The sequence below is a fragment of the Vigna unguiculata genome, chromosome 1 (genome assembly GCF_004118075.2).
Source record: "Vigna unguiculata cultivar IT97K-499-35 chromosome 1, ASM411807v1, whole genome shotgun sequence".
Taxonomy (NCBI): domain Eukaryota; kingdom Viridiplantae; phylum Streptophyta; class Magnoliopsida; order Fabales; family Fabaceae; genus Vigna; species Vigna unguiculata.
Window position 1 is genome coordinate 38,614,071 of NC_040279.1, and position 72,089 is coordinate 38,686,159.

At 30.1% G+C, this 72,089-nt stretch overlaps 6 protein-coding genes and 2 pseudogenes across 11 annotated transcripts; 2 read left to right on the forward strand and 6 right to left on the reverse strand.

The window, feature by feature from the left end:
- Positions 1-1,041: 1,041 nt before the first annotated feature.
- Positions 1,042-4,276, reverse strand: LOC114196216 (probable protein phosphatase 2C 73). 2 transcript variants are annotated; one of them, XM_028086791.1, is made up of 6 exons: positions 4,256-4,276; positions 2,456-2,761; positions 1,982-2,293; positions 1,763-1,880; positions 1,450-1,673; positions 1,042-1,352 (listed from the first exon to the last, which is right to left on the reverse strand). In XM_028086791.1, exons 2-6 carry the CDS (start codon positions 2,696-2,698, stop codon positions 1,176-1,178), a joined length of 1,074 nt encoding a protein of 357 aa, XP_027942592.1. In that variant the 5' UTR covers positions 2,699-2,761; positions 4,256-4,276; the 3' UTR covers positions 1,042-1,175. The 2 variants fall into 2 exon arrangements, with proteins under 2 accessions (XP_027942592.1, XP_027942583.1); XM_028086782.1 differs by lacking the exon at positions 4,256-4,276 and adding an exon at positions 3,783-4,046.
- A 9,625-nt stretch (positions 4,277-13,901) lies between these two features.
- Positions 13,902-17,892, reverse strand: LOC114178128 (CST complex subunit TEN1). Of its 2 annotated transcripts, none has more exons than XM_028063858.1 (4): positions 17,796-17,892; positions 16,265-16,405; positions 14,623-14,776; positions 13,902-14,466 (listed from the first exon to the last, which is right to left on the reverse strand). In XM_028063858.1, exons 2-4 carry the CDS (start codon positions 16,366-16,368, stop codon positions 14,344-14,346), a joined length of 381 nt encoding a protein of 126 aa, XP_027919659.1. In that variant the 5' UTR covers positions 16,369-16,405; positions 17,796-17,892; the 3' UTR covers positions 13,902-14,343. The 2 variants fall into 2 exon arrangements, with proteins under 2 accessions (XP_027919659.1, XP_027919667.1); XM_028063866.1 differs by having other exon boundaries at positions 14,331-14,462.
- A 1,619-nt stretch (positions 17,893-19,511) lies between these two features.
- LOC114173423 (serine/threonine-protein kinase rio2-like) lies at positions 19,512-24,501 on the reverse strand. Its single transcript, XM_028057812.1, has 13 exons — positions 24,216-24,501; positions 24,057-24,103; positions 23,881-23,951; positions 23,659-23,772; positions 23,381-23,556; positions 23,197-23,285; positions 22,915-23,032; positions 22,726-22,799; positions 22,051-22,098; positions 21,018-21,186; positions 20,663-20,782; positions 20,162-20,248; positions 19,512-19,966 (listed from the first exon to the last, which is right to left on the reverse strand). The coding sequence occupies exons 1-13, from the start codon at positions 24,297-24,299 to the stop codon at positions 19,778-19,780; spliced, it is 1,386 nt and encodes a 461-aa protein (XP_027913613.1). The 5' UTR covers positions 24,300-24,501; the 3' UTR covers positions 19,512-19,777.
- A 1,586-nt stretch (positions 24,502-26,087) lies between these two features.
- On the forward strand, positions 26,088-28,259 carry LOC114176150 (pentatricopeptide repeat-containing protein At5g48910). The gene has a single exon (XM_028061093.1). It carries the CDS (start codon positions 26,274-26,276, stop codon positions 28,188-28,190), a length of 1,917 nt encoding a protein of 638 aa, XP_027916894.1. The 5' UTR covers positions 26,088-26,273; the 3' UTR covers positions 28,191-28,259.
- A 1,807-nt stretch (positions 28,260-30,066) lies between these two features.
- On the reverse strand, positions 30,067-31,846 carry LOC114178418 (annotated as a pseudogene).
- Positions 31,847-37,298: 5,452 nt separating this feature from the next.
- LOC114191131 lies at positions 37,299-39,937 on the forward strand (annotated as a pseudogene).
- Positions 39,938-43,471: 3,534 nt separating this feature from the next.
- Positions 43,472-46,482, reverse strand: LOC114180948. Its single transcript, XM_028067243.1, has 8 exons — positions 46,425-46,482; positions 46,277-46,336; positions 44,798-44,836; positions 44,668-44,703; positions 44,482-44,592; positions 44,333-44,392; positions 44,139-44,233; positions 43,472-43,914 (listed from the first exon to the last, which is right to left on the reverse strand). Exons 1-8 carry the CDS (start codon positions 46,455-46,457, stop codon positions 43,785-43,787), a joined length of 564 nt encoding a protein of 187 aa, XP_027923044.1. The 5' UTR covers positions 46,458-46,482; the 3' UTR covers positions 43,472-43,784.
- A 7,849-nt stretch (positions 46,483-54,331) lies between these two features.
- Positions 54,332-58,825, reverse strand: LOC114190834 (cytochrome c oxidase assembly protein COX11, mitochondrial). Of its 4 annotated transcripts, none has more exons than XM_028080069.1 (8): positions 58,560-58,825; positions 57,313-57,439; positions 56,665-56,977; positions 56,511-56,563; positions 55,882-55,954; positions 55,327-55,431; positions 54,944-55,024; positions 54,332-54,866 (listed from the first exon to the last, which is right to left on the reverse strand). In XM_028080069.1, the coding sequence occupies exons 2-8, from the start codon at positions 57,390-57,392 to the stop codon at positions 54,765-54,767; spliced, it is 807 nt and encodes a 268-aa protein (XP_027935870.1). In that variant the 5' UTR covers positions 57,393-57,439; positions 58,560-58,825; the 3' UTR covers positions 54,332-54,764. The 4 variants fall into 4 exon arrangements, with proteins under 4 accessions (XP_027935870.1, XP_027935724.1, XP_027935794.1 ...); XM_028079923.1 differs by having other exon boundaries at positions 56,665-57,013; XM_028079993.1 differs by having other exon boundaries at positions 56,665-57,013; positions 58,637-58,738.
- Between the last annotated feature and the right edge of the window lie 13,264 nt (positions 58,826-72,089).

Sequence of the window (72,089 nt, forward strand, 5' to 3'; positions counted from 1 at the left end):
TGATAGAATATTTGGATAAGTATTTTCAAAGAAAAAAAAAAGAATAATTTTGAAATAAAGAAATTGATTAATTGGAATAAAATAATTTGACATCGTAGTTTTTGAATTGATGGGAGGTGTTTGTGGTCCATTCAAAGCTGGGTTAATTCCAACACGCACCAACATCAACATCAAAAAATCAACATCTAACCAAACTCACCCTTTAATCTCTTTATACATTCATTATTGCGTTGTGTCTAGAACAAATACTAACAACTACCAAAACAACAACATAATTTGTACTCTTCATACCCCTACAATCTACTAACAACACATTTTCATGTCTTTTTCCCATTCCCATTCCACCAATCATGCCAAATATTCATATATATTTTTTCAAATATCCACACAACGTGCCTATCAACTCGCCACGTGTCAATTTTTTCCAATACGCATTTAGATTAATTATTCAACCAGACAAAATTTTAGATGTGATTGTTCAAGAATTTATATCTAGTAACCATAAGAAAACGAATACAATTTGGAAAATTATTCCCCATACTGTCCTCAAGAGCCAAGAAGTAAGTTGTGGATCCCATTTACTTACCCATCTGAAAAAATTTCACCGTTTGATTTGAGGTGATTGAACTCAGTAAAAAATCTAACTTTTCAAAAATCAGAAGCGCACTTCATGCATTACGTTCTGCCGACAAAAGTCTGCAAGAGTTTGAATTTTGAAATCTCAGAAGTTTGGGTCTCTGTTAATTCCATAATAAGGGAGAGAGACCCTTTATTTCTATTTTCTCAACCGTTGTGTTCTCTAAATATCTAATTTTTATTGTTAATGACCATTTGTCAATTTAAACTTGGAAGACGCCAAAGTTGCTAGATTTGGATGCATCCCTCTCGACACACAACAAGTAGAAACTAGCTCGTGGCGTGGTTAAATTAATTTAAACACATTTTTAACTAGTTTTAACAGTTTAAATTAATCTAATTTCAAAATAAAGAGACAGTAATGGATTCAGTTCGCGCCAGTATTTAGCATCTCAAGGATTCATCTCGAACAAAATCAGCATGAACTTTTAATCAATTTATGTTAATTAAAGCAATGGTGCATCAACTGAACATCCTTCAACTATGAAATTTTACAGCATAATCTATTTCAAAGTGGCAACCTGCGTAACTTGCTTTGATCAAAGGGAAGAGTGAAAGAAAAGACAAATGGCTGAAATATCATCCACGGCAATGCCCCGTCTCTTGCGTTTCCATGCATGTTCCGCACACTCTACCAACCTTTTAGCAGCCTTAGCTTTATCTGCTGTTGAAGATACAATTTCCACTGCTTCTTTGTTAGATATTACATCCCAAACCTGCATCACGAAACCAACACAACGTGTTAACATTGCTAACTATTAACTCCAATCATGCATGTAACACAAAACCAGTTTCAAGGACAACATTTCCTACCCCATCAGTGGCTAGCACAACAAACTGGTCTCTGCTACTTATGCTTCTGTGTGTTACCTCAGGCACAGAAATTAGGCCATGCCCTTTAATGCAGTAGTCACCAAAGGCCCTAGACATGGCTAGCCCTGGAGACTCTGCATCCGGCAACCACACCCTATGCACCCCTGGCTCGTCCTCTAGGCAGAACACACGCCCCTGGCACTGAGTTATTCTCTCTTCTTCTTCTGCAGTTAAAGTTTATGCATCACCACAATAATCAGAAGCCAAAATAATGAAGACACAATTACAAAAACACACCGAACAATATACTAACGGGGTAAATTGGGCTTGAAATCAACTGTTAGTTGAACCGCCACCAAACTTCCTTCATCTGATTTTGTAGCCAACACAGCACGAGAATCTCCAACATTTGCTATCACAATGAGTTCACCCTGCCCATCGTGGAACAGTTAAGGAAACTCTTTCATTTTGTAGAAGAAAAACAACATAGAGAACATTTAAGGAACCACTATGTTCTGTCCTTGTTTTTTACCTGTCTAACAATTGATAGGGCAGTTGTTCCGCTGTAAAACGAGTCTATCTTGCGGTGCTGCTTCAGTTCTTGATCAATGGCCGCACATGTCTTCAAGTAAGAGTGCTTCCATACGTTGAATCGGTAAAGTTGTCTTTTTCCTTCGTCTACATCAACACCAGGATCAACTGAAGTTTGGGCTAGCGTCTCCTGCCAGTTGCATAGCAAAGACGATGGCATTGACTCTCTTACTCTTTTGGCCACAAAGTGACCCCATGGTCCATGCCCATCAAAAATCCCACAGAAGATCATGTCCTCTTGGCACCCAAATTCCTATAAACAACACCAGATTCATAAAAAACAAAGGGACCACAATGACGTGAACAAATTAACCACTCACTGAAACTGAGTAAGCATGAGTTGAATTCCGTTGAAGTCCTCCCACAACTATATGACAAAAAAGATGAAGATATTTCAGTAGTAATATCTGTATACCTCCCACACTATGCAGCAATCTTGGTTCACTCCTTTCTGACCTCTTCTGGAGAATACGGAGGCAAAGTTGTTTGAACCATCGACATGAACTATGCCAGAGCTACACAGCATCATCTCATTCTTCTTAGCCTCCTTCGCCATTGCTTCGGCAGCTTCCCTCCCTCCGCATTTCTCATTCTTTCTTCCTTTCTTCATTGAAAACGACCGCGCCAACCCATTGAACATCGAGGAAAAATGCCCCATCAACTCTGCAACGTGATTCCCCACACGACACCTTTTGTGATTTTCCTGTGTATGGCGTCGAATCTGCATTGAAACCAGATAGTGCTAACTAAACGTATATATACAAATACACGTATGTATAGGGAACAAAGAAAATGAGGAGCAGGTGAGAAATTCTACAACAGCCCATTGGAAGGAACCGTTTTAAATTTTTTATTGATATCTTTGCCTTTTCCTACATACTTCGTTCTCAAATAAAAATGAAACGTGCAACAAGTTGGGGGATGCCGTGACTGAACATAAGGACAATTTCTGACTCAGAAAGCTTAGAATCTAAGAATTTAATATTTATCACAGATTTAAAACCTTAAACTACGGATTATGCAGAAGTAAAAAATATTCATTCTCACGTTGAATTCCAGGGCTGAATCTGGAATTATTTCACCGCCTTGCAGAGGCATGAAAATTAAGATCCACTCACACATCAAAGTAAATATTAACAGAGATAAAAATCATAGATACAGCTCCCATTATATTCCCACACATTGGTTTATTAATGATGTAGAAAAGCATAGATCAAAATCGAATTGTGTATTGGTAAGCGAACTGGGACATAAAGTAAAAGTAAAAATTGGTTTCTTTCTGGCTTGCTTTCTCGTTGGATTCAGCGTCATGTAAAAAAGCATACTGCTCTGTTGACATCAGAAGCATATTTAAAAAGAGATTCCGAAGATTAATCAAAGTTAGAGCAATAAAATTCTAACACCTGACAAAAACAAATTTCCAAAGACGCATGATAAGTCACAGGTCAGAACCCGTATATACCGGAACATGTTCAAACACCATTTAAGAGAGGCCCAGAATCGACTTTAATTCAGCAAAACAAAAATGAAAGAAGCAAAAACACGTTGAGGACTGACTGACTCTGTCCCCACCTCCACTGAAATTCATCAAAGTAAGGACAGAGACAAAAACATGTTAAAGAAACAGAGAGTAGTTTGTTAAGGTTGTGTTGTGGCTGAACTTAAAAACTCCCATTTGGTTGTTTTTAGTTTTGAAAGAAGAAAGTGGGAAAGAAAGAAGAAAATGAGAAGATGAGGAGGACCTTGGAGTTTGTTGTTGAGGGAACTAGAGAGGGTGAATCTGAGGGAGTAACCGGAGAAGGAGATGTTGTGGCCGGAACAGGAAGGAATTCCGACGGGGCAAGGTGGGTGTTGAAGAAAGCAAAGGTGAAGAGAGATCAGAATCCATAATGGACCTTTGTTTTGTTTGGTTCTAGTTCCTTCTTCTCTTCCTTTTTTATCTACGCCACAATCACACACCAAAACAAACACATTTTTACAAACAAACCATACAATCCAACTGCACATAAATTTGTATTTATGGCTATTATTCTCTTTCTACATTATAATATATATATATATATATATATATATTATATATACATTAAAACTAACAACCCGGAAGATCATTCCACATATAGTGTATAAGTTAAATGTTCGGAAGAAAGAAAATATTAAAAGTGGGTGATGAGAAAATTATTAGCGACATAAGGAAAAAATAAAAAAAAAATTGTACCTTTGATGTAGCTCTTGTTAATTAACGTGTTTAATTCAGAGAAGAAATCTTGCACAGTAATCCGTCACTTCTGGCAGCCGCAGCTAGTCATTGTCAAGTTTCTTGGCTCCAAAGTGTTATGAAGCCTCTTCTCTATTTTTTTTACCATAAGTGGTATGTTCTACACTTCTACTCTTCCTCATAGTTATTATATACAGGGTTAGGGTAGAAGTTATCAATTTATATTATTTACCCTAAATATACATTATAGGACTATTTCAATAGATATTTTCTTTATATATTATAAAACTGATTTTTTTATCCCCCAACAAATACTTGATTTTATTATATATAAATATATGTATAACATAAATAAAGTCCCATGTATGACACATGTGATGTTTTTTCTGTACAAGGTACATGTATGTAAGAGATTATTGAGTTGTCATTTGTTTTTCCCCACATGTAGGAAGATAAGCATTATGCAATGTTTGAAAGAATATGATTTGGACACCCAAACAGTGGGAATCTTTTTTATTATTTAGAAGAGACTGGACCATTTTCTAACGTTCATATTATCGAAATATTCTTATACTGTTCTGCAGATTCGGGAATTATTGTGTCTAATGCTTAAAAGTCTTAAAAAAAATAAGATCATCATGTAAATGAATATAAATGAAGGGTCGTTTCCTCGCAATTCTGGACAAAATTGCTGCTAACTTTAAAAAAAGAAGAAAAAAAAAACAGTAGTTTGCGACCGTGATTAAATATATATTCAATCATATTGGATAGTTCTTATATTTTATTCTAATTAAAGAAAGGTTGTTTTGAAGATAATACAAAAGAAGTTGGACTAAGAATAAAACCTTTTATATTTCATTGCAAGATGGCAAATGATTTTTTAGGTATTATTTCAACTCAGTCATAACGTTTACAAAAAAATCTGAGTATCGGTATTTAAATTAATAAAGAAAATTAATTTATTAGGTATTATAAAATTTATAATAAATTTTTTATTCTTTTTTTTAATTTACTTTTAAGATACATATTTAATATTTTTATTTTCTTTATAATAATTACACATTTATTCAATTGATCTTTTAATATTGATACAGTTATAATTTATTTTTCTATATTTGATATTTCGGGAAAAAAAGTACATCCTTAATACTTCTCTTTGTTTTGATTTTTAGTTTTTTAAATAAAATATTAAATACATTGATGAATACATAGATACTCATTTTCGATAAGATTGAGTGTGACAAAATTTTATATCCATCGAAAGTAAGATAAGAACGTAACAAAAAACTTAAGGATATAGATAAATTTTTACTTGGAGAATAAGATAATCATAGTCACACTTGTCACAGCCGTTATCATCTTCAATAATAATTGAAATCAACTTTTCTTCCTCCTTTACATGAAAACTTGAACATTACAGAGTTTTTAGATTGACTCAGCATTCACGATTTGCAGTGATATTAAAAAGAAATATAAGTTTTTAGGTAAAGCATTGAAGGTGTATTATAAAGAAAAAAGAGTATGTCAGCGATGGATTAGTGTTAGTTAAATTTTGTCCCTAAGCACACGTCTTGTTAGGGTTGAATGACTCCTTAGATGGACCAACAAGACCGCCCAAAATCTTAATTTACCATTATCATCTTATTATTTTAATTAATCTGCACATAAAATCTATAAAATATATAAAAAGTGGTTCTTATTCCCACTGGAAAAAAAAATTAAATGGGTCATGGAGATGACTATGGGAACGCCAATCACAGGATAGCATGTCATTAGTAGAAAATGAAATAAATTATTTTAAATCACTGATAAAATGATTATTTTATTGAGTTTGAGTCATGTTGATGATTGCAAAGACAACAGAAAAATGTTGTGCAATTGGTTTAGGAGGCTATCTAAACAGGGAGGGATATTCGTTGAATGAACAAGGAAACATGTTTCTAGGTTTTCCTCTACCCATAAATTTCTTTATATGTACCCACTATTGCATATAGAGAAAGAATATAACTATTTTCTTAATATCATAAGCAATTTATTTCGCACAACAATACTATTTTTTTTTTAAATCTTAATTCCAATTCTTCCATATAAGATGCTTTTATTTTTTATTAATTTACGTACTATTTTTAATTGTTAAATTCGTCTCTCTAAAATGTTTTTTTATTTTTATTTTTTTACTTTTTTCATGTTTTAAGCTAAAAAGTTATATTATCTTTATAAAAGAATGTATTTTTGAGGAGGTAGTTGTGTTAGATGAAGATAGTCTTGACAAATTCTTGATTATAGTAACTGACGAATTTGTTATTGTTAATTTAATCTCTCTTTCTCTTTTTTCCTTTGAGATTTTGATTAGAAAGAATTACTAATGATGTATATATTTAAATAAAGGAGATATATTAGTTTAGTTGAGATCTGGTAATGTTTTTGGTTTATTGGTTAACAGGTTGAGATCTAGTAATTAACCTTTATGTAAAGAGTTAATTAAGTTTTATTTATTCAATTTTGTATTATTAGATGAGCGATGATATTGTTGGTTAAATTAAAGTGAAGCTAATTGACGTTAGGATATAATTTAAACAGTTATAATTAGAGGTAATTTATAGCATTTGTGGACATGTATATTGTGGTTTTTATTGGATGATTAAAACAATGATAAATTGATTGGAGTGATATGTTGACTTCACATGGTTCATCCCTTTAATAATTTGCATTTGTAGGTTTGGAAAGGATAGCGGAGGAGAGATAGTTGGTTCAACTCTCATAATAATAAAAATTAACAATTAATATTTGTTGATAAAAAAAAAAAATTTGTTTAATGATGAATAAATGCACTCTAACTAGTTCTCTCTTTTTTAAAACAAGTCTTACTTGAGCAATCAGGGACTAAAGATTACTTAAGTGAAAAGGTTTGTTTAAAGATTACTTAAGTGAAAAGGTTTGTTTATGTGTGTAGGAACAAAATCACTTAAGTGATATATAGACAAAAGTATTACATTAATTAAATGGTGATAGATACATACATACACACACACAAACATATGTGTTATATGTATGTGTAATGATATGCATTCATATGACTAGCGAACACATAGGCACTGTCGTGCATGTGTATTCGCATTTTTTAATTTTCAAGAAATTAAAAATCAATAACAAATAACAAATATATAATTTTTAAAATAGTTGTTAAATATAAAATTTAAAAAAATAAGATATGTAAAAAGAAAATTTAAATAATGATTTAAGACAAAAGATATTTGTACAAAAATGATTAAAAAGTTAATTATTTATAAAATAATTAATTTTTAAAATAACTAAAGGTAAAACCGATATTATGAAATGTGGATACAAAAAGAGGAATCCCCTTTATTGTTATATATATATATATATATATATATATATATATATATATATATATATAGATATATATAGATAGATATAGATATACATTATGTAGTATATGACTAATTATGATTTTATATATTAATACCTAAAGTGGTATTGTGACCCTTAATTAGTGAGTGGTGAAAGATTATAAAATAATATTATAATCCAAAATGTGCTAATATTATGTATAAAACTCTTTATAGAAATTAGATATTATGATATGTTGTATAAATTTGTATGATGGTTAAAATAATCAACTAACACTTTGTAAATAAAATTGTTATGATTATTATCGTTAAGGAAGCCAATAATATCGTAAATAGTAATGGTAATGTCAAACTGAATTAAAATTTCTTTTTATTTAATTTTAGTTAATAGAATATAATTGCATGCATATTTTTTTAACCAATAGTTTAACAAAAATACTAGTTATATATATATATATATATATATATAACAACTCTAAATTTTGGATCAATACTAGATTTGACAGCAAAAAGCACAATTTTATTGCCTCCAGCCTAGTTGTAAGTGATAAAACTAAACACGAAAGAGTTTATAAACACTTTATTAAAGAAGAAATAGAAAGATGATTGAATTTTGCATCCCTTATGTTCCAAGTTGCTAGTTAGGGATGAAATTGATATTCTTATACTTTGTGATATGTATAATTCACAACTTGTTAAAGGAAAGACATCTTTATTTATGTTGGCGTCAAAAGAGTCTTAGAATTAATAATGTTTATTATGATAAAATATTTTCATTTAACTTCAATACCTGTCGGAAGTCTCACATCCAAGATAAGACTATTTCATAATATATAAGTGAAATGCAAACCTTACCTTATAAATTGATTTTGTGGGGTTGAGTTAGGCTTAAAGCCCACTTCTAATGTGGTATCATAGCCAAGTTAGAGCCTATTCTAACGAGCTTTATTGGACATTCTGTGTCACCCAATATCGGGCCGCTAACGGACCACAAGAAATATAATATTAATATATAAAAGTTAACAAATTCTTATTTCATAAATTACTTTTCAAAGATAAGTTATTAAAAAAAAGTTTAAATGATAAAAAGTATATATTTTGGTAGACCCAAATTAAAATTTTAATAAAATAAAAAATTCACACTAATAATAAATATAATGATTAAATATATTTGTTATCTTTTATTTATTAGAAATCAATGTAAGATTGAGTTCCACATTGAACTTTGGGTAAAAACGAGAAATTTGAGAACTACATAAAGAGAGACTCATAAACTCATGAATAAATTAGTAAATTGATTGCAATTTTCTTCTTCTTTATTTCTCTGTTATGAATTCCTCTACTATCTTCCTTGATCATAACAAATCTGATACAATATCTTATCTAATAACAATTGTGATGAAAGAATTGTAAATTTTAAATTACATAATAATAAGCTAAAAGTTTATAAAGAAAAATATATATTTTATTTTTTTTAATTAAATCAATGTGGGTCAAATAAATTGTTGATTCATCTAACATCTTCAAATTATTATAAAAAGTTATATTTTATTTGAAGTATTTAATTTTTGAAATTCATTTTAAACATCTTCCATTATAAAAAAAAAAAACACATGGCATACTTTTACGTAACAAATAGAGTTCTACAATCGATCACAAGATAACTTTTATATACTTTTAGAGAAAAATATGTTTTATATAACTTCCATATAATAAAATGAAACACAATTTATTTATAATTGTTAGATAATAAAAATATATTTAGTCCTAAATATTAAAGTAAAAACTTATTCATCTTCGTTAACTACTTGTATTTGGATGAATAATAAGAGTACGAGACTGTATTATTTTTTGGTGTTGGCGTGAAACAATGAATATGCGCCCACGGATTAGATTGTGAAGTAAAAGAAGGAAGTTGTGGGAATGTGAGAGGTTTTGAAAAGGCAGAGTAAGACAGCAAAAGCGACTAATCTTTCCTTAAATATAGTAAAAGCTACCCTTTGCTTCACTTGGAAATCCAATTCCATTTTACAAAAAAACTGAGACCTTATTCTGTATCTCTGGTTTCACACTCAAAAATGGTTTTCATTGTTTGATTCCCTACCCTGGATAACCACTTTAACTTTAATGCTGGACAGCACATAACAGTAGAAGCTTTTTATTTTTCCTAACCTAGTTACTGCTTACTACACATGGCTACTGTGATTCCTTCCTGCTGCAGTACAAATCAATGGATGCTTCACCTTCATTCAATTAGGTCACAAAAAGACAAACCAAAACTTCCAAACACTATCAGATTAAACCAAAACAAAATAGGGCAGGTTTGAGTTTGTGAAGCACACGACAAGTTATCTCAGGATTTCGCATGTCAGAAAATTTTGCAGTAGTGTTCTGCAATTTGCAGTTAAAAATATAAACGACCCCACTCAACTATGTATAAAAATTCCACCCAATGCTTATGCTACTTTCTTAACATTGTCCCTCCAAAACCTTGGTGGGGAAGGAAATTTGTGATCTTTTAAGTCTAAGATTCATTTTTACAATTCAGATTGTATCCTATTGCCAGATTTAATCCTCTCATGTAGAAAAACCAGATTTTGATGGGTCTTTGTCAGGTTGATATTTTATATGGTTTGTTTATAGTTATCGAGAGATTGTAGTTTTATATGGATATTATTGTTGGGTTATATATTCTTTTATATATAATTTATAGTTATTTGAGAGATTGTGGTTTCATATAATTATATAATATTAATTTTACACATATAAAATATTTGATACCACTTTTACACCAAAATTTTAAGGCAGTGTTGTTATGAGTTTTTATTCTTTTATAGTATTTAAATTTATCTTTTCCATCCAATATAAAAATTTGATTCACACTTATTCTCGACCATCTTTTGAATTTTTTTAGTTGCAATACTTATTTAGAATTTAATTTATCCATTCATATATATATATATATATATATATATATATATATATATATATAAATACAGAATCTCGTATATTAATTTTATAAAATTAAATCAGATGAAAAAGTCATTTAAAAAATAATCACCTATGACTTAAAATATTATAACAATAATTATTTTTTTACTTTATATAATTCAACTTCTTGTTTTTTTTTATATGTGTACTCCATATTTAAAAGCATATCTAGATTCTTAACTTATTATGATTTTGCTTTGCTTAATAGGTAAATTACTTAACCAAAGTTTAATTTAATCCTGTGGGTCAGCGTAATAATTGCTTTATTACACTGTTAGGATATAATAAAGTGTTTATGATCTTCTCACGATCTCCTACACTAATTAATTTTTAAGAACTTTATGTGACTTCCTTTATGATAAAAACAATAACTAATTTTTTTACAAAGTAACTTTTTTATTGAGCATCATTTTAATTTGGTGAATTTTATCCATGATACCTCTTTAGTTTTCTTCATAATTTATTACTTTGAAAAATGGATCATATTAATATATTAAGTTTCTTCATCTTTCATCGCAGTCTATTTTGTATTTCGTTGTGTAAGAAAATCTGAATATAAAAATAAATCAGAGAAATTTGTCTGCAGGTAGTAAGTTCGACGAAGCATAGTTATGGCCACAAATTTTTAAGTCATAAATGTTGCTCGGGCTTTGAGAGCAAATAAAATCAATCACACAAAAGATAGAGAAAATAAATACTGCATTGTGAAAACACCTGAGACCCTCTAACTATAATATGTATAAAAACGTAAATTATAGCTTTAAATTTAAAGATAGTATAAAAAAAGAATAACACTAACAATAAATAGAAATTAAGTTTGGATTAAACTTCTACTTTTTTTCTTTTTTTTAGCATAAAACGTTAAATTTCTTAATTAAAATTAGAAGGGAAGAAAAAAGGATTTAAATTTCAAAAATGTTTTTAACACAAGATGGACAACTTAACAACACTTTTAGAAGTATTTAAGTAATTAAAGAATAATAGTTTTTATATTTATAAACAGAGGAAAAAAATAAAGAATAAAATTGTAAACGTAAAGTGCATAAAAAATTATTAGATGTAAAAACCATAGTACCTCCAAACTTTAACACCCAAGTTTGGCAAGGCACGTGAATTTGTGAGGCCAGGAATCACGTGAGTAATCACTCCGCCGATTTACTTAATGGGTAGTAGGTGTGTGCTTCAAAGATTAAGGTTGTAATAAAATATAGTTTTAATAAATGTCAATAAAAAGGTTACAATGAATCAACAGAGTTTTGATGTCATTACTTAAATTATAAATGCTTAGTTATAATATTAAAAATATTATAAATGTATATTTGATATTTCATTATATTTACTTTTAAGTTCACTTCTATTAGTTACGTACTGACTTAAAAAATGTGTCATATATATATATATATATATATATAATACAAATAAATTTTAAAAGTAACTTTTTTTTAATATATAGACATATAGTTCAATATTAATAAAAAAATTGTAAAATATGAATTGTTATTCCATTAGTGCCTTAAAATTTTAAAGTATGGACACAAATCCTCTTTTGAACACATTAAATGACATAGATGATCCAAAATCATATCCTGATTTCTATCGTTCTCCATATGTAAAAACAGATACTCTTTATTAGAACATTTATGGTTTGGTGTAAATTTATCACCATATATGAAACATGCTTCTTTTTCATAGGTGACATTTGTCTAACATTAGAATTTCATACTCTGATTTAGTATTGGTTGATCTAAACAAAGGTAGAAAAGATAATTAATTTTGTAAGTTTGGAAATGTAATAAAATTGTAAAAAAAAAAATACTCTTCAAAATTTATATTTTAATATTGTTCCCAACTGTCTCTAATTAACCAATAATAATAATAATAATAATAATAATAATAATAATAATAAATGTGTGAAAATTGAATTTATATTTTTTTTCTTTTTTTTCTCTAACCTCAAAATTTCAATAGAGAGGTTGGTTGAGGATGAAAAAAAGTGTGAGAAAAAAAAATATAGTATTTGATGACTATGATGTTTCAAGATAAAAAAGAGTACAAGAGTAAAAACGAAATAATTATATTTTCGTTAAAGAAAAAAGTGTTTTTTAATTTTTATATATATATATATATATATATATATATATATATATATATAACGTAGTGTTCACACTGATATGAAACTTAAAAAAACAAGATGAGGAGGAAATTGTCAAAAAGAAAAGTTAAACCAAAACTTTAAATATGAGATATGATTACGATTTTAACATAAAGTTAATAAGAGAAAATTCACTCGCGTGCGCCATGAACTTTTACCTTACGGTGGCTACACGTTTATTCACCATCATATGCCAATTATGTAACATTACTGTGTAAAAGATGAAAGCAAAGTTACTGTTTTAATTTACTTTGTGGCTGCTTTTCCGTCACAAATAATATCCAATTTGTCATAATTTTTTTCGGTTCAGTGGATGTGGATGCACAGACCCCACTTTTGCCTAATGCAAAAGCCATAATAATCCTCCTTCTACATACAATAATTCTCCCCTGTGTTAAAAATCATAAGCTTCTCTATAACATTTTTTATAAAATAAGAAAAAAAGAAACTTTTCTACAAACAAAAAAATTAATTTATACATAAAATGACTAATAAAAAAACTTACCGTAGATTTTTAATTTGTGCGTAAATTAATTTTTACTTGAAAATGATAATTTACTTTCTATATTTCTTAAAAGTATTTATAAAATATCATCAAAAGATAACATAAATCAAACAAATTAACGCCAAATAATTGATAGAGAGGCTCCACATTGTTTGACTAGACATTAACGTTAGTGTTACGCTTAAAACACAAGTGGAGTATCTATATACACAAGATCGATCTGCTTTTAAGGACGTACAATTTATTCAAGCGCGTGCTCAACAAAGTTCAAAATCAAATGAACATGGAGTGATATGTGGGCCTTAAAAACTATATTCCATCATTACATGGTAGATATGCATCTTCATCTTCAAATCATTGCATAATTTGCAAATTCAACACCCACACTTCAGATGAGTGGTGGATATTAATACGTAAAAACTAAATATGATAAGTTGTGCCTTTTCATCACATTGTGTAGCACATGGAACATAACCTTCCAACGTCAAACGCTACCACTAAATTTATACCAACTAGATAATTGGCACTGCTATTTTTCCTACACAAATGGAAAATGTACGACCATGTAACATTCAAATTCCAGTGAAGTTGCAATAGTGATGCAGCATAAAAAAGAGACAGATGAAATGCACTAAATATCTCATGTTTCCTTGAATATACCACCTCCCTTGCCTTAATTTCCGATGGCAAAATCAGGGGTGGCCAAAAGTTTGTTGCATAGCGTCACAGGAAAAACTAAATGTCCCCGTGAAGAATGCACAGCTAAGCCCAATTAATACTCAACAACTCTCTGATGTCATGCCCCATTTGCAGCCAAAAGAAAGAGAATAAAAATAAAACAAAATGTCATCGTGAACTTGCTAAGGTTCTGTTTACATGAAGAACATTGTAGAGTGCAGACACTGCGTCTTTATCTGAAAACACATAGAAAAGCATATGCATTCAGTGTCCCTAAGTGAGAACAAACATTGCTATACAATAGTTTACGGAGCAAATTTCCATCTATCTTTTCAATTATGAGAGGAGTGCGTTTTCATATTAGCATGGCATCTTCTGCGCGCAAATAATCCTACATAGTTTCTGGATTGTTTAAATGATTGGCTTGGAACTGTCTTAAGAGCAGCAAGGACTGATGGTAAAGATTGAGATCGATCCCATCAACGTTTCTACCAACACGAGCTTGCAAAACTACCTAACAAAGAAAAAAGTAGCATGCTCAAATCGTCTTATAAAGACCATTGTTCATGTGAGTGAATGTGTATTACAAAGCACATTATGGATTAAAGTGTGTTTGCAAAGAAACGGAGAGGTGAGCCTTTTTTTTACCAAATCTTGACTAAGAGCATACCTCATTATCAGGTTGGATAAGGAGTTCACCAATGAATTGGTAGACAGAGCCAACTTGAAAGCTAAGGTCCCTCAGATGTTCGGTACTAACTTGTAGAATGTCATCGCCATCAACAATCGTTGCTAGGCACGCCTCTATAGAATATTCACGTAACCTATGGAAGGCAACACAAAAGTTATTGACTGACACTCCACTGTCATCACTCATCACAGTCAAGTGGCAACAACAACCCCCAAAAGATATATAATGGAGCAATTTATTCTGTCAGAATGAAATCATACACCATGTTGTACCAGTAGTGCAGTTATAGTTATAGATAATTAGATAAGGAATTTAAAAATCACTACATGTATTAGGAAGTATATTACATGGTTTAGTATTCTGTTACCTAATTCAGTTTTGAACCCCATTGTTTCAGTTGAAATAAGCTCTCAAAGTGATGAAATTCAAGTCAGTCTTATGCTGATTGTCACGTCAGCAAAAAATCATATCATGCGACGCTTATTACGAAGCCAACAGCTATCTAAGAAGTGAACATAATTGCATCAATTTAAAATCTACAGGTGTTTTTATTGCAATAGGAACTAGCAGGACCAAAACTGAACTTTGGTGAAACTAGAAAAGCCAGAAATGCAATTAAACCTATTCTGTATGTTAGTAGTACACTCCAATTATGCACCCACATGAAGATAAAAGAGATTTATAAATGCCACTCACAGTGATCCATGAATGCAGAGATGATGCATTCTCACAAATAGTTCTTAGTACAAAATATTACAAACAACGGTAGAATTTAAAGAAGTGAATCACAACCAGAAAGTGTGTTCAGGTTTCATAACAGAACACTAATATACACACGATAGTTAACAGATTAAAGCCATCGCCAAGAACCAATACAAAATTAAAATGTATTTTATTGTAGATTGTAGGAATGTTGGGAATGAAAACAGATGAAAATGAAATCCAGACGAACTACATTCAATTCAAAGTAACTTGCAGGGCAATTTTGTTATCTTGTAATGGATACTGAACATATGTTTCTTATATTGAAACGTGTCACTCCAATCCAAGTCTACAGGGCATGATTTGGGGAGATGAGTCAAACTATGTCATATGTTTATAGCAGCTTTGAAATGTTAATATTTGAAATGTAAGACATGAAGTATGGCAATTACTACGGAGCTGGTTAAAATCTTCAGGCAGTTTAGCATTCTCACGTAACTTCCATCCATAGGATGGACAGTAAATTTACCATACCCAAACTGCCATCATTCCAGAAATCTCAATCTTGGTGTTCCCACTCTAAACTATGGCACCAATTGCTGCTATGCTCACCCTGCTAGCATGCCATTACATTTCTTACAAAAACAGTTCCCCTAGTAATAGTATCAACATGAAATTCACTACTAAAAGTCGTCTAAATGCGCATAACCAGATCTATGGTTTTAAAAAAAACTAACATATGCTGGTTGAATCCCTGAAGTGTTTCCACTCACCATGATTGGCAACAAAATACCAAGAAACGGAATTTTAACATTATTAACTTATATTATTTGACACTTCAATTTGTCACCACGACGACAGTGAATCATCTTATTAAAAAAAGTCACACATACATTGTAATTTGAAAGGTGGAACTCACTTTCCAGTTATTCTGAGCGAAGCTCCTTGCTTAAAAAATGGAGATGACGGATGCAGGTCATGTAAGGAAATCAATGTACCAGATTTTATTTCCAAAGACGCCATCAGGCCACCTGATGACCAGTAAAACTTCCACGTTTGACTGCAGTTAGGCAAACATAACATATGCATAAATTCGTGTTAATGTAAGTTCCATATTACAAAAGCTTTTGTAGCACATCATCTACCTTGAGACAAGCCTCTAACATAGTTCCATATGAAATCATCACAACATAATGATCATAAAACATTTTAACGAATTGTTTCTTTAACAAATCATTATTTCAATAAATTCCTAGTCAATCCAACTTCAGTTGTTCATATTACAGTTATTCACAAGCAATTTCTACATGAGCAGTGGACAGAAAGCGTTAATTACTAAAAAAATTTCATTAGGGATTCTCTTTTATCAAAACCGTAGGACAAATAAAGAAAACATGATGACTACTCCAGTCGTTTTATAACATTTTATATTTAAGAAATAATTTAATTTACATTAAACCATAAATTTGGATTAAGATTTATTGATACATTGTAAATAAAAATCATTCCTGCAACAGTTAACCATGAAAAAGACACATTCTTACCGCATTGAATAACATTTCACACGGTTATGATTATACATAACTAGCAACTAAAACTAAAGCTCACTCATATTTATTAAAGGTTCAGGTTAATCCAAGTATGTTTTCCAGTCCATCAATTATAAAAGGTTTCAATATGTATTTCTACCCAAAAATATTATGGTTTTTATATTTTAGTCCCTGTAAAAAATGTATTCAATTTTGGCCACCAAAAATGTCACAACTTTTGGCCTGAGACGGTCACCCTTCCACCTAACACATTTTCCCTATATCTGCCATGCTTCCCACTTTTCTAATCAAAGAAATCTTCGTTGTACTCTCCATAGTATAATGACCACTTGACCAGCATCAAGAATGAATATAAAATCTCCAACCAGTCAAATCCATCATCTTCTCCTCCCACCATATTACAGCTTAGCTTACAGAACCAAAAGTGAAATGTCTGGCTTGGTAGAACAATCAGTTATTCCAGTCTCATACAGTGCACTCCAAACCGGAAATTTACACCGATAGAAAAACTGAACTAAATAGATTTTCAACAAAGCGCCGTCGATGAAAATTCAGGCCACTACCAATATCTCCTACAACCAAATTAAGCGGCTAAAATCTCCAACGGCTACCAAATTAATTTAGGGAAAATCATTCAACTCCATTCCACTAGACTGAATCTCTTCAAACAAAAATGCTTAAAAGGTTAGCAAGCATTAAGTGCATTATAAGATGAAAACTCAACGAGAGAAAACTTAGAAAGATTAAACAACAAAGAATCAACCTCCACAGTGATGCAAGATTGTATAACAGAACAAATTTTCGTAAGTAACATTGCAATACAAGGTTAATTCCCTTTTAACTTCCTAAACAAAATTAGTCATAACGAACAAACAAACATTAACAATAAATAACACTCACAACGATTCGTTAATGGCTAACAGTCTTCAATCGTTTAGCCCAAATAACTTGCGCTTTGAAGAAACCGAACTTCTGAGGCAACAAGAAGAAGAAAGAGGTTACGTCAATACAAAATAAAATTAAAAGCAATGGAGTTTTTGAGAATGAGAAACGTACAATGGGTTGGGCCATAGCCCCGTGACCCACATGAGAGAAATTAATTGATATTGGCACTCCCTATTTATTATTTGAACCCCTGCCTTTCGCTTTTACTGTATTTTTGGTGAAAAATATTACTCATATAAACAAGTTTCTATTACAACTACCACTCCACTACCACAGTTTTAAAAAGTTTTAGCCGTTTTCAACATTCAAAAATAATAAAATTTTTCTTTCTAATATATTTATCAAATCCATTATTGCCTTTTTCTTCTAAAATAATGTATTTATGGAAAGCTAAATTATTTTATTATTGTTGTGAAAACAAGACAGAAACAGTATATAATAAAAATGGACATTGTGTTAAGTTTTTAGAAAAAATTAGTAGAATTGGGATTCAAAGTATATAATAGAAATAAAATTTTTTTGTTGTATTATTTTTTAAAATTAATAAAATAAAATTAAGTTTTGGTTGAAATGATTTTTCAGAAGAAAATAAATGCAATAAAAGATATTTATACTTCTATGGCATTTATTTCATTTTATTTTAACATGTCATTTGTGTTAAAATTTACTTATTTTAATAATGTTTGAGTTTAATTAAGTGATAAATTAAGTTACTTTTAATTATGCTTTTATTGTTTTTTAGTGAGTATTCAAAATTTTATATTTTTTAATCGTTTTTTAGTTTTTTAATCTTTTCATTAATGTGAGTGTTAGTTTGTCTTGACACCTTATTTATTTGTCACATATTAAAAAAGGTTAAATCATTTTAGAAGTTCTTATTTTTGTAATAAAATGTTAAATAGGTCATTTTTTTTATTTGACTAAATTGGATCTTTAGGTTAGAAAATTTGTTGCAATTAGGTTCTAAAATAAAAATTGTCACGTGTCAATATGTTGTGTCATGAATGTGAAAAAATAATAAATGTTTAGAGTTATTACAGTTAAATAATTTGTAAGATACTTATAGTTTTATAATTTTATGTTTTTACAATTTTTGTAATTTTATATTTTTGAAATTTTGTATTTTTATCATTTTCTAATTTTTTTTATTTTAAAATTTTACAATTTTATAATTTTATCAATTTGGAATTTAATATTTTGAATCATAGTTCTAACCTTTTCGTGGTAATATGTCTTAATTTTTTTAATTAAATAAAAATCTGAAGTTGATTGGGAAAAATATTCTCAAGGAGAATTGAGTTGGAAAAGATGGAAATCACCACTGCTGAAATGATGATTGGTACTTGCAGTGCATATCAGTGGATGAAGCTTAGGCATTGGCCCCTCGACCTAACAAATTTTTCTACTTTTTATTAACATTTTTTATTTCGGAAATGCTGATATTTTCCTTTCTCTTGTTAATCATACATTTTTTTTCATGCAACTTTTAATATAGAAATAAATTTAGAATCAATTCAAAAGTAACACTATTAAGACTCAATTCACTGAAATCTTCTTTGGGAGATTTCAATTCCAATATGAATCAATTGAGAGGAACAACTTTCTTAAAAAAAAAAAAACTACCGAAAAAAGAAAGACTAGAATGATTAATAGTACGGAAACTCTAAATAGTTGCTCTCAAAGTCCAACAAAAAATATGTTAATGTGACAAGTTTCTAAAAGAGAATGGACAAAATTTTCATTCGAAATATCAGAGTATTTCACTGGAGGAGGGGTCGATCATAACCTATTTGTTTTCCTATATCTGAACTTTACATATGTTTGAAATTTGACCAGACAAATACCGTCTACAATATCCTACCAAAACTTCAAGCTGTCTCATGAATGGCACCATTGAAACTATGATTTCAACACAAGTGTTTTGGCTCCAACATATTTCACCAGCTGCTCAACTGTTTCTGGATTTTAGAATTGTGAGATGACCTACCACCTTTGTCTTTGTAGGAATTTCTGCCTCCAGTAGTCTTATGTCCCTTACGAACTGCTGCCACAGCACGTCGCCTTTGCTTATTCAAGCTCTTGACGAGTTCAGCTTCATTTTCCGTTGCTTCTTCATTGTCTTCCTCCTGTGAATCAAAATTACCATATTGAGGATATGCATAACATTCATTGTTAACAAGCCATATACACGCTATTTCCCAAAAAACATCATGGATTAGCGTTTAAGACTATAAATTTTTGAATTGAATATTATGAAGGGCAAAAGGAAGCAGTACAAACATAGCATTGAGATAACCACCCGATAATAAAACATTGCTCACATTGTCATTTGCATCTTCCTTTTCAGATCCACTGCTTTCACGTGCTTCACAACTCTTCTCTTTCCACTGACTTTCATATCCCTCATTCTGATTAAAACAAAATAACAATCCTTCAACCAACATTGCAGAATTAGACTTACACGATTAATAAAATAAGCTGAAAAAGTATGGCAGCGTATATACGCCTGCTCGTCAATGGACAAACTATAACTAGACCAAATACTGGATATTCGAATTAGAAATCACAGTTCACTTAGATACTATATTTAATGATATATTCACAATGAAAATTTTCAAGCTCAACCATCTCAAGTGCAGAATGTTTAGCATTGTTCCTAAGTTTTTCAGTATGAATCTGCTAAACAAATACCCATAATCTTCAGCTTGTGCTAACTATTGTTTTACCTCTCTTTACATGTACATCTTTTATAAGTGATGTTATTTAAATAAAATAAATAACAGCACATTTTTACATAGTCCGTGTCTGTTATATGGCATTACCTGTTCCAACAAGTCTGAAGAATAACTACCATCAATAGTGCCTGCTTCATTCAGGTCTTCAACTAAGTCAACCTCTTCACTGTCTGAATTTGTATCACTCTCTGCCTTGCCTTCAATGAACTGCACATAGAGATTTGAATACCTTTGAGGCAACCAAATACAAAAATGAAAGCTTACCAATCTACGCACAATGACTAAAAGCAGACAATTTTATGCTTCAAAATGGTGGTCCATGCTGGGTGTCAGCAGTAAGCCAAAAGAGGTGGAAAATATAGAAGCAAAGTTACGTTGCCTTTTGAAAAATGATCACTATATTTTCTTCCCCATCTCAAAGAACAAAAAAAAAACACTGTACCCTTTGAATATCTTCTTCGTCCTTTCTAGAAAAGCCACTGGCAGCAAGTTCCCTATCTAGAAAACCAGCACTTCTTTCTATCGCAGAAAAACAAGGTTTTCCAGCGCCATCTCTCCCCTCATCAGAACCATCCATATCATCTAAGCTTTCTTCAAAAGAAAGATTGAACCTGAAACAGAAAAGAAGGAATGATATGAAGATGATTATTTTACCAGCCAAATACTAGATCCAAAAACCTTTCAACAAGTTCAGAAACCAAAGATCTATCAGCCATGCAGAAAAAACAGGAGATGAAAATGAGATATGCATAAGATACCAAAAAACAAATGGAAAATGAAGAATATTAAAATTATACTAAAAAACACATGAAAAAAGAATCACATATATACATCTCCACAAAAGGATAATTCACAGTAAAAAATACAGATTGCATATAGTGTATATATAAATGCAAGTCAGATAGAAAAAGATTCAAGAGCATAAATTCAAAAAATTTCCCAACATGCACAACCTTAAAGGAAACTCCTTATTTAATGAAAGAACAAGAGAGTGGAAGACAGATTTAAAAGGATAGAAACTAGCGTGGTGTTTGATTGTGAAGGAAGTAAAAGGAAAGTAAAGTCTAAATTGTTATTTGTAGAAGTCAACTCTTCTCATTTTTCTTTCACGTTCTCTCCAATCAAACAGAGAAAAAAGGATAGTTGTGTGTTGTTTGTTTTCCTCTTTATTTATTTTCTCCCACTTTCATCCCATCCAAACATAGTGTAAGAATCATGAGTCCAGGTCCTTTCACCATGTCGTGATATTTTGCACTAAATGCACTTTCTAGCAAGGTATGCTAACTTGTAATAACAGACTTATCTAATTACTTGCTACTTTACTGAAATTAACTGCAGTTAGGGCAAGTGATGTGAGAATACCATTTATATTTTTCCCTAACATCATTTGAATAATAAAGACAACAAAATATTAAAAGTAATATGCAAAAGCATCTCTAAAGTTGACAAATACATGATTTCAAATAACAACCTACCTTTTCCTGAAAAACTTAAAGATGCATTCAACATCACGGTCAAAGTACCTGAAATAAGGATAAATAATATATTGTTAAACTAGAAATAAAATATACTCTGCTTTTCCATTAAAATGACACTTGGTCATATAACTTCAGCACTGTTTTACTATTTGCAAATTATCAAAATTTTATTTTTACTATGAATATTGATTTTAAAACTTAAGAAGTATGAAACTAATATCCTCATATATTACTTTCGTATGATAACAAAACTTAGATAAATATATAAGGGTATCCTCTAAAAAAAAATGAGAAAAATTCTATTAGCATATTATACTTCATAAATTGAAAAGAGATGTAAAAGTAAATCTAGAAATTGTATTATAAGGCTTAAAATGTTGAATTTATACCTCGTAAATTTAACAACTACATGACTAAATTATAAAAAGGTTCTTTTTCAAGGACGAAGCAGGTTGCACTGTGGAAGAATAATTGGTTTTTTGAACACTACATATTATCCCTTTAAATTCTTAATAAGTTTGATCAAAATGCGAATTGACCTGGAAATTTTGTAAACTACATCAGAAATAACAAGAAAACATAAAAAAATGACATGGTGGCTAGGAAGTGTGATAAGTTGATAACAAGTCAAAAGAAAATCATGACGAAGACTATCACAAAAGGAGACCTTACATCTGTGCATTACGATGTGACACGGATACCATTTGAGGAAAATCAATCATGGTAATTTTTTCATCGTCGTCAATCTACAGTGAATGGAGTTCAAAGCATAAATTAGATACGAAAACCAACAAGCTAACAGAAATACGAAATAAAATTGAGAATCCTCTGTGATCATTATGCAAACAAGTGAAAGCGTACCATGATATTAAATTCATTGAAATCACAATGAATAAGGCCACGCTCAGCCAACCGAACAACTAAACCAATGATTGTCTCAAAAACTGTCTCTGGATTTTGTAACTGCTTCACCTGAACACTGCATTTGAAAAACCAAATAGGCAAATCAAGCAATTGTTTACCAAAACCAGCAAAAAAAGTGAAAGAAATACTAGAAACAATAAAACCAGCTTAAGAAAAAGAAACACAAGAAAAAAAAAGAAAAAATCTTTAAAAGTAGCACAAGTAACGAAGGATACCTACAGAGGATAACCTTGGACAAGTGACATGACTACACAATGTCTATTGTGTTCTACAGCATTTGGAACAGGAAAGCCATGGGTTTCCAGAGCCTGCTCAAGCCGATCATGTGTGTCAGTGACTAGAGAATCAAACAACAATAAAATAATTCAAATATACAGCAACTAGATAGCCGAAAAGGTAAAACCTTCATGAAAGCAAATTCTTTAAGGGCAGCAAGGCGAGACAAATAGAGCCAGTTATAACTACTTCGATGTCTCAAGTAGTCACGCTTAGATTTGACAGCTCTAAAAGAGACTCTACCAAGTCTATGCAACTTCATGGCTAGAACAGTTCCATCTTCACGGGCAACCTCAAATATATCTAGCAGAGCACAAATGGCAACGTAATTAGAAAAAAAAAAAAAAACGTATGAAATATGATTGAATGAAGAGCACGATATTAGAAGAGCATTAACTAAAATACCAGATTCCTTTCCAACACCAATTTGGCGACCAACAGCAACAAACACTCCTTTGTTCACCATAGTTTTAATGGCAAGAAAATCATAACCAAGATAGGTAAGGCGGAATCCATCATCTAAAATCAAATTAAGCTCACACAAATTAGAAGGTCATTCAAAAGAAATATGATCATAAGTGTTCTTTGTTAGTACGAATAATAATAAACAGATTAGAAGGTACCAACATTTAGAAGAGTCATGATGCAGCAACTTGTGCTTGAGCAAATTCTTCAAAACTTTGTACGTGCCTCCATGCCTACAAACATTAACATAAAATTAGTAACAAAAGTGAAAAAAAAAAGAAAAAAAGAAAAAAAAAACATAGTAAAGCGAGTGAAAGCAGAAGAATATTGAGAGGTACTTGAGACGCGCAATTCGATCGATGAGTTCCGTTGGTACGATTTCATGCTGCAGCCGGGGATAATTTCGTTATTTTGAGCTCAAAAGTTCAAAACAAAGGATATTTAAATTGAAATTAAAAAAAAAAAACGGCGTAGGAGAGAAAGAGAGAAAAACTCACATTCCGCATGCCCAGTTCAACGGCGGTGAGAACCCTAAAATCATCTTTGTAGAGATATTTCAACACATCCACGTCAAGCTTCATTCTGAATTGAGGTTAGTGCGCGCGTTTGGTGAGAAAATAATGCACCTTGAACGGGATGGTGGCTTGCGCAGGGCTGGTCGGAGGAGGTTTTGCTTGTGGAGGAGGTGCTGGCGGCGGTTAGGTTGTGATATTTGAGTGCGTGAGGATTTGCCGGTCTGGGCTGGGCTTAAGATGCTGCTGGTGAGAACCGGAGATGTGATGAGTAGTATCCTACAAAGTTTTATTTTATTTAATTAAGTTTTAACTTCAACTTAAATTTGTATATTTTTAATTTAATTTTTATTAAAAAAATCATTCCATTAAATATTTAAAATACTTTTTATTTTGTTTAAGTGATTTGTTTTATTTTTGTTGATAGCCTGACTTTGACTTCTTCTTTTTTCTTATGATTCATTGATTAATTTTTTTTTAATCTTACCTCACTTTTAAAATATTTATATTGAGTTAACGAATGAATTGAAAAAAGTTCATGAAATGAAAATGAAAAAAAATATATAATCACATTTCCTTGTTATTGATTAAATCAAATTAGAGAATACTAGCGTAAACATTAAGTTAATATATTTGTTGATAGCGTTTTGCGTACATATTTTATATATATATATATATATATATATATATATATATATATATATGATATTATATAAGTATATGATGATAATGTAGTGTTATTAATTTAATATATAAAATAAAATTATATTTATTAAAAGTAAAATAAAAATAAAATATATAAAAAAAAGATAACAATGATAAATAGGGAAAAAAATAAAAATAAACGTTTTTATAAAAAATTTATAAAAATAATAATCAATTTTAAAAAAAATTAATAAATAATTATATTTTGAAAGATAAAATTGAAATTTTAAAATGTAAACAAAATAAAAAATCTATTTATATATAGGTATAGATATTAATAAGAAAAATATTTTAAAAATGTCGTTTGAAATCGAAAGAACATCTTCATTTTATAAGTTCGACTAACTCACTTATTACTGAAAAGTACTATACTACTTTATTAGTCATAAAAACTTTTTATTTTCAAAATAAAAGTATTTTTATTTTTATAATCAGAATATTATATTTGAAGATCTCGAGCTTATTATCGGCTTGTATTTAGTCAAATATTTTACAATATTAAAAACTCTCTTCAAATATGGATGATAATCTTATATATCAAAAATTTATTAATTATAAGATTAGTGATAACAAGTATAGATAATATTTATCTATTTCCTTAAAAAAAAATGTTCATTACTGGCTCTATTATTATTCATCATGTATTTATGAAAAATATTTTGCGGATCTTTTTATACCAAGCACTCATGAATATCCACATATACTTTTAAAAGTTTAAACTTGGATAAAAAAAATAATTTTTAAGTATAATTTAAATCAAATTATTTAATAAAATGTTAACTTTCATAAATTTGATATTTCTAAAAAAAATTTAAATAAATTGTGTGAGAGTATAATTAATGAGAATTAACGAGGATTGATACTTGAAAAAAAATCATCCGCAGAAAATTCAAATCCAAATCCTGCTAGTTATCATCTCTATAAATGATTAAAATATAGAGTATTAGTAAAAATAAAACTTTATTTTCATTATATTAAATGAGTTAATAAAGTAGTATAGTACTTTTCAGTAATAATTTTTCACTTTTTAATGTTATTTTTATCTTAAATTGAAAAAACCGAGTTATTATTTTTTATTGATTTTAGGAAAATCTGGAGTCAGAATAAAAGAGAAAATCATAATTTAGAAAGAAAAATAAAGGAAGCCATACATGTATTCATCCTACAAGATTTCTTCATATTTCTTCCATCTTATCTGTAAGTATCCTATCTCCAAACCAAACATTCGCGACTCTATTAGAAAGGAAGAGTTTTCTTCTGTAAAATGAAGATCTGCACATAAGCAAGATACTGAAAATTCACGCCTGATCTGGATGAAAAGATATATTTTGTTCACAGATGAATGCTTTTATGTTTCAGACCAATACAGCATGTTATGATCCACATGTGGGTGTCCCACAAATCAGGACATGCAAAAGCATGCGAGAATTGAAGCAAGTGCATGCGTTTTTTGTCAAAACAGCACGAACCCATGACACCACAATAGCAAAAGAGATTCTCAGGCTCAGTGCCACGTCTGATTTTCGTGATATTGGGTATGCCCTCTCGGTGTTCGACCAAATGCCTGTCAGGAATTGCTTTGCTTGGAACACTGTGATAAGGGCACTTGCTGAAACCCAAGATAGGCTCTTGGACGCCTTCTTGGTTTTCTGTCAAATGGTGACTGAGGCAACTGTGGAGCCTAACCGGTTCACTTTCCCATCTGTTCTGAAGGCTTGCGCAGTCATGGCCAGGTTGGAAGAAGGGAAGCAGGTTCATGGGCTGGTTCTTAAGTTTGGATTGGTGGGCGACGAATTTGTTGTCACTAATTTGCTAAGGATGTATGTGATGTGTGGGAGTATGGAGGATGCTCATGTTTTGTTTTATAGGAATGTTGAGGGTGTTGAAGATGTGAGGAGGTTGGTGAGAGAGGAGAGGAGGGGAGAGTTTAATGTGGTTCTGTGCAATGTGATGGTTGATGGGTATGTAAGAGTTGGGAACCTTAAGGCTGCTAGGGAGTTGTTTGACAGGATGGCTCAAAGGAGTGTGGTTTCTTGGAATGTGATGATTTCTGGGTATGCTCAAAATGGGTTTTATAGAGAGGCCATAGAAGTGTTTCGTAGGATGACGCAGATGGGAGACATGTCGCCGAACCGGGTCACTTTGGTCAGTGTGCTGCCTGCGATTTCTCGTCTTGGAGCGCTCGAGTTGGGGAAATGGGTGCATTTGTATGCAGAGAAGAATAAGATTCGGATTGATGATGTGCTTGGTTCGGCTCTGGTTGATATGTACTCCAAGTGTGGGAGCATTGAGAAGGCTATTCTGGTATTTGAGAAGCTACCTCAAAACAATGTCATAACATGGAATGTTGTTATTAGTGGTCTTGCCATGCATGGTAAAGCCAATGATGTGTTTAATTATTTGTCGAGGATGGAAAAATGTGGAATATCCCCGAGTGATGTTACGTACATAGCCATCTTGAGTGCGTGTAGCCATGCAGGCTTAGTGGACAAGGGAAGATCATTTTTTAATGACATGGTTAACAGGGTTGGATTAGAGCCTAAAATTGAACACTATGGATGCATGGTTGATCTTCTGGGTCGTGCTGGTTATCTTGAAGAAGCAGAGCAGCTTATATTGAACATGCCAATGAAGCCAGATGATGTCATATGGAAGGCTTTACTTGGTGCTTGTAAGATGCATAAAAATATCGAAATAGGTACGCGTGTTGCGGAGGTTTTAATGCAATTGGCTCCTCATGACAGTGGGGCATATGTGGCTCTCTCCAACATGTATGCCTCAACAGGGGATTGGGGTGGAGTTGCAGAGGTGAGGTTAATGATGAAAGACATGGACATAAGAAAAGACCCTGGATGTAGCTGGATTGAAATTGATGGTGTTACTCATGAGTTCCTTGTTGAGGATGATTCCCATCCTAGAGCCAAGGACATACACTCAAAGTTGAAGGAAATTTCAAACAAGTTGAACTTGGAAGGTCATATGCCAGATACCACACAAGTGTTGCTCAAGATGGATGAGAAAAACAAAGAAATCGTGCTGCACTACCATAGTGAGAAGATTGCTGTTGCTTTTGGCTTAATTAGTACACCCCCGAAGACATCACTTTGTGTTGTGAAAAATTTGAGAATTTGTGAAGATTGTCATTCCTCAATGAAATTAATCTCAAAAATCTATGAGCGGAAGATAGTTATTCGAGACAGGAAGCGCTTTCACCATTTTGAACATGGTTCGTGTTCTTGTATGGACTACTGGTAGACTGCTAAACCTTGCTGTGTGTAAATGCGAATGTCTATTATATATCCTAACTTAAGCTAACTTCCTTTACGTCTTTGTGAATATAGCTTTTAAATTTAATTAATTTATATCAAAAGTGCCTCAGAACTAAACGCATCTCTCTTTGTTTCAGTCCTAATACACTCGCAAGTGATTGTATTAAATGTATAATAAGACTTCAAAGTTATTTCATTTAATCATCTTCTTGCGCTACTATTATAGTTTTTTCTTTCTCTCTTATTTCTGACGATTGATAGATGCAGGGTCACAATTGGTTATAATTCTTAATTCCCCTAAAACATTATAATATGGCATTATTGAACTATAGGTATAATCCATTAAATGTCATGAATTTAAAACATGTAATTCCTGACACATGATTTGGAGATATCATTCCATGACAATTATTGACTATTTGATATTTTGACCGAACTTATAGTTTTTACCATTTTGAAAGAATTTCCATAGAGGTGAGAAATTACAAAATATTAATTATTTTGAAATTTTTTTCATAAACGTTAGAAAATACTAAAATTTTAATTATGTGTCTTGGTCCAAGTACTTTTATTTTTGTCAAACATAATTATCTTCATTTTATCTTTTGTTGTGGTGACCTAAAACTAATTGCATTATTAATATAAATTACCTCCACCAAGGAATAGCCATGCAATTGTAATGTTTTCACCAAATTCAATAACATCAAATCAACGATCTTTTAATAAATTTTGATACAATTTCTATATTATACCACGCCTCACACACATATGTGCAAAATCTTTGATGTAATTTTTTCTTCCAACCGATGTGGTTGTACTCATTAAATGAGCCTACTAAAATAGATAATTATCAAGATGTGATATAAGCTTTGATAGTATCTCATACGTCATTTTAAAATTAATTGACATTAGGTGAAGATGCCAACCAAATACAAGTAACACTCCAAGAATTCAAGTATGCATGTGAGCCTTCCTAACAATAATAGCATGCAAAACTCTTAATTATAGAACTCTTGTTTGATATTAAAATCAAATTTTTAAATATACATTATTTGGTTGACATTGCTTTTTGTTGACCATACTTACAACTATAAACATTTTCAGATACACTAACATGCTACAAATATAAACAAAAACTAGCATCACATTAAGTTTTATTAAGTTTGAACATCATGTCAAGCTAGATAATACAAATATTCCTGAAGTTGTTTAAAGTTCTTTTATCACTGTCTTTAAACAATACAGTGATTCTAAATATAGTATTTCAAGAAGAGTTAAAGGATAAAAACAATTTTTATTTATAAATTTAACAAATTTCATAGAAAGTAAATTACCATAAAAGGCACAGAAAGATCCAGGTGTCTACTATACAGTAAAGTTATCGACATTTACTGTACAACTCCTGCAATCCAAACACCTTTAGTGCTTTGCTTTACTTTATTTCTTGAATAGATACCATACAAAATCATAACTCAGAATCTTTAACAGCAGAGATTCAATGTCTACACAAGACGAGAAGGTTACCACAAAATTTCTTTACCATGATTGACATTTGTAATCGAGAAATATATCTCGGTGGGTCCATATAAAATATTTCTAAAAATGATATATTTTTTTCACATAATTAAATTATGTTAATGGTGGCATAATTCCTGAAACCATATCAAACCGGTCGGTCCAACTGAATAGTCAATTATTTTATTAATAAAATTCAAATTTGGGTTATTATTTTATGATATTTATTCGACAATTAATTGTTATACATGCGCGATTGGACTAATGACCTACTCATCGGTCACCTAGTCCCTTTGTTAGTTGATCCACGAATTAGGTTTTGAAATCCAAATACGAAGCCAATGATATAAAATGCCCTATAATATTCTATCATCATATATCAATTCACAATTCAAAACTTCAAATTAACATTATGCCTCGTAAATCCTTCTTTTTTTGTTTTTTTAGTACATTACATTGCTGCAAACTATGGTATAGACTATGAAACGATGACTAGGAGGGGTATAACACAAAATCTAAGATATTATACAATAGTGAGCTTTCAATTCACTTGAGATCAACCTTTGGTTCTGATAATGGTGATAGATCCTCTACCCTGAGTTTGAATCCTGGTAAGGGCTGCCACTGCTTTACCTGAAATACCAAAGGCACGATTTGAAATGCATGAATGAGTGAAAGAATCTCCTACAGGGTGTGGAATTGGCTTTGATGGACTCATCAGCATCTGGTGATTTATATCTTTTAGGGTTGTTTCCCCTTCAACTCCTCCTGGCTTCACCAACTCAAATGGATAAGCAATTTTCTTCCGGTGACCCCCTGAATAAGAACCAGTTGCAAAAATGAAAAAAAAAAAGATGAGGAAGGTATGAACTACTAAATCAAGTAAATCATCTTTTTTCTGTTCAAACAAGAGAAGAGTGAAAGATTATTATGTATGTTGTTGTTATCTAATCTCAAATTATTATGTGATAAATTTATTAATTTTCCGATTACTATCTTGTTTTGTATAATTTGTGATCAATTAAGAGTGTAAAATTATTTGCATTGTGTGTAAGAAATTAAAACTCAAAAGAGCATGTGGTACTTATGACAGAAGCGTCACTTTCATCTGAGTCTCTAGATGCATAGCTCCTCTGAGCAGAATCAAGTTTGATTGCAGCTCCATGTTTATCATTTTGTGATGATGGTAGCTTCATAGTGCTGACGTTCTTATGGTCTGTAAAGAAATAATTTGCATGTCAGTGGTGGGTATGTTTCAATTGCTATCACTGCTGCCAAAACTAGAAGCAAAATTATAGGGGGAAAAAATGAAAGGTTATGCTGGGCATTTATTGCAAAATCTAAACTCCTTTTATGGACATATGGAATCTCTAGCCAAGTGGTAAAAGAAAAAAAGAACAGAGTAGAGAATGATAGCCATGAAAATCATTTTGCAAAATCTATCAAGTTTAGGGCATACCATGAAGGATTTGAGGTGTTGAAGAGAATGCTGGAAACAAGTCTTTCTGATCAACCAAATACTGGGTTTTCTGTGATTAGTAAGTGAACATCTTTCAAACACTTTGACTACAAAGTAACGGTTGAGAAAAAGTAGAGAACATGAAAGCATACATATACATAGTTAACCTTTTGATCTTGAGAGTAGGATGGTAAGTTGTGGTGCTTGCACCAAATACCCCAACCTGCAATAACATCTTCAAGGTACCCAGTTGAAGTTTCAGCTGCAAACCAAGACTCTGCTTCAGCAGCAGCAACAACAACATGGGTCATAATAAACAAATAAGATGAGAAACAATGAGAAACAGCATTGTTTGTAGTCCAAAAAAGGAAACAGAAAAGGATGACATATATACCAAGACTCAGATCTGAGTGAGTGACTCCAATGTCCAATTCCATGGAGGCAAGGCAGTGAGAAGACAAAGTATTGAGCATCAAGGTCCTCTTGTATACAACATTCATACAAGTGAACAAAAGGACTACTGTGTTTCACTTTAAATTATTGTCATGGGGCCCTTGTAAACTCTGAAAATACCCACCTACCTAACCATACATTAGTCAATGCAAATCAAAATAATAAATGGGCCACATTAATTAGAGTGTTGATTATGCAATGTCACTGCAAGTCGATCAAATTTTTGGTCTGATTCTGTTCAGGAAGCTCCTTTAATCACCAAAACAAAATAAACAAAACGCTTTTGGTCACCTCCAAAATATGCACCTTTCCTATGGTGGAGGATGCTAGAACAAGACCAACAATAACGTGACATCATAAAGGATTAAAAGGTGATGCATCTAGAAAAAGATTAAAAGGTTACTTGATCTCAAGACTTCTTTGAGATCATGCATCATCTTTAATTCTTGTTCATGTTCCAATGTTGACTGCAGAAAGGTTACAAACGCCTAAAGAGAGACATGAGATGAGAGTTCTTTTAATTTCAACTCTTTGAAAATGTTTTTCAATATTTAGGTATTAGAGCTGTTATTTTACAAGTTAAGCAACCCACACAAAATTAAACTTTAATATATTATGGTTGTACAAAGTTGAACTAACCACTGTACCCAAAAAAAGAAAAAAATAGTTGAACAAGAGTTGGAAAATGGAAAGAAAGTGAACAATAGTAGGCTATTCTCAAAGGAGATTCAAAGCATCACTATCTGCTTTTCTAATTTGCTATATATCTTTTTCTTTGGCATAGTTTTTCAAAGCATGCATCACACTCTTCTTTTCCTTATTCGTTTACTTCTTTTTCTTTAGTGTAGTTTTTTTTTTCATCCCTGTTCTCTATAGGACAAGGAACACAAATGAAGCCACGCCTAATGCTTTGGCTTTTGTAGCTTCTCCTAGTTCAGCCTTATTTTTTTTCTTTTTCTTTTATCTATTCCTTTTTATTGGTTATATTCTTAAATACTTTCTATTTCTTTACTTTTTTATTGGATTTATTTTTCTTAAATACTTCATTTTTTTCTTGAATAGTTTAAGTTGGTAAGGTAGGTGGTTATATTAGTAACCACTGCAAGAGTAGAGAGAGTGGTTGGTTTTGCAGTGATTTTTTATGTGAAGATGTGAGGAAGAGAAAGGGCGAAAATAACAGGAAAGAAAAAGTAGATAAGGAAATAAATATCAATTTGACATTTTGACTTAAAAGACACTGCATAAAGGAAATAAAGAATCTTCCATTTATTATTTTCTTATCCTGAAATGTCCTATGGAAATGAGCACTGCTCTTTATACAGATAATTTTTTTTTATAATAGTTTGTGCGCAAGGAAGAAAGTTATGATTTAATAAACACTATGTCATTGACATATTCTTTTCATTTTAAGACTTCTATTACTAGGACACAGAAGATTTAATATTTTACATATCTTTCTATAATAATAGTTAAACAAGTCCAAATATGATACGAGCCTAAAACATGCATATATAATAGAGATGATAATTAGTAAAAAAAAAATCCTTATATCTCGTCTTTATATTTAATGATATAAAAAATTGTTTCATTTTCATCAAATTACAAATATATTTATATACATGTATTTGTATGTATTTTATTATTATTTCAATATTAATTAATTAATTTTATAGAAAGATAAAAATTATAATATTATTAAATATTCAATATTAAAAAAGTATATTTTATTTTTAATATCAATATTTACAAAGAAATTATAATTGTATAAATTTTAAATTAGAATACCAAATAATAATTAAATAAAAGTAATATGTAATATTAAATAATTAATAATAAATAAAATTTCATGAAAATCAAAATATTTCTCATTTTTTCAAATGTTAATGAAATGAAAAATATTTTTAAAAACTAAATAAATAAATATTCAACATTAAAAACAGTTCAATTGTCCTTTTATTTTTTTTTAAATTTTAATCAAATCTTGTTTTTATACACTAAAATAATTATACTATTTCAACAAAATTACACAAAGAAAAAATATTAAACTAATAATAATTTGAACGCTGATATTTCATCTTTTTAAACTTTAATATATGTTAAACAAAATTCAAGAAAATGACATTAAAATATTATATTATAGTTAAATGAAGCGTTTTTACACAATTGTGATGAAAAAATGACAGTTAAAAAAATGAGTTGGAAAATATAAATAGAAAATACCTTGAAGATTTGAGAACAAATCTCCAAATATCTGAGTAGTCAAACCATTCAGAGATAATGAAATTTATTTTAACAAAATAAAAGTTCTTCAAATGAAACAAAAATATTTATCAAAGAGAATAAAAAAGATAATTCTTTTTATATTACCTTATAAACGAAGAGTTTATACAATTAACTATTTCAAATAAAACAAAAATGAATTATCTAAGAAAATAATGAAGATAATTTTTTTATATTACCTTGAAATTAAGAATCAAACATTCTCATATGAAAAAAGATAATCAACAAATAAAAATAATCAAATGTAAGACTTAAAAAATATTTGATTAATTAAAATTGATAATAAATTATTTGAACATAATTACACACTAAAAATAAAAAGGTATAATTAAAATTGTGAGAGAGAAAATATCTTGCAAATGGATACATAACAGGACAAACAATCAGAAAGGAGGAGAAAAAAATGTATACAGAAAAAATATTACAAAACTAAAAACTAAAAGAATATTCTTTTAATAATATATGTGTATATGGTTACCTAATAAATTATAGATACTTTAATTAATCATTTACACATGAGGAGGCAGATGTGTATACATTCATCCTCGTCCCCACACCACCTGTTGAAAAAATTAAGTATGATCAATATATGTATCCATCAATGGAGGATTCCTGGTTAAAATAGAACCGAATAGAGCCGAGTTAAGACGCGTTCACCTCTATTACTCAATGATACATCAACATTTTCCATTATAATAACTTTTGATGATATAATTACCTTTTTTTTCTCGTAACTTTTTCATTTTCATAAATAAATTTATAGATGCAACATAATGAAAAGGAAACTTAAGTTTCCTAGAACAAATGAAAGAACAATGTTTTGGTAATTTCTTCTTGTACATCCATAATTTTAACTTGCATATCCATAAATTTGTATTTTTAATTATATAATTTGGATTCTAAATTTTATATTTTGAAACATACAATTTGAAATGAATTTTGTATTTTATATTTTGAAATATAAAATATGAATACACTGAATTGTATAAAAACAAAATATATTTTTATTCTTAAATATACAGAGTGAAATTTTTATTTTTTATATTAGAATTTACAATCCAAAATATTGTATTTTAAATTGTAAATTTTGGATAAAAGAATTTATGACAGTACATATTGAAATTGTGAAAGTACATAAAGAAGTGACCCAAATTTTTATAGGAAACAACACAATAAAAGTGTGTTCATCAACTTCATGGACTCTATATGATCGGTACAAAGCATGTTAAAGTAGTTTTAACCTGCTTGCATGAGTTATTTTGTAAAGCGGCTGTCTTTCATGTTACATTGTGTATCAGGATATAGGATAGTAGTTTGTGTCAGAATTAAACAAGATTCAGGAATAATTATTTCTTTATATGGATAGGATATATAATACATAGGTATTTGATGAAAAAAATAAAAATATAAAAGTTGCACGTACCTTATTGTTTTTCCTTTTAATCTAACTTACCTTATTATTTTTCCTTTTAATCTAACTTAAAAATGTACAACAAAAATAACAAAATTAACCGTGTACAGATAGAGAAGGGTAAGGTATGCAATTCAAAGCCTAGCTAGATCCGCAAAATTCAGGCTAACATTTGCAAAAATTGTGTAGTTGTTCAGGTGTGAAGAACATGCATTAAAATAAAGCAAAATAATTATTGCAACATTGAAAAACATCGTGTTGTTATTTTTTTTAGAATGTATTGAGTGCAAGACCTACTATTTTGAAACTTAAGTTGCACTTAATTAATTTCAGTTAAAAGGTAAAAAAAAGACTACTAAGCTAAAAGCCTATATAAGGAAAAATTTACATAGTCAAAATAGTTATAAAAGCTTAATGGCTTAGGATCAAGTCATAAGTCAATCTATCCGAATTAATCTAAGATCAAGATAAACAGAATTGGATCATACCTAATTTGGCTCAAATCTACCTTGGTATTAGTCGACTTGGCTAGACCTTTCAAGTCAGGTTAGCTCAGATTGACTTTCAGTTCGTGCGAACTTGAATCGACCTTCAAATTGGACAACTCGTCTCGACCTTTAATCTGTGTTAATTTGGCTACAACTTTAATTCGGACTGATTCATTTCAACATTTGACCCAAGTTAACTTGTCTCGACGTTCGACCTTGGCCAAATCATCTCAACCTTCAGTCAAGACTGACTTATCTTAACCTTAGACCCAAGTCGACTTAACTCGACTGTGAGCCCAGGCTTATTCGGCTCGAATATGGACATGAGCCGACTTGACTCAACTATAAATTAGGCCAACTTGGCTTGACCATAAATCTAGACGAACTTGAATTGACATTCAGCCTGTGTCGACTTAATTCCATCATTGGTTAGGGCCACCTCATCTCGTCCGTCACTTGGACCAACCTGTCTAAAACTTTAGCATCAAACAATCAATCTAGACCTTTGACCTGGGATATTACGCTTTGACCTTATGTCCAAGCTGACTCGTCTATATCAAATTGACACCAATAAAATCTTTAGTTTTTTTTTTCGTAAAAATCTAATTCATTTAATTGTAATATTTTTTTTAAGAGAATTCAATTGAAAGTTATAAAGTGTTGTAAATTGACAATGTAAAATATAGAAAGTGATAACATTTGTAAAAATCTATAAACTTCATTATAATTAAGTGGGTAAAAGAATTGTTTTTGGCTTAATTCATTGAAATGTGACCATTTTAATTCAACGGGTTTGAATATGTACTTCCTATTTGTTTTTTTAAGTAGGAAAATATTGCAAGTCCAATATAATAGTTGACTTGAAATAATAACATTGTTGGTTCCGTGTGAAAAAATTTCACAAAAAGTCAAGTTTGTATATTTTAGTTTTATTTTTCAAAAAAAAAAATGCATGTTATTGTCTTTGTATGGATGAGAGGTTGCATGTTTGTTCTAAAAATGAAATACTTGAATTTTTCTTGCCTAAAAGAAACTAAATCTTGCATGTTCTTTTATGTCAAGGAAAAATAATAATCACATAAGTTATCAATAGGAAATTAAAAAGATGTATCTACAACCTATTTTCTCTAAATAATGATAACTTATTTTTAATAACAATATTAAATTAAGATATTTAAAATTTAAATATTTTATAAAATATTAATAAAGTGGTTGTATAAAATAATAATGCAATTATGTAACTGTAGAAGATTTTGACTATTCGTTGTGTTCAACGGAAAATGACATCGCCCCTGAGATAAGAGATACCATAAATAAATATGTATAGGTGGAATTTATGTTGTCAATGAGGTATTACGTTGTTACATACCAATAATGTGTTTTTAATCTTACGTTTTGTAAGTAAAAGAAAAAAAGATATAAAGGTTGAAAGCACCATTGTAGGAGAAATATTGAGAGTAGTGCATCACATACAAAATCGAAGGAACAATGACGGACACAGTACCTGCATGTTACAACGTCTTTATAGTTAATCCTAATCAATTCTGGAAAACTGATAAAGTCTTAAAAACGGAGCTTCCTGTGTTGGCCTTTCAAATTGCTTTTGTTGCTGTGTTATCTCGTCTCTTTTCCATAATATACAAACCTCTGCATCAAACTCGTCTCATTTCACAAATCGCTGTAAGTAAATAAATCTTGAAGTTAATTTGTTTATGAAAATTATCAATTTTTTTAATATGTGGCATTTTAACAATGTAATGTGTGGGCATTCTAAACTATAATTGTGTAGGTTGGTTTCCTACTAACACCGCCATTACTTGGAAGATTCACGGGAATTTTTGAGTTCATTTTCCCAGTAAATGGGGTCGTCAATGTCGAGGTCCTTTCGCACATTGGTCTCATTTATTATGCATTCCTTAGTGGATTGGAGATGAACTTAAATACCATTTTACACGTGAAAAAGAAAGCTGCAAGCATCGCAATTGCTGGGATCATCTTTCCCATACTCGTTGCACCATGTTTATATGCTTTGTTTCGAAAAGTTTATGGACATTTTATGATGATTCCCCTTGAGGAGAGTACACATAATGCTTATATACTTTGGACTTTAATTCTCACTGTTACAGGTTTTCCTGTGGTAGCACACACACTTTCTGAGCTTAAGCTCCTTTATACTGGTCTTGGTAAAGCGGCTTTAACAACAGCCATGATTGGTGACACCTATGGTTGGATTCTTTTCACTTTATTTGTTCCATTTTCAAATAATGGTAAAGGAGCTATCTACACTGTGTTATGCACAATAATCTTCATTGTTGTATGTATCTTTGTGGTACGTCCAATCATTCAATGGTTTATTGATCACAAGGCAGACAAAGATGAATGGAATGATAATCAACTACTCTTTATATTCATGGGTGTTTTAGCTTGTTCATGTATTACAGATTTTCTTGGTGCACATGCCATTGTCGGGGCTTTTGTTTTTGGATTAATTTTACCTCATGGGAAATTTGCTGAAATGATCATGTCCATTTCAGATGATATTGTTGGCGGCTTTTTAGCACCCCTCTTCTTTACTGGGACTGGGATGAACTTATGTTGATTTCAATTTTCTCCCAAGAAATTTGGCCATTTACAATTGTGATTATATTTTTATTGTGTGCTTTAAAGATTTTAAGCACATTATTTGTGACTTTTTTCTTTGGTATGCGTATTAGAGATGGTTTGACCTTGGGCTTGATCTTGAATAATAAAGGCGCCATGGCCTTAATAATGTTGAACATTGCTTGGGATAGAATGGTATTAATCTATTTAAAACATTATATTCAATTACTTTAGTTTCTTAGATATCAATTGCAGTCTAACTCATAAGTTATTATGATGTGTTATTACAGATATTTTCTATACCTACCTATGCTGTTATAACTTCTGCTGTTCTTCTAATGACCATAGTTGTGTCTCCCGTCATCAATGCCATCTACAAACCAAGACAGAGGTTTGAACAAAACAAGCTAAAGACCATACAAAAATTAAGAGTTGATGCAGAGCTTCGACTTATAGCTTGTGTTCACAACACTCGCCAAGCTGCTAGCATGATTAACATAATTGAATGTTTTAATGCCATGAGAGTTTCCCCTGTGCATGTTTTTGCCTTGTACCTTGTTGAACTTACTGGACGTGCTGCTTCCTTAGTTGCTGCACATATAGGGAAACCAGGCAACCAACTCGGAGAACAAAACCTGACCAAGTCTCAGGAAGAGTTAGAAAGCATTCACAATGCATTTGAAGCACTTGGAAAGGCATATGGCGCTATTAGAGTTGAGACCTTAAATGTGGTGTCAGCATATACAACTATTCATGAGGACATATACCACTCAGCAGATGAGAAACGCACAAGCTTAATTCTTCTTCCATTTCATAAACAATTAACTTTAGAAGGTACTCTAGAAGTGACCAGTGTTGTATACAAAGATATAAACCAAAATGTAATGCAAGGTGCTCCCTGCTCAGTGGGAATATTTGTTGATCGAGATTTTGGGTTAGTTCCTAAAATGAACCTTCGTGTTCGTGTGGTATTTGTTGGGGGCCCTGATGATCGTGAAGCCTTGGCCATTGCATGGAGGATGGCAGGACGTTTAGGAACACAACTATCAGTGGTTCGAATTCTTCTATTGGGTGAAGCGGCAGAAGTAGATGCTTCAGTTCATGTTGAAGCACAAGAGATATTATCTACGATAATAGATACAGAGAAGCAAAAAGAGTTAGATGATGAGTATATAAGCATATTTAGACTTACAGCGGTTAATAATAGTGATTCAATATCCTACTCAGAGATTAATGTTCATAATGGTGAAGATATTCCTGCAATCCTCAATGAGATAGATAAAATTGGTTGTGATCTTTACATAGTTGGACAAGGGAATTGCAGGAACTCTAAGGTCTTCTCAAATTTTCTAGAGTGGTGTGAGTGCTTAGAACTTGGAGTTATAGGGGATATTTTGGTGTCAAACGATTTTGGTTCACGCTCGTCTGTGCTAGTTGTTCAACAATATGGATATGGAGGAATGGTTTTTGGAAATACTCTTACCCAGAAGGACACTAACAAAGGCATGTTTGAGTCTATTGTTTGAAGACATAATAAGCATGGAAGTTTGCAAAGCACAACGAATTTACATGAATATGTTTGGTCAGATTGATTGATGTATACCATTTTATATGATATAAATGAGTGTAAATTTTACCAATAACTTTAATTTTACTTTTTAACAAATGTGATTATTTGTTCAATATCATGTCATTTCTTTTGTATCTCATTTTAGTTTTGTTGTGTTGTGGACATCATTTTATATTTTCCTCAATTAAACTAACAATTGAAAAAGATTGATTCTGCTTATATTTATTTGCAATTATTTTTAAAAGTCAGTTTTTCTTTCCAATTTTTCTCATTATACATTAACATTTTTTTTTCAATTTTTTCTTTTTCAAAATAAATATTTTTTTATTCGATAAGTACATATACACATGTGTATTTATGCATCCTTATTCAACTTAGTTTGGAACTTATTTATGTTTTAGTTTTATCATTGTTTTGTACTCTTCTATATTTCTATATATGCTTGTTACATAGTCACATGAATATGAGGTTTTATGCTTGAGCTAATATATAAAAAAAAATAGTAATGATAAACTAACATGATAATGTCTTTTTTTTTATCTCTAATCAATCATGGCATGCTGAATTTGAATTATAAAGAAATGACTTAATCAATAATTGAAAAGGATAGAAAATAATTTTGTTGATTTTTTTCTAAAGTACGTAACTTGATCTTTTCTTTTAAATAAATGTGATTCAAAAAAATTATATTCTTTTAAGTAAGTTTTTCTATTTAATTATTTTTGTTAACTGGATTTTTTCGTTAACCAGTGATGTAATGATTAATTGAGTGAGGTCTTGTGATTAATATAAAAAATGTTATTATAATTAATGTAGAAGGATAAGTGATTTTGGTTACTTTCACCAAACGTGTTGTATTATAAAAATGATACACTCACTCACATTTCTTAACACTCTCATCACTAAGTTAATGAAAAAATTAAACAACAAAAGAAATAATTAAAAATATAAAAATTTGAATACTCACTAAGAAAATAACAAAAAACATAATTAAAAATACCTTAATTTACAACTTACTTCAAAATTAATAATTACAATAAATAATTTGAACACCAATGGAATGGCATGATAAAATAGAGAGAAATAAATGCCATAGAAGTGTAAATATGTTTGATTGCATTTATTTTTTCTGAAAAATTATTCCAATCAAAACTTAATTCTATTGTATCAATTTTAAAAATTAATACAACAAAAAAGTTATTTTTATTATATACTTTGAATCCCAATTTCTACTACCTTTTTCTAAAAACATAACACAATGTCCATTTTTGTTTCACGTTCCTTTTAAACATACTTATTTCTGTTTTGTTTTCAGAAAATATCTTAATTTTGAAATAATTTATTTTTCCATAATAAATTATTTTAGAAGAAAAATAGAAAATAATGAATTTGATAAATATATTAGAAAGAAAAAGTTAACTAGTTTTGAACTTTTAAAAGCAGCTAAAACTGTGGTAGTACGTATAAGTAGTAATAGAAACTTGTTTATCTATAACAATATATAAAGGGGATTCCCCTTTTTGTGTTCACTTTTCAAAATACCGATTTTACCCTTTAAATATAACAATTTATTAAATTTTTAAAAATTGACCGTTATTTTTACAAACTTTTTATAAAATCATATGTCTCTACTTCCTCTCTTCTTCTTTATTTATCAATGGTTATTCTTTTATTTGTTCTGATATATTTCACTTTATTTTTAATAAATATAATTTTAATATATATATTAACTTAATGACATTATAATATTATCACCTACTAATATAATATCACGCATATTTAAAAAATACATACACACAGGCGCGATAACGCATAGTATGAGTAATATTTTTCACCAAAAGAAATACAATAAAGGCAAAAGATAGGGGTTCAAATAATAAATAGGGAGTGCTAATATCAATTTTCCTCTAACATGTGAGTAATGGGGCCATGGCCCAACCCATTGTACGTTTCTCATTCTCAAAAACTGTAATGCTTTTGATTTTATTTTGTTTTAACGTAACCTCTTTCTTCTTCTTGTTTCCTCAGAAGTTCGGTTTCTTCAAAGCGCAAGTTATTTGGGCTAAACGATTGAAGACTGTTAGCAATTAACGAACCGTTGTGAGTGTTAGTATGTTTTATATTGTTGCTAATTTACATAGAAAACTTGTTATTCGGCCTTTGCATGAATGCTTCAATATTGGATAGATGGGCCAAGTACATTTGTAGATAGATTTCTTTTTGTTTGTTGGATAGATGTGTTTATGACTTAGAAATATTTTGGTCAAATCCATTGTTGGATTTGAATTAATGTTTAATTCTGTACTGTACAAACTGTTTGTGTTGTCACAGGTTCTGGTTAGTTGCAAATATGAAACAAATTAAAAAAAAAAAGGCAATATTAGATTGGTTGTAATCTTAACCGATCTAATATGTGCTTTATTAGATTGGTTAAGATTACAACCGATCTAATATTTTCTTTAAGTAATCTTAGTTATATTAGATCGATTTTGCCGATCTAATATAACTTATCTGATGGATGTTTCTCTGTATGGGTATTTTTAGATCGGTTAATTGAAACTGATCTAAGAGATAATTATTAGATTGGTTGATTACAACCGATCTAATACGTAAAAAGCATATTATATCGGTTAATATTAGATTAATTCCAAAACCAATTTAGTATGATCCTTTTGCACCGGTGAATGGTGGTAATTTGATTAAGAGGAGAAAAACAATGAAGAAGCATGAAAGGTTTTCTATGGGACCTTTTAAATAAAAGTGGTTTTGCATTGAAATTAGTATCACATAAAAATTTATCAGCGGATTGATCCAACTAGGTTTGACACCAATATCTAATAGTATGTCAGTTGCACATATCTTAATTTTTTTTGTTATGAAGAGTAAGTAACTCTACTTTTAGAATTCATTATTTTTACACAATATAGAGCATTTATAACTTAGTTTGATATTTATATTTCTAATAATGAAAATTTTAAATTAATAAAGAGTGATACTTACAAGAAAATTTTAGATAGATACAAAATTATATTAGCCAACTATTGTTAATTTTTAACAAATAATAAATGTTATTAGAATATAATAACATGAGAAGATCACTAAATTACGACAATATTTAAAAATGACGTTATGTATTAAATTTTTAAATAGGTTTTTAAACTAGCTATGTCTAACTTATAAATATCAAATACCTTATATTAAATAAAATAAAATAGACACAAAAAGACAGAAAACATACTTAAAATTTACCCTAGTTCGTTGCAGTTTCAAATTAGCCACTTGACAGTTCACACATACCATTGAGGAATAGTATGATTTTAAAGCTGAAATATACTGTTAGAAACAATGGGATGATAAATAATTTAATTTAATGTTACTAAGTTGAAAGATTGCTTGATACTAACTACTTATAAATTTATTATTATTCCTTAAAATATATAGCACTATGTGTCAAAAACAATAAAGATAAACTAATTAAGGGTCAAAACAATGCACATGCAAAATGATAATTCTATTCTATTGATTTCCAAAAGGTACAAGGCATTGGAATGGTAAAATATTGGTACAATGACATTGGTATATGGAAATACCAATTAAGATCAGAAGACACAACAACAAAAGTACATGCTTGATCTTTATTTAGGAGAAAGAAAACATCATCAAAACATCTCCAGATGCCTAATCAACGAACTAGGTTGTGGGGGAATGGTATGGTACAAAACTCTAAGTTTCCTACGGATAGTGTACAACATGCATGACATTCAAAGATGAATACATTTTACATGCTCTTTCCCACAAAGCTTCTACTTAATGGGTTTCAGAGCTTGGTGACCATAGTGGTGCAAGTTATAAATTTCATTGCCAACACTGCAGCTCCAGCACTTGCCACTCATCATGTGGAGGCACGATTCTCTTGGAACACTCCTGCTTGATCTGCATGTCAAATTCTTTTAATCTTTGTGCATATAGTGTAAATGATTTTAAGTTAAGATTTCATTTTTTTAGTTATCATATTCAAAATCAAACATAACTTTTTGGTTCTAGATGTTGAAGTTAAACTCTATTCTAATTCTCTCTCTATATGTCAACCTTTTCCTTCTCACACATATAATTGCCTTTTATTTATTATGCTAGAAAATTTTATCGTTGAACTTTACCTTTGTGGGAAGAATGGCTTATCAAAATAAGGCATCAATTGAGCTCTTGGAACCATTTCCTTCCTTAGCAAACGAACCTCTTCCTCTTCAATCAACTGCTCCATATTAGCTCAATTAATTTCGTATATAAACTTTTCTCTGATGTTAGCTTTCTCATAAACAAAACCAAGCAGCTTCAATATCTACATGCATACCTTTTGCAGCCTCTCCTCTTGTTTCTTTTGCAGCTCCATGATATAGAATTTTGTTGTCACCTGTGCATGATTGCAAAACCACATTCATTAATAATCACATAAAGCTAATTCGTAGCTTCAGCACTGATTGGTTCACGTTATTATCTTACAGCATAATTGAACATTGCACGCTTGACAGCTCTTTCTTGAGTGTGGAGTTTGAATTCCTGTGGCTTAGTATTTTCTTTGGGTGGAGACCTTGGTGGAGACTTTGGTGGAGCCTAGACAGACAAAAATGGTTCACCAAATTTGGAAGAAGAAATTTACATATATATTAACTCATTCATATTACATACCATCGTACTTTCTTTGGGTGGAGACCTTCTTGAAGCCTAAGCATCACAGAGAAAAATGGCTCACCAAATTAGAACTAAGAACTTGACATATATACTGAAGAAATTTACGTGAATATTATGTATATCATACCATGTTACTTTCTTTGGGTGGTGATGACCTTCTTGAAGCCTATACAGAGAGAAAAATAGCTCAACAAATTTTATATTAGAAATTTGCATATATATACTGCAGAAATTTACGTATGTTAGTTACTTTAGTCTTGTCTTTGAGCACATCTCTGTGAAACATCCAATTATGTTTATTTAGGTGGCCATCATGATTCATGTATAATAAGGTAGGGGGTTTTAAACAACCAATCATTCATAGGATAACGGAGAAGAAAGTAAAAAGCATAATAATTATAACATTAGTAGACAAAACTCGCGTGATCATTCTGGGGCCACTGTGGGGGTGACGCACTTGTTCCAAGTTATGGAATTGCATGGTTTCATGAATTAATCATCTCAGTGAGAAAAAGGAAAAGAAGTAGTCCAATATGTCTAAACACATACATAGTTCATGTACGATGTGTGTGCAAATGCTTATGAACTATCTTTAAACTGAGAAATACCATTACACTTCATTTTCATGACCATGCGAAAAAGGGATAGTTTCTTTATATTTTGAGATCGATGTAAAGCAAAACATAATCGAAAGTGAAATGAAAAAAAAGAAGAAGAATATTATGAATTTGAAAAATAAGAAAAAAACTCATTTAGTTACATGGTGCATAATATATTTCTTTCGAGTCAGACTCCACAGTGTTATCTATGTAAAGCAAAAAAAGCAATTAGTGTTATGATCTTTTAGGTGGATAAAATTAGCGGGTAAATGATGGTTTCTTGTTTTTTTCTTTTTGTCGGAAAAGCTCTCATTGGTTTATAGCTATAATGTTGTTTCAAAATTTTGGGAGATAACATGTGATTTAAGTAATCAAGGATTCAATAATTGTTAGCAAGTAGAAAGTTGTATGGATAAACTTGTTGGGTGGATGGGGTAGTTGAAACAAAGTTCAATGATAATATTGAAAAGGTGAAATAAGATATTCACTTTTTTATGCTAAACAGGATATTCGTATCTTGTGACAAAAGTTATCATATGCATGCATGTCTAAACTGCATTTTATGTAAATTATCATTTGGTATATGGGTTAGTGTTAATTAAGAGCAATGACAATAACACAAAGTGTAGTATCACCATTATCTAAGTATTCAAGAGGTGTTGCTTAAATAAAATTTCTTCGATCTCTTTTCTTTTTCATTGTCACTCAAAGGTGACGTAGTTGTTGCATAATACTTTCAACCTTAAGGTGAATTGAAAAACAACTAAACAAGTGCAGAAAAACTATCTTCAATGACTTCCCTAAGTCCTGCAAAATGACGAAAATCTAAACCCAAAACATCCATTCATTCATGGAGCTTTTAGGGGGCAACTAAATGTGAATGAAACAAGGAAGGCCTTTCTTCGACTTATACAATAGTGTATTTTTAATGTTCAGCAGAAAATAATATCGAAAAAACCTAACAAAAAAATCTGGACTCACGAGGGTAAAGCTAGACATAGTCTCACCATTCCTTTGGAATTAGTACCGCTCCATTGAGCTGCAGAAGGAGAAGTGTTCTTGACAAACTTTTGCATGGAAAAAGAATAGTGAAAGTGTTAGGACATGTTATTGAGGGAAAAGAACAAAACAACAAATGAAACTGAGCTTCCCAACCTTGAAAGCAGATTTAGTGCTTGCTTTCTCCATGATTAACTAAGTGGGATGAGTAGTGTGTAGCCGTTTATGAACTCAGAGGACTATATAAAGAGTGGAAAAGGAGTTTGGAGGTTGGTAACTGTCTGAAAATTTTATTTTCTGTTGCTACATCACCAACATGCTCTAGGATTTGCATGTTTTCTTGTACCAAACTTTCTGATTAAACCTCCCTCTCAGGCATATATTTGTCAAAACTTGCCATGTTCCTTAAAATTTCCACTTGGCTTAAGTCAGGGATAATCCCTGCTTCACATTAATCAATCTTAAGTTTAACAAGTATGTATGTTTTGATCATGTTGAGAGCTCTGAGGTGTCTGTTACTTAATTGGAAAAATACGTCCTTTCATTATATAGTTGTTAGTGTCACTTTAGTTATGTAATGTTGAATACCGAAAAAGCATAGTTTAGGATTTGCATGTTTAAACTAGAGTAACTTCATCGGTATTTGTTACTTGTGATAAACTTATTGAGTTATAGATTCTATGAAGTTATTTGTAATTTTAGTTTAACCTAAATTTAGACTTATGAATGTGTGTAACATGTTTCATGTTTAGAGTTGTACACAAGACATTTAAAGTAAGAATGTAGATGTGATTGAGTGAGGTACACACGAATTGAGTCACTTTATTTAGTGCAGGGAGAGTTTTGAAAGAGGAAAAAGTGATGATAAAAAGGTTTGTTAATAGCACCTTTTCAAATGTTTCTTGTTGAAGCCGTAAGGTCAAACCAACCTAAGACACACTCCTTTCACACACCCTTCTATCTAAGCTTTGCCTCACTTTCACATTTCTTCTCTATCACTTAATCCTTCATGCTACCATCATCTGAATCTTATAGTCTATCACTTCTATGCCACCAAATATATGCTTTCATATCCATTGTTTCTTTAGTTGTGTGAATAATTTGTGGATTTACAGTCTAAAGAAATTTGTTAACTTTAGAGTAATTAGTATTGATGATGTATAGAAAGAAGTTAAGCTCCGGTTAACTTTTTGTTTTTTTCTAGTTTGATTTCTCTGTTAAGTTTTGTTGTATTGTTCTTGTTAAGCAATAAAAACATACCGATTGGAACAATATGTATTGTGAAGGTACGGCAAAAGAATAATAAAGAAAAAATAGTAGAGAATCCAAACTTATTTTTTCTTCTCCACGTGAATTTTTGAAAAATGTACTTAATAGCAGTTTTAATTTAAAATATAAACATGATATTTGTACAAAGATTAAAATAGTAGTTACCATTTCAAGAAGTTTAATGCGTTATGCTGTTTAAACGTTCCATAATTATAGAAACGTTAATTAAATGCACTAAAATAAAGCAAAGGTTAGTGCTTCGGAAGAAGAAAACTAATCAGATGGTTGAAAATGACAAAACGACAAAAATAGACAATTATTTATACGTTGAAATTATTAATGTTAAATTCTGCTGTTGTGATATTGTCGATGGTTAATTAACGTTCGGAGAACTTGAGTTACACTCTATATCTTTTTAATGAATAAATCCCCGTGTGACTCAGATTCAATGAACAAATGTCAATTGATGTGCATTATTATTCTCTCTTAACTTGTATAAATAAATCTTTGATTGGGTAGACATCATGATGGATCAATATTGTACAATAGCATTCGCAGTCTTTTCAATTCCTGTTATGCTTTTCAATGCTTTGTCGTTAATCTAAGTTTTGCATTTCTATTTCGTCTGCTTTTGAAAACTTGTTCACAAGTACGTGACCACACACATAAATTGTCATATCTTTCATTATGTCACTTTAATGAAATATAATTGTCTGTGTAGATTATATATATATATATATATATATATATATATATATATATATATATATATATATATATATATATATATATATATATATATATATATATATATATATATATATATATATATTATTTTTCTGTACTAACAAAGTCGTCTATATATTTTATGACAATATATGATTTAACAATAATGTAAATTATATTATCATCAAATTTTATTATATTATTTCTATGTACTTTTATTCCTATAATTATTAGTAAAAAAAGGTGCTTAAGTATATTATATTATATGTTATTAAAAACTGTAGAAACTATTCACGAAGTAGAGTTGTCAAAACGGGTAATCCGGCTCGATCAATCATGGGTTGATGATTTAGTGAGCCAACTCAATCCAGCTCACTTTTTAGTAAAGTCAAAAAAATTCGAACCCGGCCCGATCCATTACGAGTTGGCGGGTTAAATGGGTTGGCTCACGGGTTCACTTAATTAAAAAGAAAATTATTTTTTTATTTTTTTTCAGTCAAAACTAAATTGTAATTCTAATTAAAATCTAAATAAACTTTAATACAATCCAAATACAAACAAAAATTAAAAAAATACAAATTATTTATGTGCCGGATAAAAAAATAACTTAACATGACCTAAATGTAAAGCTCAACTTAATAAAAAAATAAAAACACTTGTGTGACCCTTTTATCTATGGGTTGGTGAGTCAACCCAGCTCACCACAGGTTTAACCCGAATGAACCGGGTTCTAAATGAGTCGGGTCAAAAATCAACCTGTATTGAAATTTGTAAAAAAATTTCAACCCAACCCGACCCGAATCCGTGATGAACCAGGTTAGCTCGGGGGTTTCAACCCATTTTAACAACTCTAATACATACGAAGTTACTTACGGATAATTCTTTTAGAGGAAATAATCAAATTTTGTCAAACACAATATATACTACTAGGAGCTAAGCAACGGCTAATTTCCTATGTCCATCAAATTAGTAAGAAAAGAGAAAGAAATAAAAAATAAATAAAAATGATTGAGAAAAGGATATTACGGAACAAAAAAATTAAAGATGGGATCTCTCGTATTTTAAGATCCTTTATGGAATTAAATCAGGGTTAAATATATAAATATATATATATATATATATATATATATATTCCTTAACTTTTTTGCTAAAAATTAGATTTAGTTCATGTTTAAAAAATTTATTTAATTTAGTCTCTAAACTGTAAAAGTATGTGTATTCAGTCTTTATAATTAAATTTTATAAAACTTTGTTGTTAAACTTATTTGATGTTTTATGATTTAATATTTGAATTGTTTAAATTTGAATTGTTTAAACTGTTTAATAAATTTTCACCTGAATGTTAACTAATAAATGTGTTTAAAATGTCAAATAAATTTAATAAAATCTGGATAAAAAAACTGAGTCCATCGTTAAAAAAACTAAATACACATATTTCTAAAACTAAGGACCTAAATCGAGTCAAAATATCAAATAGAAACTAATTATAATTTTTAGTGAGAGTTAATAGACAAAAAATATAGTTAATTTAAATCATATTTTAAAATCCTTTCTTGAATTAAATCAGGAATGGTTGAAACCCGTAAAAACTTACAAAATACCCTAAAAAGTTATTTTATATTATCATTATATAGAGTATTCTGTGTGTGTATATATATATTTGAAGGTTAAGTGTTATCCGATGGGTGGAGGAAATTGATTTTGATTTCCAGGAGAGGAGAAGGAAAGGGATGAAAGGTTGTTGAGAGCAAGTTTTCAAATGTTTCTTCTTGAAGGCGTCAACGGGGCGAAAGGAAGAATAAGAATGGAGTTTGGTTATGTGAAGGTGAAGGGTAAGCACAATGTCATCCAATTCGTTAGGTTTGTGAATGGAAAATCAACCTACTACAAGACACCACCCAATAACATCCTTGCACTTCAAGCTTCCCATCATAATATCAAATCACACTTTAACTGTGGAAAACACATTAATGTAACTGAACATGAGGACAAAGTCTCAACTACCATTCACACACTCCACTGCCACATCAAGGAATCTGCACCACAGATATCTATCTCCACACTAACTATTTCAAATTTCATAAATCATAAATCTTATTACCATACAATATTATATATATTTATCCGGAAAAAACACATCACCAATAAGAAAAGTAAAAAGAATGTTACCATTTTTATTTTCGAAAATCACCTTTCCAAAATTGGAGAAACAATTATGACAATTTTTGAAAAACAATCAGATAATAACATTATGTAAAAATTTATATAACACATAAATTATTCTCTCTTGTCTTTTAATCTCAAATGCATTAACATTCTCTAAAATAAAAATTTAATTTAAAACTTACAATACTGTAAAACAAAAAATGAGAAAAGTCAAATACAAATTTAAAATATCTTTAAAAAATAAAAAATATTATAAACTTAGAATCTATTATATAATTACTAATATTCATTTTTTAACTTATTTTAATATAAAACTTTTCATTCACTTAACAAAATATATATATATATATATATATATATATATATATATATATATATATTCAACTTTGAAATTAATTCAATCTTATAAGTTTTCTTTTATTATCGTATATGTATATCTTAAATATAGATTAAATGTTTATAGTGTTTAATAATAAGTTATACGATAGTTAAATTAATAATAAATTTTATTAAATTTTTCAAATAATTTTTATATAAATTTAAGAATTGAATTTAAACTTAATTCAACCTTAAAATTTAGACTTATAAAATGAATTTCACATCATTTATATAATATAAATTTGTCTAATATGTTTACATAGTATAATTGAAGTTTTATGTGAGAGTTAATCTGATAATGAATATATATTAAGTGCATCAATACAGAAAAGTATGAAATGTGGTTGGTTGATAAGTGAGAGTGAGTAGTTGTTATAATCCAATAAGGTCAATACAATACACATATTTGGCTTGTTAGTTTGTTGGTCTTTCACATCTTGCGTCATATATATATAGTGAAGAATTAATAGTTAATGGTTGAACTGAAAGCATGCAAAGATGATTAGTAATCGTTCAAAATGTGTTTGAAAATTTTGTTTTACTCTTTTTTATATTTTATTTGAGAAACATGACGCCAGTGCTTTATTCTCACACGCAGACGCAGTTGTCATGTTTTGGTGGAGTGAGGCATGCCTAGCTGTAAAGTTCATCACCTTCTCTTCTTTTATTGAAAGGGTGTTAGGGAAAAACAAAGGAATGAGAGAAAGAAGCGAAGCTACCGTCCACTAGTTATCAATAGTTTAGTCTACTCCATAAAATTGACTTATATCTCTTTCAAGTTTGTTAAAATTAAGAATGTAAAAGTGAACAAATCTGACTCACATGTTGATCACGCGTTAAGTTAAAAAAAAAGTTAATTTAATCCAGTTTATTTTTTGTGAGTCAAAAATGTTGTGGTTCGGTCCAACCCACAATAAATTAGTGGGTTAGAGGGTTAGTGTGTTGACTCACGATCTCTTTCATAATTTATTTTATATATTTATTATATTACAATGAGAGTGAATTGATTTAATTTAGTTTTTATAATAATAGAATCAAAATATTTATCTAATTCACCAAATATTATTATAAAGATAATAGTTAAAGATTAAAGTATGAACGTATATAATTTGACAAACAAATTAATTAAGCATTCAAACTATTTAAGTATTCTTGAGCAACATAGTATTTAAAAATATGAAATTGTGAACCTATATAATTAGAAATAGTAAATAATTATAACAAAAAAAAATTTAAAAAATGTAAAAAAATGTTGATGGGTTAAGTGAGTCAACCTACCTTCAATCCAGCTCGATCGAACTCATTTAACCCGCGGGTTAAGTGAGTCAGATTCAGTTCAACCCACTTTTTAACAAAAAAAAAACTTATTTTTTCTCACTCCAACCTAACTCGAACATGTGGTGAACCGGATTGACTCACGAGCTGAAACTCATTTTAACATCTCTAGTTAGAATTATGATATTCATTTAATATAATGAAATATATAATGTATTTATTTTTAATATGTATAAACACATATTAGAATATTTGAAACTATATTTATTATTGTGTCTTCAACTTATAAAAGATGAATATCATAATAAATAACAATTATATAAAAAATAAAAAATAACTATAATTAATGTTTAATTGAAATTAATTAGATATTTGTGAGTGTTTCAATAAAGGGATGACATGATAAGTGAACACATTTTTAATTAAAAATTGAGTTTAAACTTAAATAATACTTTCATAAAACTGATTACAAGATGGGTATTATCGTGACTTAAATAATATAAATTGATTTTTATTTTTAATCAACACAATATCTTTACTGCTTTATCTGGAAAATAAGTATTATTTTAATAATAACTTAGTTTTATGATATGTATATAAAAGGTTATTTTATAATATTTTAGCTGTTTTTCTGGGAAAAAATGTTTATAATTTTACGGTTGTTAGTAGTTAAAATTCATAAATTTCTTTGACAAATAAAACCTTTTTGTGAATTTGATAATTTTTAGTTCATTACTATTTTTTAATATTTTTTTAACGTCATACATACTATTTTTTTTAAGAAGCTAAATTTTATTATATTAAAAAATAATCCTAATATCCGTTTTCAACAAATTTACCAAAAATAGTAATAAAATAAAACAAAAAATTATCCTAATTAAACTATTGGTTGTCATTAACTTCTATTTTTTACTAAATAATAAAACCAATCGTTAAAAAAAAAACTGTTGTTTGTTGTATTTGTCCTTAACGAAAGGAAAGAAAGGAAAAAGTAAAAATAAAAAACACTGAATTGTTATACTAAGTAATTGGTAAGTCCACAGGTTACATGTCATAATGAAATTCTCTTACCATAACACGTTTCATTTTCATGTAAGTCTTACAATACAAATTAATTTCAACGCACTTGTTTTTATATTCAATCACTCACAATTATTTCTATTCCTTTGTAAAACAAATTTATATTGTAAGAGGTTAAGCATGATGTACTCACTCAGATTCAAAAGGCATGATACAATTATAATGTAATAAGTTTGGCATTCACGATTAACATTTCCAAACGTATATAAATTGTATATTTTCTCAATAAAAAAAGGATAAAATTGAAATTTTCAAATATATAAGGGTGCAAGAATAAATTATGAAAATTAGGAAGAAGATGGAGTTTTCTTTTTTTGTTAGATCTATATTGATGATATATTTTCACGGATTGAAGTAGAACTTACAAAAAGGTAACGATTTAAAAAGTGGAACTTAAAACCAATGATTCAGATATAAGTATTTAAATTAACTTAATGTTTATTAAAATAAATTTACAGCAAAGAACCCATTAGAACCAGTAAAGATATTAAAACGGGGAACAGCATATTAAAAATACTGCACTTCAATGTTATCCTAATACAAAGAGAGAGAAAAGAGATTTTTCTTGCTGCAGAAACTAAACAAAATTTTACCGCTGTATTAATGAAACTCTATATTTAATCATAACATTGATATAAATAAATAAAAAAGTAAATACCATCATCTCCTTCGTTATAAAATAGTAAACTAACAAAAAATGTTTATATTATGTGTTATGATCAAAGCAGTTTTTTTTTTCCTCTTGTAAACCTAGCTAACATGTAATATTAATAATATAATAAAGCAAAATTGCCACTGTTCATGAAAGTCGACAATTGTTACTTATATCTATAGTTTGATTACATGGTTTGTTGAATTGAAAATAGATTAATTGACATGGTTTATAATATTTTCTTTAAACAAGTCTTATTATTTAACTTAAACTTGAACTCAAGTTTATTTTAAAAAATTGCCGAGTCTTATTATTTAACTAGTCATAAATTCATAATAACGATTTTGTGGTTTTAAATAAGTATTAACTAATAGTTAAGAGTTTTGTTTCTAGCACTCTTCAACAAAATAATTATTTTAGAACATTTTCCAAAAGAAACAAACTCTATAAACTATCATCTATAAATAATTGAGTTTTATAAAAGCATAAAATAAATGCCTCATTAGAGTTACACCAAAACTCAAACCTACCTAGTTTCCATTGACGATACACGTTATTGTAACATACCTTTTTGCCAACATGAATTTCAATAACTTTTAAAGCAGAATAATTCATCTAAATGACTAACTTTGGAGGTACTCCAAATACTGTTTTAACTCAAGCTCCAGATAATTAGCATAATTCACGATGTCATGGTATTGTACCTTGAACCTTCAAAACTTGATCACAAGGTTACCTAATAGTTCTATTGAAGCTCCAAATATTCAAGAACTTGGCAAGTATAAAGAAGGGGCAGCATTCTTTATGTGTGAATAAAAAATGAATTTCAATCTTTTATGTCGGTCACCATAAGTAACGAAAACTCAAGCTTCATCAATGTGCTCTAAATCTTTGTACTTTGAAATGGAAGGAGCTTTTATTTTAATTTGACGTGAACATTCAAGTTGGTCTTATTCCTCAGAAACCTTGAAGAAGGTATATGATAACATAATGTTATTGATACCATTCATTTTAGGATCCGTCTCAAATTCCGGGTCAATATAAAAGAATACCTACATTGTCCAAGCAGCATAGTGTTTAGATGTAACTGCATTATGCAGAAATTGGAGTTCAGTTCAAAAACACTTACAGGCATGTCAATCTGCTCTCCAGGTAGAAGTCGCTGCTCCTCAAAGCAGAAGCATTGTATTTTATTGAAGTACACTGCAGCCTGAATATAAGAAAATTTATAATCGACATTTTTTTTAAAACACTATTTTGGAGGGCAAGGAAGGAGAGAAAAGGGAAGAAACGAAAATAACAACATTCTTCAATAAGTAAAGCAGAAAAAAGATCTAAAAAAAGACTTGCAACAGGAAGACTTCAAAACTGGTATTATTAAGTTCTTAGCCATATGCCAAGGTTTTAATCATAGTGATAGTCATATTATGAACTTCCAAAATTCTGAAGAATGCAGAGTTCACGGACATCCTTTGTTATGAATAAAACAGGGTATTCATCAGTAGTTAGTACCTTCATTGGAGTGACATTATACGTAGAAACACCTGTTATTGGAGTAGAACTTTTGTTTTCTGCAGTATAAAATGCGAGGGCACTTTCACCAGGCTTGACCCTAACCTGGTACAATAAATGAACAATGCCACATTTAAGTTCTTATTTTTTTCATTCTCCGATTCCCTGAGTGTTCCAGGGGATGTGTACTATAATAGCCAACTTTTTTAAAATGACATGAAACACTATCAAGCAGTCAAACGCAGTAAATGTGAAAGTGTTTAAGTAAGCATACAGCTAGATTTAGATTTAAAAATACCATTTGTACCCCAAATATTTAAACTATGATAACCTGGCTTTTCAAACAAAAGCTCAGACTTTAACTTGACTTCGTTATTGGTAGTTCTTGAGTTGCTATTCTTAAATTATATGGACTAATATAAATAAAACTAACAGCTCCAGGAAATAACATTAAGCGCAACCTTAAACAATACTTTCACATGCAAGTAAATAAATCCTGTATGATGCAAAGCAATATTTTTTTTTGTAAGGTGCAAGAAGATAAGTTATATTGACCTCTCTCTGGGCGGGAATAAACTTCCATTGCATCCCATCAGCAACATCAGCATTGAACTGCACCACAATTTCCCTGAACAAATAAAAAAAATTTCAGCTATGACTGCAAAAAAGCTAGCTTTCAAAGCACCACTCCCTAAATGAGGTTTATTGAATAATTCCTCATAAGTATATCTCTTATTGAACCATTACATAATATTTCACACGACATATCAAAAGAACAGTAGAAGTATATTAGGAATCCAAGTGTGAGTCTAAGTCCCACATTGACCATATCAAGACAAAGTACTACTGTTGATGGTACAAAATAGGCAAGTCCTAAGGAGAAATCTTCAGGTACAGCATAGAGCTGAACCTGAATAAATATCTATTTATGTTAATGTTAACCTTCTTTTGCTTAGTTTTTGTCTAAGTGCTATCTTATACATATTCCCAGTATAAATGAAGGAATACAAAGCAGCTCAAATAATTTGAACCACCATCTTCGGAACGGTGAAATGATGATTCTTTTTCTTTTAAAACTGCTGGGGAATTCAACAGCTATTTCTAATAAACATGAACCTGGACAAAAAACTAATCCTATGATGACTGATGGTAAAATGGCAAAATCCAATAAGAAAAAATAATACCTTGTGGAGACTGTATTATTGCTATCATGTCGAGCAATCTTTTCTTCAACTGTCTGTAAAAAATGTGGAATTTCATAATTATCCTTTAAAATAAGAAAAATTGCCAAGTTTTGATGAAAAATAAAAAGGCCATTGAAAACCAACACAGACACACCTCACGCCGGGTGACAGTTCCCCCATAGCCAGTGGCTTGGCAGAATCTTCTGTACAGGGGAACAGCAGCATACGTGCAGCCAACCATAGCAAAAACTAAGCCCGTCAAGTATAAAAGCATCTTTTGTGATTTCTTCTCTTTGGATGCATGAGATGAGAAGTGTCGGAAACCAGGCATGGAACATGACTTTCCAACATTCTGTGAAGCAAAAGCTGAAGACCGGTAACTCGGATGGAACAATTCTTGGTTAAACTTTGATGCTCGAATATTACAAGAGAAATTGTGTTGGAAGCTGGTATTAGCATTAATGAACCTGTAACTTGATCCTTTAGAAAGGATAGATAGGCATCTGAATAGAAAACAAAATCATCTACAAATGACTCATTAAAGTAGAAACTAATTTCTTTCTGGAAGTCAGAACTGAAAGAGGCAAAAATGTATAACTGACATAAACTTATCTCTATAGTTAAAACAAATAACTAATTGGAGAGAAAAATTGGTTTGAGAAGGATGCTTAAGTAGTAAAATATAATTTCTTTCATTCTGTCACAAAAATGTTTCAAATATTCCCAATTACAATAAGAGAATTAATCTATAACCTTAGACAAAAATAACAAAACCAGAGGAATTAGTGAAACATAGAATAACCTGGATTCAAGAGAGTTCGATTGCAGAGCCCTAAGATATGGCAAGAGATGAGTTCTCCTACTTAGCGTTGACCATATCATGTTTAGCAAGACTTATGTCCTTACAATAACAGGACATTAAGTGCTAACTGCAAGAAAAGAAAATAAGTATAAACTTAAGTGAAGCATCTTTAGAAATGTTTGTGTTGGAAAATTGATCACAGATAAAAACAATTTTTTTATACCAAATTATATGTAAGGTTTGATCAAGGACCAAAATACATGAATGAATCTTTTTCAACATTAGCAATCAGGGAAAAGAATAAAAATGTCAATACATCCTCTCAAACAGTGGTATATAAGAATTTGTTTTCCTAAAAGTTCAGTTCTATGACAAAATTTTCTATATGCTTGTCAATAAGAAAAATAATTTTTGTTTGGAATCATATTGCATGAAAATTTCCATCCATACATTGTGTAGAGCTATGTACAAAACTACAATGTCAACAATAAACTCTCAAGTTAATAAATAATTGAAATTTAATAACAAAAACAAGCCACAATAACAGTACACTAAACTCTGGGACGGCAAAGGACAGACAGCACCTGTGAAGGAAATAATCTTCAAATCAAGACAAAAAGTGTCACTAAATGTATCCTTCCCCCAAACCATTTTACTTGACTAAGCTTAAATTCTTGTCTTAATAATAATAAACAATAAAAGTATAAAACTACACAAAATGGATCGAGCATGATCCAAATAACATTAACATGGACCCAAGGGAGGAGGAAAATCCTATTTTTATTTGAATCAGATTTCTTTCGACTACTCTCCCTAATTCCAAGCAAAAACATGAAACTCCCAACATAAACCAACTGAGAACGATGCTTTCAACACACACGTAAGTGTGATTCAATAGGTAAAGAAGCACGTAGGTCAACCAAGTACAAGCAGCCACAGAGAAGAATTCTGAAGGTCGAATATTAAAAGAACATAAAAGTTAGAAAGGGGTTAAGTATTCCAAAATCAAGGGTCCAGCCATTAAAAAATATCAGTTCAGTGAGACATTCCATCGAACAAAATTAGTGCACCACAATACTTGCTCCCCTGGGAACCATAACCCCGCAAACGCAAAATCAAAATCAGACCCAAAACATAAGTGAACCCAATCCACATATTCCATCAACCAAATCAAGCATCGAGACAAAACATAATTTCGTTAGAAATGTAAAAATGCGAAAGTGCGAGAATGAGAGCAGAAGTGTTACACCGAAATTGATGAGGTTGAGAGGGGAGGGCCAAAGTTGAAGCCTTTGAGGATAACAAAAATCTGAATCACCGTTACCTGCCGGGAATTCCAAGCTATGGATTGAATAGACCTTCTTTCCCCCTTCACTTTATTGGGTTCAGAAATTTTGAAAACTTTATTTTAGATACAATAGGGTGGTTTTGGATTATTAATATCTACTGTTTTATAACGTAATTACATATAAAATAACGATAATAACTTTTTACGAAGATCAATATATATATATATTGCTATTATAGAATTAGTTATTGCTCCTATATAATATTATTGAAATAGTTTTGTTCAATCACAATATGTTCCTTATTACGATACGAGATTACAAATTTCAACACGATTTTGTGTCTTGAAAAAGAGTTAAGATAGTATTTATATTTGGAAATACTTTTTCATTAAAAAACAATAGTCTAAATACGATAATTAATTTTAATAATACAATCTCAACATACTTAATACCAAAAAGACAATTATATTTTAATTATGTTACTTAATAAATATAAAGTTCTTTTACTTAGTCGCTAATTTTTAAAAAGTATAATTTGACTTTATGAAAGGAATCTAATATAATTCCTTTGTATTACTCTTCATCATTTGGATGGAAGAAGGAATTGGCTGTTACTAGCTAAACTAGACTTAGGAAATAAAGAAAAAAGAAGAAGTGAGATCTAAAAATAACAATGTGCTTTCATGAGTAATTATTTTAATATTAAAAGATATTTTACATAAACATTTTTTAAGAAATCGATAAAAACTTTGGTATAGTCAAATTTCAATCTACACTTTTCTCACCCTATTGCAACCTTAACCTTTTAGAAGTTTTTTTTTTTAATTGTATAATTTAAAATTTAAAAGCAACTTTTGGATAGTGTAATTTATTTATTTTTTAAAATTTGGATTTTACAATTTGAAAGTCAAAAACAATTCTTAAATTTTGAAAATAAAATATGACTTCGAAAAGTTTAAAAGGGTTAAAAAAAATTAGATTTCATAATTTGGAAGTAATTTTTTGCTTTTAGATTATCCAATTTAAAATCATTTTTTAAAGAAATTAAATGGTTTTAAATTACACAATATAAAAGGCATTTTTCACATCTAAAAATAATTTCCGAATAGTATAATTAAAAGAAAAAAATTAACATTGATGCAAGGAGAAATTTACGGAGGTGCGGGAAGAAACTCCCGAACCCTTTTTCTTTGTCCACTTTCTGTTTCTCACTAAACAACCATCATCATATATGAAGACCCAACATAAAAGTTCAGGGGCCCTACTATTGCCACCGGAAAACTACTGTTTGAACACTAAACTATTGTATTTGGTATTTAATTAAAGTATTGGCGAAAACACAGCTGTTGTCGAGCTGTGTGTTCACACACACACACACACATATATATATATATATATATATATATATATATATGCAAATAATAATAAAAAAAATTATTTACTTTCGAAACAGTTTTTTTAATTTTTTGTAGAAGACATGGTTCATAAGTCATTGAGTTTTAAAGAACTAAAAAATATCATTGAATTTACTTATAAGACATTAAATGTATATGTAATAGTATACAAATATTGAAGAAATAATAATAACCTCATTGATGCATATATTTTGATAAACACAAACATTGTTGTTGTAGCGTGTATGAATTGAAAATGATATTTGTTGTTGTAGAAAAAACACAGGCGTTGTTGCGCCTATGTGTTCGTATTTTTTAATATTTTATAGAAATTTGAGTTAAGTTTAAATCCCATGCTAAAAGCAAAAATATCAAAATATCTTTCATCGTTGAACCATGTCATTGCAGCTATCGAGCCTCTGCATATGTCGCCATTGTCACTACATCTTCGTTCTCCATTGTTGCTGCAATCATTTTTAGAGGAAGCAATAAGAGAGAGTGTAAACCGATGATAATTTATGGGAAGCTTGTTCAAGAAAACTCATTTTGAATAATTTGTTTTGAAAATCTTGTTCTTGAAATCCTATTCTAGACTGCATCTTATAAGTTTTAAAAAGTTTGTTCTGAAAAGTTCATCTAAAAAATTATTTCGTATGTTCTAGAAAGCTTATTTTGAAAATTCTAGTCTAGAAAGCTCTTTACAAAATGTATTTCATATGCTTTAGAAATTCTATTTCAAAATTTGTCTTCCAAAAACCCTAGTTTGGAAATCATGTTCTTAGAATTTCATAAAATTCATTCCAAAAATCTTGTTGAATAGGTAATCTTGAAGTCCCTTTTGGAAGGGTAGAATGTTGTTTTGAAACATGTGACTGTTGATAAAAATCATAGGAGTGCAACAAAAAAAGTCTTTTTCATTCATCTATAACAATATTTAAAAAATAGACACAATCAATCATCCGTTACGTTATTTTAATACAGTAGAAAATGTATTTTTTATTTCTTCTTGTAAATATTTTATAATTACTTGTTGATTAACCTTTAAATGTATTAGAGATTTCCTTCCTTCATACTTATTGCATTTACATTGTCACGTGCTTGCTAAAAAAATTTGTCATGTGCTTCTTCATTTCTTTGATTTTAGTATCTAGTTGTTGTCTATTAAATGAAATTTTCAGAATGGTTTATAAATTTTGGATCTTTACCCTTAATATTTTGCCATTGTACAATAGATTTGTAGTTATTTTAGACAAAATTTAACATCTACATTGGGATAGACTAATATCTCTCTCGTAGTAGTAGACTTGATTACTTTTATTATAGCATGAAATTATGTGTATGCTCAATCATATAAAAATGTTTCCTTAAAAGGAATTATTAAGATAAATTAAGATTGTAAAAAGTTCAATTTGGACCTTTTGAAATAAAACGAAAAGTAATGAAAGGCTAAAAAATAATCAAGGAATAAAAAAGAAATAAATAAAATATATTAAAAGGAAGCATTAATTGTTTTGTAAAAAAGAATATTGATAAAATTGACATGACCAATATAATAACGATATGTCTTATGAATGTCTTTGATATCTTTCTTTAGTTGTACGTTATTTTTGTTATGATTTTTTGTTTTTTCTATTTTCTCTTTATATTTAACAACATATCATCCTTATAAAATTATTTTATCTTTTAGGGATGAACAAAACTAATCTAACTAAAATTAATTATAATTATTTGTATTATATTAAAGTAAAAAAAATTAAACAGTATTGTTTTACCATTTATTTTTAAAAAAACTGAATTTCTACCTATTAACTGCTCACTAATTGAATTATGTATTTTATTTTCTCATTCTTCTTCAATGGTCTCTTATCTTAAACACCGCACACACTCCTTTTTTTAATTCAATCACAATTATTGAGACAATGATCGTGAGCTTCTCATCCCCGTCATTACTATATAAGGTCATGTCGCGTTGCTCTTGTCGTCCCACCTTACCACCTTCACTGCAATTCTAACATCTCACATCCCACTCCACTGGTATGTCTTTGAACCTTAATTCTAACTAACATTTTATCCTTCTCTTATATGTCTCTTGCTTTATTATCATTTTTTTATACTCAATGTTTCACTACTCTCATTTTACTTTTTTTTTCATCATCTTAAAATATTTTTCTTAAATATTTAGGCTTTTACAAATTTCGGAACTCTATATTCTCCACTTTGACAAAATAGTTATTTGTGTGAAAGGTGAATACAAACCAATTCAAGTTTGTCCTTTGGATTTTTTTTATTGAAAATATACAATTTGTTTATGTTATTTATACACTTCATATATTTAATTAGGGGAAGAACATTATGTTTCAATTATTTAAGAGGGACCTTATTGTGGTGTTGGTGCTGAAAAAACTGTTCAGTATGACATTTTTTGCGCACATTATAAAGCGACTCTCCTTTTGCTCTATATTAATTAATTATGAAAGTTTAAAATTTTCCTTTAAATTTTCTACTCTTTTTTGAGGTGTTTTAAAATTCAGCACAACCAAAGAGTATTTAAGCTAAGTTTGGTTCGGTTTGGTTCAGTTTGGCTTTGCTCAATTCGGTTCGGTTCAGTTTGGTTCGGTCTGGTTCGGTTCGGTTCGGTCTGGTTCGATTCGTTTTGGTTCAGTGCGGTTCCGTTCGATTAAGTTCAATTCGGTCTGGTCCGGTTCATTTCAGTTCAGTTTGGTCATTCGGTTCAGTTCAGTTCGGTTCGATCTGGTCCGGTTCATTTCGGTTCAGTTCAATTTGGTTCGGTCTGGTCTGGTTCATTTTGGTTCAATTCGATTCGGTTTAGTGCGGTTCAATTCGGTTCAGTGCGGTTCGATTCGGTCCGATCTGGTTCAGTTTGGTTCGATTCGCTCTAGCCTGGTTCGGTTCAGCTCAATGCGATTCGTTTTGGTTCAACTCAATAAAGAATATATGATGAATTTTTAAAATAGTTGTTAAACGTAAAATTAGAAAAATAAAATATGTACATAAGAGAGGTTTTTAAAAAAAATATTTAAGACAAAAGAGGTTTTTAATCTAAAGGTTAAAAGTAAACTATTTATTAAATAATTAGTTTTATAAAAATAATTAAGTGTAAAAGTGGAATAACGAAATATGAACACAAAAGAGGGTATCCTCTTGATATATTCTTATAGATGAACAAAATTAATCTAACTAAACTTAACTATAATTATTTGTATTATATGAAAGAAAAAAATATTTTAATAAAAATTAAATATTAAAGTAAAAAAATAATAATAAAAATTAAACAATATTGTTTTACCAATTATTTTTAAAAAACTGAACTTCTACCGGTTAACTGCTCACTAATTGAATTATGTATTTTATTTTCTCATTCTTCTTCAATGGTCTCTTATCTTAAACACCGCACACACTCCTTTTTTTAATTCAATCACAATCATTGAGACAATGATCGTGAACTTTTCTTCCCCGTCATTACTATATAAGGCCATGTGGCGTTGCTCTTGTCGTCCCACCTTACCACCTTCATTGCAATTCTAACATCTCACATCCCACTCCACTGTCGTCCCACCTTACCACCTTCATTACAATGATCGTGGTATGTCTTTTTTTGAACCTTAATTCTAATTAACATTTTATCCTTCTCTTATATGTCTCTTGCATTATTATCATTTTTTTATACTTAATGCTTCACTACTCTCATTTCACTTTTTTTTTCATCATCTTAAAATATTTTTTAGGCTTTTACAAATTTCAGAACTTTATATTCTCCACTTTGACAAAAATAGTTATTTGTGTGAAAGGTGAATACAAACCAATTCAAGCTTGTTCTTTGGATTCTTTTTTATTGAAAATATATAGTTTGTTTATGTTATTATTTATACACTTGCTATATTTAATTTGGGGAAAAACATTATGTTTCAATTGTTTAAAAGAGATCTTACGATTGTGGTGTTGGTGCTGAAAAAACTTTTGGGTATAACATTTTTTGCACACATTACAAAGCGACTCTCCTTTTGCTCTATATTCATTAATTATGAAAGTGTTAAATTTTCCTTTAAATTTTCTCCTCTTTTTTTGGAGGTGTTTTAAAATTCAGCACAACTAAAAAGTATTTAAGTTCAGTTTGGTTCGGTTCGGTTCAGTTCAGTTTGGTTTGGTCCAGTTTGTTTCGGTTCAGTGCGGTTCGGTTCAGTTCAGTTTGGTTCGGTCTGGTCCGGTTCGTTTTGGTTCATTTTAGTTCGGTTCGGTTCGGTTCAATTCGGTTTGATTCGGTCTGGTTTGGTTCATTTTGGTTCAATTTGGTTTAGTTTAACGCGGTTCAAATCGGTTTAGTGTCGTTCAGTTTGGTCCGATCTGGTTCAATTTGGTTCAGTTCGATTCGGTTTGGTCTGGTTTCGTTCAATTCAATTCAATTCGGCTTGGTTCAGTTCAATAAAGAATATATAATGATTTTTTAAAATAGTTGTTAAACGTAAAATTAGAAAAATAAAACATGTACACAAGATAGGTTTTTAAAACAAATATTGAAGACTAAAGAGGTTTTTAGACTAATGGTTAAAAGTAAACTATTTATTAAATAATTAGTTTTTAAAAAAATAATTATGGGTAAAAGTGGAATAACGAAATATGAACACAAAAGAGGGTACCCTCTTTATATATTCTTATAGATAACAAAATTAATCTAACTAAACTTAACTATAATTATTTGTATTATATGAAAGAAAAAAAAAATTAATAAAAAAAATATTAAAATAAACAAATTAAGAAAAATTAAACAATATTGTTTTAGCGTTTATTTTTAAAAATTTGAACTTCTACCGGTTAACTGTTCACCAATGGAATAATGTATTTTATTTTCTCATTTTTCTTCAATGGCCTGTTATCCTAAACACCGTGCACACTCCTTTTTTTAATTCAATCACCATCATTGAGACAATGATCATGAGCTTCTCATCCCCGTCACTACTATATAAGGCCATGTCGCCTTGCTGTTGTCGTCCCACCTTACCACCTTCAGTGCAATTCTAACATCTCACATTCCATTGCACTGGTATGTCTTTTTTTGAACCTTAATTCTAACTAACATTTTATCATTCTCTTAGATGTCTATTGCATTATTATCATTTTTTTATACTCAATGCTTCACTACTCTCATTTCACATTTTTTTTTCATCATCTTAAAATATTTTTCTTAAATAATTAGGCTTTTATAAATTTTTTTGGAGGTGTTTTAAAATTCAGCACAACTAAAGAGTATTTAAGCTCAGTTTGGTTCGGTTTGGTTCAGTTTGGTTTGGCTCAGTCCGATTTGGTTCAGTTTGGTTTGGTCTGGACCGGTTCATTTCAGTTTGGTTCGGTTCGGTCTGGTCCGGTTCGGTTCAGTTCGGTTCGGTTCGGTCTAGTTCGGTACAGTTCGATCTGGTCCGGTTCGGTTCGGTTCAGTTTGGTTTGGCTCAGTCCGGTTCGGTTCGATTTGGTCTGGTTCGGTTCAGTTCGGTCTGGTCCAGTTTGTTTCGGTTCAGTGCGGTTCGGTTCAGTTCAGTTTGGTTCGGTCTGGTCCGGTTCGTTTTGGTTCAGTGCGGTTCGGTTCAATTCGGTTCGGTCTAGTCTGGTTCATTTTGGTTCAATTCGGTTCGGTTTAGCACGGTTCAGTGCGATTCGGTTCGGTTCGATTTGGTTTAGTTTGGTTCGGTTCGGTCTAGTCTGGTTCGGTTCAGCTCAATGCGATTCGTTTCGGTTCAGCTCAATAAAGAATATATAATGAATTTTTAAAATAGTTGTTAAGCATAAAATAAAAAAAATAAAATATGTACACAAAAGAAGTTTTTAAAACAAATATTGAAGACCAAAAGAGGTTTTTGGAGTAACGTTTAAAAGTAATCTATTTATTAGATAATTATTTTTTAAAAAAATAGTTAAGGGTAAAAGTGGAATAACGAAATATGAACACAAAAGAGGATATTCTCTTTATATATTTTTATAGATGAACAAAATTAATCTAACTAAACTTAACCATAATTATCTGTATTATATGAAAGAAAAAAAATATTTAAAAAAAAATTAAATATTAAAATAAACAAAATTAAGAAAAATTAACAAAGTAGAAACAATTATCCATCATATTAAAATTTCCATAAGCAATTAATACAATGGAAATAACCATTCTTTTGTTGTATATTTTGAATTCAAATAAAACATGTACCATTTAAGGTATTGTTTTTAGCAACAATAGACATAAATCTTCATATTATCTATAACAATTATATACTTATTTTTTTCTTTCTGTCTCTCTTTCTTTATCACGCCATGTAAAATATAAATCTATCATTTTCTTTTCTCTGTGTATATTAAGTATTCTTGACACTTTTTAGTGTTTACGAATCATTTTTCATTTCTCAAAGACCTCGACCCAAGGCACCTGAACCCCCACAAATTTCTTTTACCACCTTGTATTAGTTACAGTGACGTTCTAAAATGTATAAAAAATACATTTCGAAATCAATATATAAGGAGCAGCCAAGTAATTTGTGAGGTGCAGAAAGAAAAACTAAAAAGAGATGCACATTCCCACGTTCCGTAATGTAAATTCTAAAATAGAAAAGGGCCTTCCAATCCAATTGCTGCACTAATTATTTATTGGGTTTGACTTTCACTCTACCACAAAACCTCACCTGCAGGCCTTTCTTCACATTTCTGAATCGGTTTTTCATCAGAAAGTGGAAAAGAGGTGTAGGATGAATTTAATGGGGTACGCAAGAAATACCTTCTATTTGTTGCACTCATAGGGCTACGAAGAAATCATATACGTATCCATAACATGTATCCAGTTTTCAAATATTTCTGGGCAAGGTAACCGGAAGCTAGAATGCAAAGGTTGTTTGAACGGGATAAAACGCCAAAATCGAAACTAGTGTCTGAATCCTAAAAGGACACACTCTTAATTTCGTGAAGTCCAAAGCTGTTTGATATACCATACATAGTACTGTTGTTGGTGTAGGGTAGAACGGAAAAAAATGTTTTATGTACGGACATGATTATTTTGTTTGATCTGTGGTGGAGGTGATTAGTAGTTGAATAATTGAAGAGAAGATTATGAAAGTTGGAGACGTTGGAAAGGAAAGGAAACGAATTAAAAGTGGTAGATTCCTAGAAAAACAAAAATGCAATTATGGTGAGAAGGACTGATCAGGGTGGTTCCTTATGAGCAAAACCTGAGCTAGTAATAGGGTTTCTATTGAGGACCATTTGTTGTGGTATACCCTATAGTTCCTACACACCCTATAAAACAAATATGTAACAGAGTTGGGTCAATTGCTTTATACCTTATTCCATTCTCTGATGCATTCTAGTCCCTCACTTTACCTAACATGGTAGTATTGTTCATTGTTCATCTTAAATTTCCCAACAACTTGAAGGTCATGACACTGTCAATAGGCATTTTATTAGATATATACCCTAATTGGTATATTCTATTACCAAGGACAAATCTCACTCTATTTAAGATCAACCTGCAATATAGATACAACTTACTATGCATAACTGTGCCTGCCTCAACAAACCTTCTACGAGAAATATTCCAAGTCCGTTAATTTTGTTGGATCACACTCCAACAAATAAATTGGACCACCCCTTCTTGGTCCCCATCAACATTTCTCTAAACTTTGTTAATTTAAATGTTTCACAAATGCAACTAAAGGACCACATCAATGGGTACTTAAATCTGGACAATTAGTTCAAATTATTTGGGTCTATCAGCAATGCATTCAAGAAAAAGGACAAAGAGTTGGAAGAGGAAGCAATGAAACCCAAGTTCCAAGTTCCAAGACAAGAGCATACATCAAAACTAGTAACCTTTTCTTTCATCTTCTAAGCCTAACTCAAACCACAGTTTTTTACTGTAAGTACAAACCATATCCAAACATGTATACCTCTAAAAATGCATGGATATGGTGATTACATAAGTGCAAAACGTTCCCTAAGCTGGTTAAACATTGCATAGCTGCGTTTTATTTAAATAATTAGTAACAATCTATACAGAACTTTAAGAAACTATTGCTGTCTGTTTTTCTATTTTTTTTTTTCTGGAGCGTGTTTGTTTTTTTGATTGAACATTATTGAATGTCAATGAATGTGTTTGTTTTTTCTTTTGTTCCATGAACGTTTTTGTGTTGACTCTTTAAGACAGGAACGTAAGGTGGGATTCATGTTCCTTGAAAGTAACGGGCAAATAAATACACTTGTTTGTCAGATACCTTTTACTTAATGCAAGTCTGATTTGTTTTTACGTTTCAATCTTGAAAAGCGAAAAGAAAAATATCAGAAGGAAATAAAAGAGAAAAGGAAAAGGTATGAGAGTTGGGAGTTGTGCATCCAATGTTTGTTTGAATGATTTTAACAGATGAAGAAGAAGTGTTAAGAAAAAAAAATATAAAAAATAAGAGACATGTGAGGAAGGAAGTGAAATGACAGTGAAAGATGAAAAAAAAACTTGCATGATTTATTAATAAACTGGTAAGAAAAGAAAAAATAAAAGAAAAAAGAGTTGAATTGAGAGAGGAAAAGTTATTTTAAAAAAATAGAAAGTAGAGAATGGTGGTGTCCTTTAGTGGCATATAAGGAAGAAAGAAGGGTAGTGCATTTAAAGAAGCCAACTACACCATGCATGGCCTGCAATGTTGATCATAGAGTCATGATAACCTCATAATTAATTGCTCCCTTCTCTGATCACTTTTCTTGATATGTCAGAGTTGAAAAAGTGAAAGGTAAAATGGAAGAGCTTTGTTTGGATTAAAAAAAAAGGAACTTTTTCCACCCCACTATTGTCTCTCTCTTTCTATCTCTATCTCACTGTCAATTGCACACTTTTTCAATGTTGATCAATCATAAAGCAATCGATTACAAAATCATTTCCTCACCTCTCACATCACCACTTCCATTTCTCTTCTGCCAAACAACTACTGTATCCTTCGGGCCCTTTGCATTTATTATTCTCTTTTCGAGGAATGGGCCAAATACCCATATCAATTATCTCTCTTTTATACTTTTTTTTATTTCTTTTTTTTCAAATGCAATCTTTTTTTTTTTACTTATTTATAGTTTATATATTCATCAAAATGAAAAAAAAATGTTTCAAGAAATTGATAAAAGAAGACAATTTATTACACCTAATTCAGCATGTCCCGTTGCATATATCACGAGGAGGATAGTTCCAAAAGCTTCTACGAGTCTTCTATTCTAACCCCTTTCTTAGCAAATCAACCCTCTCAGGTGCTGCCTTCCCAGAAAGTGTCTCCATTTTAACATTCCAGTTCATACACAGCTACTTCTTCTTTCTTGCTTTCTTTATCACTATAATTTTCATATATTATTGTTGCCAAATTGTGTCAATTAATTTGAGTTAAACATGTTATTATTGTACATGATGACAAATTTTTTATAGATGTGTTGTAGAAGTCACAACTTTAAATTACACGATGATTCAGTGGTTGGTTGGTGAAAATGTAAAAGAAAAATTATATTGACTGCATTTGGATTAATTTGGTTGAATAATATTTATTTTGATTAGAACCAGGAAACAATTATGGCATAATAAATAATAATAATAATAAAAAAAAACCTTTTGCATTGACTGGTATACTAAACATTCGTCCTGAGCCTCGCATTTACCATCACTATCGTGCACCGCCATTATCGCCTCTACTATTCAACGCTTTCAGCTTCTCTCTCTCTCTCTCTCTCATGCACACATTAACTTGTCAACGTCCAAGTACTCAACTTTGTTCCATGTGTCAATTCTAATAATGTATCATCACAACACAAGGGTTTTAGCCAATTCAATTTTCTGAATTTGGTTCCCAGAAGAAAGAAAAAAGGTGTATATATTTTGTGAGAGATGGATGTATGAGAAGAGGTACAATTGTACTGGAGGGAAGTGGTGGATGAAATGAAATAGTGTGATTGATGGGAAGGTGGGTGGTTGAGTTGGGTATGTAGGTGGTGGACATTGTACGATACATTCTTTGGATGCTGCTCTTTCACCTTCAATTTATTCGCTTGTCATAAGGGATGAAAATTTGGACCCTAGTTCCTCTCTTCAATTCATCACAAAACTCCATTCTCACATCTCTTTCTCACACCCTATTCCTCACTTTATACACACATCTATCAAATGCTACTTCCAAAATTATTTCCCTGCCTTCAAACACTTTTTTCTTCTCTAAATTATCACACTTGTCGGACAACAAAACAGGGAAAAAAAAAATTGTATTCGGCTAATTTCATTTGTTCCCATGGGGTGAGAATTTGTTCAACGTTTAATGATGTTATCATTGCTTTTAAGATTTGTATGAATACAACAACTCTTATGATTGCTTTTAGAGACATACATTGGACTCCAAATTCTCTGCTCATTGTAGTTAGTTTAATTATTCGTAAACACTATTTAATGTTTCTACCGGATCCTGATCTCTATACTATTCATTTTTTCTCTCTTAAACTTTAAATCAAATCTCGAACAACATGGTTCATTTTTATTGTTTTTACATGAATTTTACTTTTTGTTTCAATCAACCAGAGTTTGCATTTACGGAGACACTTACTCTCCAAGCTGTGACAAATGTTGAAGGGCCTTTTCGCGTTGAATACCTGTTGAGAGTTATCAACTACTCCCTCAATTCCAAAACTAGAATTGTTTTTAGCTTATTAGTGCATATTTACCTTTGTAGTAGTAATTCAATCTCACAAAACTTGTTCATAAGATAGAGTTTACATCCATTTACATATTATAAGTTCTCTTTATCTTTAGTTGATGTAGGATATCCAACAATCCTATTGATATACACCTCCAATATACCCCTCACTTTCAGACATACATATTTTGGGTGTGAGCAGTGGCAGATCTTGATCAAAAGCGTCGGAAGGGCCAAAGTAATATTTGGTTTAATTACTCTTTTGATTCATGTTTTCGTTTAAAAATGTTAAGTTGGTCTTCCAATTTTTTAGTCTCAATTTGATCCCGATTGTTGAAAAAACTGATGTAATTCGGTCTTTTACGATAAATTTCGGTTAAATTCCTCGAAACAGATCAATGATCTTTTCATTAAAATTGAGACTCTTAATATAGATGATTTGCTTTATTGGTGTAATTAACCTAATTCTAGTGTCAATTTTTAAATAAAAACAGAAATCAAAAGAAAAATTAAACCTATATTTTTTTTATTTTTTATTATATTTAATTTTATATTTTATTATGTATTTACATTAAATATTATGTTTAAATAAAAGAAATAAATAAAAAATTTAATTTTTATTAATTTCTAATATATATTACCTACAATTTTAAAAATTTAAATTTTATTAATTTTTAATATATATTATCTATTAAATTTAATAAATTTTAAATATATTTTTATATTTTATATATATAAATAAAAAAAATCAAAATTTTGGGGGGGCCAGGACCCCTCCCTGCCTCCAAAGAGCTCCGCCTCTGGGTGTGAGACTAGATATTTGTAAATAGTTTGAAAGCGATCTTATGACAAATGACATAATTGATTCAACAATAAAAAATTTTATTATGACAAACTTTGAATGACTTTGATATTATCTTAAAAACTAAATTTTAAATTTGACTCAATCTTACAAAATATAATGTTTACACTTATTTATATATTATAAATTTGATTTATCACTAATATGATATCTCCGGTAGTAATTTTGTAAAATTTCATATCTTATTGTATAAAATTAAGGATATAATTGAAGACAAAAAAAATGTTGCAAATGTGAAAAAGCAAGAGACATCTCTTCTACTATTAAGCAAGGCATTAATTACATGTAAAAGACTTAGCCAAAATATTCTTGTGCCTACTGAAAACTCTTTAAATAGTCTCTGGACCTCAATATGCATGTTTATTATTCGGTTTAATTTGTTTTAACAAAAGTTACATTATCAAAGTAACATATTATATCTCTTAATGAACTAACTATATGATGTAGAATAACTTAAAAGAAAGCACAGTGGGGGGGTAAAGGTACACAGGCCTTATTCTTTAGCATCGGGGTGTTTGACATTGCAAATAACGTT

Excerpts from the sequence above, each read along its gene's own strand:
- LOC114190834 (XM_028079923.1), bottom strand. The coding sequence starts at position 57,392 with ATGATATGGTCAACGCTAAGTAGGAGAACTCATCTCTTGCCATATCTT. Across the intron at positions 55,025-55,326 it reads ATAATGTCACTCCAATGAAG|GCTGCAGTGTACTTCAATAA; the intron begins GTACTAACTACT and ends TCTTATATTCAG. Across the intron at positions 54,867-54,943 it reads GAGAGCAGATTGACATGCCT|GTATTCTTTTATATTGACCC; the intron begins GTAAGTGTTTTT and ends TGGACAATGTAG.
- LOC114196216 (XM_028086791.1), bottom strand. The coding sequence starts at position 2,698 with ATGGGGCATTTTTCCTCGATGTTCAATGGGTTGGCGCGGTCGTTTTCA. Across the intron at positions 1,881-1,981 it reads CCCTATCAATTGTTAGACAG|GGTGAACTCATTGTGATAGC; the intron begins GTAAAAAACAAG and ends CACGATGGGCAG. Across the intron at positions 1,674-1,762 it reads TTTCAAGCCCAATTTACCCC|AAGAAGAAGAGAGAATAACT; the intron begins GTTAGTATATTG and ends CTTTAACTGCAG.
- LOC114176150 (XM_028061093.1), top strand. The coding sequence starts at position 26,274 with ATGAATGCTTTTATGTTTCAGACCAATACAGCATGTTATGATCCACAT.
- LOC114178128 (XM_028063858.1), bottom strand. The coding sequence starts at position 16,368 with ATGGCGTCTTTGGAAATAAAATCTGGTACATTGATTTCCTTACATGAC. Across the intron at positions 14,777-16,264 it reads TCGCTCAGAATAACTGGAAA|GTTACGTGAATATTCTATAG; the intron begins GTGAGTTCCACC and ends TGCCTTCCATAG. Across the intron at positions 14,467-14,622 it reads TTATCCAACCTGATAATGAG|GTAGTTTTGCAAGCTCGTGT; the intron begins GTATGCTCTTAG and ends TTTCTTTGTTAG.
- LOC114180948 (XM_028067243.1), bottom strand. The coding sequence starts at position 46,457 with ATGGAGAAAGCAAGCACTAAATCTGCTTTCAAG. Across the intron at positions 44,704-44,797 it reads CACCCAAAGAAAGTAACATG|GCTTCAAGAAGGTCTCCACC; the intron begins GTATGATATACA and ends TGTGATGCTTAG. Across the intron at positions 44,234-44,332 it reads AAGAGGAGAGGCTGCAAAAG|TTGATTGAAGAGGAAGAGGT; the intron begins GTATGCATGTAG and ends AATATGGAGCAG.
- LOC114173423 (XM_028057812.1), bottom strand. The coding sequence starts at position 24,299 with ATGAAGCTTGACGTGGATGTGTTGAAATATCTCTACAAAGATGATTTT. Across the intron at positions 24,104-24,215 it reads TTGAACTGGGCATGCGGAAT|CATGAAATCGTACCAACGGA; the intron begins GTGAGTTTTTCT and ends CCCCGGCTGCAG. Across the intron at positions 23,286-23,380 it reads AAGAATTTGCTTTCATGAAG|GCTCTGGAAACCCATGGCTT; the intron begins GTTTTACCTTTT and ends CGGCTTGAGCAG.